A 72,089-nucleotide genomic window follows, 5' to 3' on the forward strand; every position below is an offset into this window, starting at 1 on the left:
TCGAATGCCTTCTCTTAATCCCCAAATAAACTTTTCCACCTTCTCTTCTGTGTCCATTAGTCGAGGGACAAAGTGAGACAAGCGATCAAATTTTCGTTCATACTCTGCCACTGACACGTTCTCTTGACGAAGATTAAGAAATTCCACTTCCTTTTGATATCTCACTGTCAAAGGAAAATACTTGTTGTAAAAAGCCTGATTGAATTGTTGCCATGAAACTGTACCTTTGATTGTTCTTTGTGTAGATTCCCACCAGAACTTTGCATCGCCTCTTAACATGAAGGTGACACAACTTACTTTTTGTTCTTCTGGGATGTTCATATGGCGGAAAATAGTTTTTATTTCTGTTATCCAATTATCTGCTATAATTGGATCCACAGATGATCCATCAAATGTTGAAGGATTGAACTTCCTGAATTATCGAATGATCTTCGAGTCATTTGTATCGTTGGTTATTGGTGTGGTGGACGAGGTTGTGTTTCCATTACTCATATTTTGTATTAGTATTCGTAACGCTTCAGGTGTAAGTAACACGTAAGGCGTCTGTCCATGTCCTTGATTTTGATCCCTTGTGGATTCACTTCGAGGTCTGCCTCGTCGTGTTGGAGCCCTTTGTGGTGGCATCTGGTACACACATTTTATTTTCATAATAAGGAAGCAATCTAATTTTATTTTTTTTTTTAACTCATACCTTATGTTTACTAAATTATTTACTAAACTACTCGTTTGAAAATTCTACTTACCAGCGTATTTGGCATAACTGTGGGCATCACTTAACAAGCCGAACCATCAAACACCCCGACTCTTCTAATTAGTAGAGCCTAATTGGCTCAAATGCTCTGATACCAACCTGTAACGACCAGATCCTTACATATTATGGTCCGACCGCTAAGACATGCATACTTAGACTTTTTCTATTATGAGATGAGTTTTGACAAAATTCTCAAAAGAACATATCTAAGATTTTATTAATTAGGAAGAAAACTATATAACAAATTTATTTTACAAAATACCAGGATCCATAAAACATTAGCGTAGTGGTGCAAAAATGCATATGCCTATGATAGTGAGTTTGATGGTTGGCTATTTGAGCGACGTCCAGATCTGCCACCTACACTGTGTCCTTACCTACAAAGTCTGTAAAAATAGGATGAGTATATAATATACTCAGTAAGTAGTTCTCATATAGGGTAGTGACCAAATGCACAATCACATGCAACATGTCCTGAAAACATATGGTTGGGACCGAAAACATATAATAACATGTGGTGGTCGGTTATGCTTCTAACGTAAATTTCTCCGCCCTGATAGGAAGATGAGGACTTAGCGAAAACTAACTCATCTGATGATTAGCGGGTCATGCAGTCAGTAGGGCCAGAGTCGCATCCAACATCAACCATTAACATAAACGTAAGATTGGACTAGAGGGGTGCAACCATACATACCCTGTTACTAACATAAACTTGACATAGAATTGGGTCTAGAGGGAACTAACTCATCTGATGATTAGCGGGTCATGCAGTCAGTAGGGCCAGAGTCGCATCCAACATCAACCATTAACATAAACGTAAGATTGGACTAGAGGGGTGCAACCATACATACCCTGTTCCTAGCATAAACTTGACATAGAATTGGGTCTAGAGGGGTACAACCATACATGCCCTGTTAGCCCTAGAAGCATAACTTTTATCTAATTAAAATTTAATCTTATGAACAAACATAATGCATGGGGTACCTTATCGATAAACGTATTTTAAACATGTAATGCAACATAACAATAACATAATTATGCAACAAGGTACACTACCATGAAACACTGATGAGATAACTACTTACCTTGACTGCGATCCTAATTATTCCTTATTATTCCTTATGGTTTAATCAGCTTTCCCTCTTAAATCAGAAGGAATTTTGGGCAGCACTTCCCTCGCTTTTCCTCCTTCAAACTAACAGAATTACTTCACCTTTTTCACACGATTTTTTCTACTGAGTTTTGTTTGAGAATGAGTTTAACTTCCAGCCCAAAGCCTCCTATTTATAGCCATTTCAAGCTCTTCTTTGTGTGACAACTCATCCTACAAATGGCTTCTTTAAAATTACTTAGGTTTAAGAATTTCTCTTAATAAGACACCTAATTTTGGTTAACGTTTGCCCTTACGTCTTCAACCTTTGTTTGTATTCAATTTTAGGGTTCTCCATGTATAATCTATAAGATCTTGGCCAAATTTAACGCATAATCCACGCTTATGTCCAAATCTCGCTCTTTCTGTTCTCAGAATCTCGCTCTCTCCAGCTTTCTCGCTAGTTTGGCTCTCATGACTCTCGCTCCCGCTCTCTCCCAATGTCTCGCTGAGAATCTCGCTCTCTCCAATTTTCTCTCCACTCTCGCTCTCTCCAATTGTCTCTCCAATCTCGCTAGTTTTCACGCGTGGGTTGCCTTCACTGTTTGTGGATTCTACTTCCCCGTTTTAACTCTTTCAAATTTAAGAGTATATGGGCAATTAATTCGCCTCCAATTCTTACAATGAGCAGTGCCTAAACAAAAAGTCATCTATTGCCCTTTGTCTCCTGAATTAGTTAGCGTCCAACTTCTCGTTAATCCTCCTTGATTCTGCCTTATTCATTATTTTTGGATAATTAATAAATTTCTTATTTTTTTTCAATTCTAAATTTCCACCCAATTTTCGTATTAAGTTTATATATTTTTCATTCTTAATTATATATTTTATTTATTTTAATGCTTTCTAAATTAGGGTTAGGGTATTACATTTACCACCCTTTTAAATAAAATTTCGTCCCGCTTAACATTTGACATTTAATTCCATGTATGCGTACAAATTTGGGTTATTACACATTGTCTACCTAAAAATTGGACATTTAGCTACTGATTAATTGCCTTTTTCGATTGAATTTTTAAAATAAAAACAAAATAGACAATGAATTTTAAATAAAATTGACAATAATTTTGAGGTTGTAAAGGAATACCCCTATCTCAAACTCGGTTCATATTTTATTTAATCTCATGAATAATTATTTTAATAAACACTTTATAATAAAATAATATATATATATATATATATATATATAAACAAGGACCGTTTTTTATAAAATAAATTTGATTAACAAAAAAATAAAATGTTTTGTGTTGTAGGGATTAATACATTTTCTACACTCAACGACTCTGAACCTAATTTTAGAAAGGTATACTACCTATTTTCTTTAAAATATGTGACAAATCAATAAGGTTACGACATATTTGGATGATAAAATTTGGGGATCTATCCAAACAAAGTGAGGATTCCACGAACAGGGAATCCATATGTATGGACCCATTATATCAAATTTAATATTAATATCGGTCTTTTCATACGTTTTTACTATCCAAATGTGATAGTCTCGAAAGTCAAAATAAAATATAATTTTACATTAATTTTACCCATAAAATTAGTATTGTATTAGATAAAATTATAAATTTTGAATTTTTTTGTTACACAATTTTTTAGTATCGTAACAAATTTTTGAATAGTGTAATTTAATAGTTCCATAAGTATTTGAATGGTCTTATTTATTGATAGATAGTAATCTATATCTAAATTTGAAAAAAAAAACCTAATAATTAAAAATTTAATAAATAAACATATATGTGGATTAAATAAATATATCTATATATCATAAATAAAATAATACATGTTATTTTACTATTTTATTATTTTGTTCTCACAATTTAATTAGAAAATCTCAAATGGATCAATATCAATAAATAAAAACACTAAAAGAATATAAAATGTTTTTATATTTTTAATTATAATTTTAGATTTTATAACTTGGTTGATGACAAAGATTCTCTTATGCAACCTAAAATGGGAATATAGTATGAGACAAAATATAACATATAAAAACTTTAGTATATCAAAAGTTTGTATAATTTTTCTTTTTATTTTATTAACTCTAATTTTATTTTATGACCATTCAAAAACTCTATTTTAAGAAATTTATAAAATTAAAGCATATGATATGAAAGTGAAACAATTACTATTTTGGTGATAAGTAATATATACCTATAAAATTAATTAATTAATTGGAGAAATGGGGTCAGGCCAGGCCAATACAATAAATGCACATTCTCTCTAATAGAAAACATAAACATTGGAATGAATTAATAAAGTAAACGAAGTTGGGAATAAAACTTTTAAAAAATGTAATCTATTGGTTAGATTGTTGATTTGAAAACCGATTCACTAATTGTTTAGGTCGGTTTTGAATGGTTTATCAAACTTTTCATTTTAACAACAATAGCCCATCTAACTCAGTTGGTAGAGCGCAAGGGTTATTTACAAAACCCAAATTTGCTTTTTAGAAAACCTAATATTAGATTGTCTCTTCTAGATGCATTTTTTAAAATTGGTCAATTTTTATAAAATTGCAAGGGGTTCACTGATTGAAATTTCATACAAAAATAACTATAAATATTTGTACATTTTAAAATTTTACACATTTTTTATAAAAAATTTAAATGATTTTAATATTATATTTTTAGAATTACACTATATATTGATAGTAAAATAAGTTAATCATTTTTTAAATATGTAATGATTTATAGTAAATAAAACTATAATTTCTTATTACAAAATAAAAATAGAGTAAAAATACATCCTATGGATCCATGTAGGAATATAGTAGTTAAACAATTACATATATTATTATAAAAATATTAAACTTTACTTTAAAGATAAATAATAAATGCATAAATAGTAAAAAAAAAATAAAGAAAATAAATTTCTTTATAAATTTAATATTGATTTTTAAAAAGTTACCATTTTTAGTTATTCAATTAATTATAAAATATTAATTAAATTAACTAGATTAAAATTCTATTCACATGACATATTAACAGCTAAATAATAATATATTATATTCCTAAAAAATAGTGATATATTCTAAGATTAAAAATGAGATGTTAATTTGATTTTTTAAATAACAATAAAAGTGAATTTGTATGTGATAATACACCATATATAAATGTGAGAACTAAATATAACATGTATCCATAATCTATAATCTCTACTGTTTTAAAATGAGCTATGTAAGGAGAATATTTACTTACCCATTTATCTAGAAAATAATAGAAGTGACTTCTCCCATTAAACCCTCTACAGAAAGACGCCTCATTAACAAAAAAAAAAAACACAAACGAAATACTTCATCCAAATACAAATTGGTACAAATCTATAACTTCTTCCATTTGAAGTTCGAACTTTGGTAATGGACATTTGATTCTCTATTCTATCCAATTTACTTCACAACTTAAGGAGGGGAATGAGATCAATAGAACACTTTGTGAAAATAGAAAAAATATGGATTGTTAATTCATGCGCCTAAATGATGAACAATATAAGAGATCTGATCATTTTGCATATGGATAATAAATATTTGGTTGAGTAATTTCAAACGGTTAGTTTTATTATTTTTGCTATTTTAGATATTGTATTGAATTTATGTATTTGTTTTTAGATTTTGAAAAGTTTTGATTTAGAAATTTATTTATATCCAAAAACTCAAATTCGAAACGAAGAAAACAAATCTTTTCAATTGTCTGTGGATAATGAATCTTCGAAACATGTGTGAAATTTATTTGTTTGTTTTTAGATTTTCGAGAGGTTTGATTTAGAAGTTTATTTATATGAAAAATCCAAATGTGGAACAATAAAAACACTATGTGGAGATTGAGAGGAAATAAAATGAAGATGCTAAATAATCTCAAGCCAAATAAGGTACATTAACCCTTATTTCCCTCCCTTGATTTAATTGCAACGTATTTAATTGACTCAGTTTTTCCTTCTTTTTTTATAATTTAATTGCAACGTAATATAAAAATCCAGCTCAATAAAATTTGATTTCATGGGTTACACGGTATCTACAATATTTCTCTTACCCAAATTTCATTATTTTAAATTTTGTTTTATCTCATTGGATTGTATATTATAACAACACAATCAAATAAAATTCATTTGATTTCATATAATATATGATCTCCAATATATATTTATATCACTTAACTTTCACTCTTTTAAATTTATTTTATCTTATTGGTTGTATTTAAATATAATAACTCACTCTACTAAAATTCATTCATTTGATTCTATAGGATACATGATCTCCACCCATTTATTTTACTACATATTCATTCTCTATATTTATTTTATAATATTGCATTGTATTTAAATATAAAAGATCACTTCCATAAAATTTACAACTAAAATTTTGAATTTTAGGTAACATGAAATGGATTGGATGTTAATCAAATATATCTTTATATTAGAAGAACCTTGTAAGTGAGAAAAAATTGAGAAAATCTCTTAAATTATTTTATAAAAATGTCCCTTGGTTTACTTTATGATTTTTTAGAATTTGGAAGTTAATATAATTAAAGCAACTGTGTGGACTATAAAAAAATAAATAAATAAAAATAATAATAATAATAATAATAATAAATATCATAATATACCAACGTTACTATTATTATATTATATCCTAGATCTATTATTACTTTATCTTTAATTTTTAGTTATTCATTTTTCATATTTTAAAAAATATCAATCACTTTAACTATTAATAATAAGGGTCTTAAAATATAAAAAATATTTAAAAATATTTACACTTTATAAAAAAAAAATTAAAAATACAAACACTTTTATAACTTTTTGTTATAAAATGTAAATATTTTTGATATTTTTTTACTTATAAGAATTCTTCTAATATTATTTTATTAAATTAACAAATGTAAATGAACAAAGCTTAGTTGAAAACTCAACATTAGGCACAATCAAATAAAAAGTATTCTTTTACTTTATTGACTTCTAGGAAGCTAGAGTTTAAAAAGAAAATATATATAATCCATTGACCAATCAAGTTATGCTAAAATTATCACTGCTTTATCACATTTATTATGAGTTTTTTTTATTTTATTATTTAAATTAGTTATGACCTAAAACATAATATATATAAAAGAAAACTTAAATATTTGAAGTAATTAACATCAAAATTATATAACAAGTAATTGTATAATTAATTCAAGACTTTTTTTTTAAAAAAAAAATTAATTTGATCTGCACATTCGTTTTGTATTTTATACGGCAATGATAATAATCTGATTCATATTTTTTTAAAAAAATAAATAAAGCATAAATTAATTTTAAAATAGTCCAGTTGATACAACACATCAGTAAATAAATTTGTTAGGTTAACCTACAAATTTGTTTTGTAATATATTCTTACATTTGTTATTGAACTGTTATATTAAAATGGTGCAATGAGGGAGAATCTTTTCTCCCCATTTTACCCTCCACTCCTATTAAAACACATATTTTCTTGAACCACCTCTACACAAAACACATGGAAAGTAACTACCATTTGGTGATTCTCTTTTATTTAAGGGAATGCACACTATTTTCTCCAACAAAACACCTCTTTTCGCCAAGCATTTCTACACATTTGACAATAAAAAAAAGTATCATGAAAAAATGAAGAAGATGTGTTATCTATATTTTTTTAGTAAAGCATATAATGATAGTGATGTTCGAACAGAGCTTGGACAATGCTGCTCGATAAATTTGGAACAAAGCTCAACGTAGATCTGCTCAGATGAAATTAAAACGAAATTCGAAACTCGTGAATGTGAAGAAAACCTAAAACGAAACTCAATGACGCCGGACGGTACTGGAATGAAGCTAAAACGGGCGCTGGATGGAAATAGAATGAAGGTTAGATCAGAAAAATGTAGCCTTTGAGCTGTGGAAATGGGAATTGAGATCGATGACACTTTTTTCACCTTTAACCATCGAGAATTTTGAGGTGCAAAGAGATTTGAGAAAAACAAAGTATATCACTATTAATATTAAGGTTTTGAAGACAATTGTAATTTATAATATACTCTTTAGTTGTGAGTTTCCTTTTTATTTTAAACTGGATTTAGTTGCGATTCTATTTAATATAATTATAATTGTCTTTAAATGACTTAGTTAAATTTGAATAGATGAAGTTGATAATAGAGCTAAATTTCTTCTTTTGTAAACATTCCACTTAAAAACCTTTTTGAATAGTGTATAAACTCTAAGAGGGCGTTGAGTGCGCATGTTTAGAATGCTAAGCCTGAGAATGTTTGGGTTAGGGTGGGAAGTTTAGGTAGTCTGGTTTAAGAAAATTGTTTTTGTAATACAGTTTGGAAGTTTGAGTAAATCTATGTTTGGAGTGCAGGCTTAAGAAGAAAGTGCAGATTTATAAATTTTGAGTTTGTGAGTTAGATTTTATATTAGTTCAAACTTGTCATCTTAATTATTTTAATATAGTTGAGTTTAAAATAATCTAAAAAAATTAGAAAAATATTTGTTTTTTGAATTTTGAAATATAGATTTGACTAAAATTATAATTTTATTTAATTTATTGTTTTATAATTTGATGTTTTGATTTTATTAGGTTTGAAATAAAATGTTATACAGACGTTTGCCTCTTTTACTAATTTAAATTGGAGTCTTCTACACAAATAACTTAAATAAATATACTTAATTAGGCAAAAAAAAATATAGTTCAATTTACTATTTACCTCTCCTTACTATTCAATTTTTATTAAAATTATATATATATAATAATAATAATAATAATAATAATAAGTAGAAGAAAAGCATATAAGGGATGCTTCTTATAGTGATCGATTTACAGCTAGGAGAAATAAAAAAAAATTACTGAAGTAAATGAAACATATAAACAGAGAGAATAGAACGAATTAAAAAAGATAATCTAATAAATAATAATAATTAAAAAGAAAAAACCCTAAATGAAAAAATAAAAGAAAAAAGAGTTTATTTAAAAAATATTATTATCATTAAACTAAGGGCTTGTTTGGAATGAATTATAATATTTTTTATTTAAACACTTTTGATTTAAAATAAAAACACATATGTTTGACAACTATTTCTTAGAAATATTTTTATATACAAGTTGGTTTGGTTTGTTATGTACTAAAAATATTTTTATTAATGTTTTCCAATGTTGATCAATGGTAGTCGAAGTTTAGCCAAAGTTACTAGTCGGAAGTTCGCCAATAGGGGTCGTTGACGGTGGTCGTCGAAGTTGGCCGACAACAATCACTAGAGGTGGTGGTCAAAGTTGACCGGCAACGATCACAAGAGATGGTGGTCAAAGTTGGCCGATGGCGGCCGAAGTTTGGTTAGAGTCGGTAGCTGAAGTCCATCGTCAAGGTCGCCGGAAGTCCGCTGGTAGGGTCGCCGGAAGTGATGACCGAAGGTGGTCGGCGATGGTCAGTAGTGGTCGGTGTTGGTCTATAGAGGCCGCCGAAGGTGGTGTCTGGAAGTTGGCTGACAAACTTTCTAAATTAAATTAGAAAAAAAAAAAGTGTAACCCGATTTACTATTCAAACCTATTAGAAGAGGTAAGAAGACTTGGCTTTGCTTCATAAACTTTCAAAGAAGGGTTGGGCTTAGAATGTCTAACTCATCCCAAGCCTAACCCTTGAAACAAACACCCTTAAGGATTGTTTTCAAATACAATAAAATGAATCAAAATATTTACAAGTATTAAAAAAAAAAAAAAAAACTTCAATGTCTATTACAACATTGATATTTTGTTAATATTTGTAAATATTTTCAACAGTCTTGTTATTTAAGGTAATTTTCCAAATTTTATAATTAAATACATAATTAGTTACCATTTTCTCATTATTGCAATTACTGTAATATTAAAATTGATTATTGTTAGTATTCTACATGAGTTTTACGTATACTGAACATTGTAATACTAATGTGAGGATGACAATAGTTACATTTCAAAAGAAAACGAATAATTAGAAAGAACAACAAAAGCAATATAACTTGACAAAAATACAAGATTGCCACCAAAAGACTACAATCCAACTAGAATGACAATGAAGATAAACATAATCAACCAAGTGCACCAAGGCGCCACAATGATTTCATGGTGGTTTATTAGGACAAATTAACTTAAATTACAAAATTGCCATGAAATTTTATTCATTAAATAAAGTTTTTGAAAAATATCAATTTATACTATGAATTTTGGATGTTGTATCAATTTAAATCATAAATTAATAATTATATAATTTAAACATCAAACTAATAATTGTATCCATTTAAACCCTACATAATTGATGCACTTGAAGTTAAGAGTTTAGATTGATATAATTATTATTTTGGGTTTAAATTGATACAAATCCTAAAATTCGAAGTTCAAAATGATATAACTCCAAAGTTTAAAGTTAAAATTATATAATTTTTAGTTTGTTGTTTAGATTCATACAATCCCTAAAATTTAGGGGTATAAATTGATGTTTGCCCTAAACTTTTTTCTTAAAATAAAACCTGCAATAAATGTGCTGTAAATTCAACCTGTTCAATCAATTCATTACAATGGTTGTACATTTTTTTATATTTGAATCTAATATTTAGTTACCTTAATTTGTAACAGTTTAGACGATGTACATTCAATTTCTTAATAATTTAAGGTTTGGTAATCATTTCGTTTTTTATTTTTGGTTCTTTATAATATTTTTCATATTTATTAAATACAATAATTTAATTAAATTCTAAAAACAAAAACGACCTTTTTAAAAGCTATTTTTTTAGTTATCAAAAATCGGGCTTGGTTTTTTTAAAAAGAAGAGTAATAACAAAATAAATAAATTTTGAGGCGGAGGTAGTGTTTATAGTATTGATTTTTTTAAAAAAATGATTACTAGACGGGTGTTAATGAATGTATTTTTAAACTTATAATAATTTAATTGATTGAATATTAATATATAACACTTAATTAGTCCATGTAGTTAAAAAAATTTGTAACAATTTAGTTCATGTTCTAAAAATATTATTAATATTTAGCAATGTTTCATATAATTATAGATATAAACCTCATTAGAAATAATATGTAAATTATATCACGACCAAATTGATATATAATCAAAATTAAAACTTGATTTCGATGATTTTATTTTTCAGGATAAATATTGAAATGGTAACAAATTTGAAAATTTTAGTCAAAACTTTCATATTTTGAAAACAAAATTAAAGTGATTTGCACAATTTTTTTTCCAAAAAGGAAAAAAATGATAGTGAGAGATTTAGTTAAAGGAGTTAAACATGAAAATTTGATAAACAAACTAGACTAAATTAAAATTAAAAAAAAAAAAAAAAAAAAAAAAAACTCAACATATATGTAGCTATAAAAATATTCGGGCAATTATAAAAATTAACTGATGATTATATTCTAGATATTTTACTTAAATTATATAAAACTTTAAATATTATAAAATCTAGAAAATATACGTGCACGTGCACGTGATAGAGCACTGATATATATAAAAGCTTACTATATATAAATATAAATTCCCTATAATTAATTAATTAATTGGGATGGATGGATCAGGATAATAAATGACATATTTTTCGGATGGAAAACACTAAAGTTGGAGGATCGTGGAAGAGCAGTATAGACAAAACTAGGAAGGAAATTTTAAAAAGTAAATATGATTATCTAGTTTGTTTGGTTGTGGGTCGGTTCTACGTTACAAATTGTAGCTTAACTGATTGATTGCTAAATATATAGATTGAAATAGCTCATTGAAGTCGAATCAAAACCAAACCACCAACTATCTAAGTCGATTGAGTGATTTTATCATATTTCAACTGTACTTAGGCCACGTTCACCAAATTGTAATGAAATTTGGTATTGATGAATTATAATCGGTCTAAGTCGCAAACACAATTGGATTACTTTTGATTGTGTTTACTTTGAATTATGAACGAGATACACTTTATCGTTATCGTTAGTGTTTGATCATAACGATAATGGTAGTAGCAAATGTAATGATAAAGGTGACAAATTCATAATTTTATAGTAATAATATCTATAACCGTGGTGAGTCTTTAATTTTCAAATACAATTACATCAAATACCTTTTGTTCCCCAATAAAATTACATGAGTTGATTACATATTTCAAGGCGAGTCCCACATCTCATTACAATTACAGGTAAACGGTAAAAAATTAATTAACTGGAGTCCTTTTTAAATTAACATTGATGAATTATTTTTCAATGGGGTTAATTCATTTTAATTTTGAAAAAATAAATAAAATTAAAAATTAAAAAAATAGGATATATATTAGATTGTTTATTTACAAAACCCAAGAATTAGCTTCTTATGGTATAACAACAAACCTAAAGAGGCCCAAAAGCGACTCAGAAATTGGGTGGGAGAATAATCGAAATTTGGCCGCCTGTCTTTCAGCCCCTTCCCGATCATGCCTGCCCCTCCCTTAAACCTCGGGTTTTCTCTCTAAAGCTCTCAATCTCTCTCCTTTATGGTTTCCCACCTACATTCTCTTTGATTGTTAAATTTCATAACTTCCAGGCACGCCTTTGAAACTTCGGTAAATTTATAATATTTCAGCGAGTTCGCTCAATTTTCACGAGTGAAAACGAGACCCCCAAAACCCTCTATTCTATGATTTACATATGGTATATTTTTATTTTTTGTCTTTTAAATTAGTCGATTTAATTTTCAGATATAATTTCTTCAAAGATGTAACTTAGTGAACGCATTTGTATTTCTTTTTACTATTTTTCTTAATTAGCTAATTTAATTTTCAAACCAATATTTTTACATAAATTCTACACTATTTTTCTTTTTGTAATATGACTGAGAAAAAAAAAGTTAATTTATTTTATTAGAGATATCAAAGTTTTTTAATGGTAATGGAAGTTGAATGTTTTTGTTCTTCGGAAAGGAAACATGGAATCGGATGGTAGATTTGAAAATTATCGAGGAACCGTTTAATTGTTTTATTTTGTTTTCTGTTAATAATTTTTTTCATTAAAACTAGAAAATGTGAAAAATGGTGAACAGTAATATAAATGATGAAATTGAAATTACTATTTTTTTTCCATCTACGATAATCTAAGAAATTGATGATTCATTTTCTCTTTGTAAATTGAAGCATAATATCATTTTTTTAAAAATTCAAAAACCACCATCTTTCAAGTACAAACACTCCATGAGATCATCAATTATATTTTTTAAAAGATGATCAACATCACGTTATTATGTCATTTTTTGCATGAATTTTATTTCACAAACTTTTTTTAAATATATCATACGTATTATAATTTGTTACATCAATCTCTCTATTTATAATTTTAAATTTCACGTTCATGATTTTAAATTTAAAATCAACTAGAAGTATATTCATTCAAATATTTTATTCTTCTTAAAAATTATGTCTCCATTATTTTCAACCTCATTCACCTTATATTCATTAAAAATTAGCTTGATATGATACAAATATAATTTTAAGCTCTATATTTTAATTATTTCATTTCATTTCAAAAGTCTACTTATTAAACTCAAGAAAAATTATATCAAATATAAATTTTATAATAAAAAATTATGTCAAATTTCTTTGAAGATTTGAAAAACTTTTTTTTTAATCTATTTTACCCTTTTATTAAAACTTAAGTTTACAAATTATGTCACTATCAATTAGAAATTATGCATAATCAGTGTTACACGGTTAGAATAGGTAGAGTTGTTAATTTAATTAATAAAAAATTGTTATTTTTATTGATTTACAAATATCTCATTATTGAAGACTTTCAATTTTGTTGATTCAACCATTTTAGTTTATTCTTTTGTTCTTAAAAAAAATGACTTTATTGTTAAATAATTTGTTTATAAAAAATTCTTGAATTTTATTAACAAATAAACAAAAAATTCAATTATTCATGTAATTAATTATGACCATTTAAAATTTACAATATTACATTTCTTTTTTATTTTTCTATAGATACAATTTTACTTATTATTTTCAATATTACTCTAAAAAAACAAATAAACGTTAAAATCCTATCTAAGAAAAATCAATGAATTAAACCATGACTATTGCATACTAAAATAATAATAACATCAATGACGATTACAAATTAATTTAGGTGTCATTATTATTAATTATTATGACAAGTATCAATTTATACCCTAAACTTAGAGATTGTATCTGTTTAAACCCTAAACTAAAAATTTTAACAATTAAAATCTTTAACTTTTTTTATAAATGTATCAATTTAAACCTCGAACTTTCATAAATATATCAATCTAAACTATAAATATTAAGTGTATTCAAATAAAACATGATAGAGGGTTAAGTTGGTACAATTATGAAAGTTTAAAGTTTAAAATGATACACTTATAAAAAATCAATTTGATGCAATTATTAGTTGAGTTTAAATTGATACAATTCTAAAGTTCAGTATTTAAATTGATATAATTATTTATGGTTTAAATTGATACAACACCCAAAATTCAGGGATATAAATTGATATTTATCTTAATAATAATTATTAAAATAATAAAAGAATCATTAAAATTTCATGTAAAAGATATAAATACCCTATGATCTTGAAAAGATGTAAACAATCTAAAATAAAAAAAAATGGATTTGGAAATAAAGAAAAATAAGAAAAGCCAATAAGGTATACATTGTTTACTATTTATTTATATACGTCGATTTTGATTTCTTACTAATTGATGAATAAATCTATAGATCAATTCAATAACACTAATTATCCTTATTTCTAACCTATATTACTCACGAGATCCTAAAAAAGAATAACAATTTTATCACAGTCAAATGATGTACACAAGTTTAACACCATTTAGATCAAATCATCCTGCCCAATAATGAAGAATCAAATCATGAATGATATCAACATGTCTATGGTGGATAGACATATGGTGAAAACGGCAAATAACATCTTAAAAACTACAATCAAAAGAAGATGAATGAGTAACTTGATATATATATATATATATATTGGTAGAACCATTGATAAAAGAAAGAGATGTTGTATATGAATCACTCACATATTCTTTGCAAATAGATTTGAGACAATTGTAATTCAGAAGAATACGTGAGTGATTGTAATTTAAGGTTTTGAATATTAATTCAGAAGAATATTAATTCAGACTATTAATATTAAGGTTTTGAAGACAATTGTAATTTATAATATACCATATAATTTAGTTATGAGTTTCCTTTTTATTTTAAACCGATTCAGTTTAATATAATTATAACTGTCTTTAAATGGCTTGGTTAGATTTGAATAGATTGGTTGCGTGACTAATTTAATTGATTGGTTTGACTCGATATTTATAGTTTATATATCTTCATATAGTGATAATAGAGATAAGTTTCTTCTTTTGTAGACATTCCACTAGAAAACCTTTTTGAATAGTGTATAAACTCTAAGAGGGCATGTTTGGGTGAGGGTGGGAGGTTTATTGGGTTTAAGAAAAATTATGTTTTGAATGCAATTTTGGAAGTTTGAGTTTAAGAAACCTGTGTTTGGAGTGCAGGCTTAGGAAGCCTGAGAATGAGGTGCAAATTTATAAATGTTGAGTTCTCGAAACATTTTCTTATATTTAATCAGTGGTTAGATTTTATATTAGTTCAAATTTGTCATATTAATTATTTTAATATAGTTGAATTTAAAATAATCTAAACAATTTAAAAGAATATTTGTTTTATGAATTTTGAAATATAGATTGGACTAAAATTATAATTTTATTTAATTTATTGTTTATAATTTGATATTTTGATTTTATTAGGTTTGAAATGTAATGTTATAGACATTTTCTTTTTTTACTAATTTAAATTGGGGTATTCTACCCAAATAACTTAAATAAATATATATTAAAATAATTAAAAATATCTAATTCAATTTACACTTTACCCCTCCTTACTATTCATTTTTTAATTAAAAATATGTATATAATAATAATAAGTAGAAGAAAAAAATAGAAGAGATGCTTTTTGTAGCGATCGATTTACAGCTAAGAGAAATTTTTTAAAAAAAATAATTTCCTAAAGTAAAGGAAACATATAAACAAAGGGAAGAGAACGAATTAAAACAGATAATCTAATAAATAATAATAATTAAAAAGAAAAAACTTCAAATGAAGAAAATAGAAGAAAAAGAGTTTATTTAGGAAATATTATTATCATTAAACTAAGGAGAATGAATTGTAATGTTTTTTATTTAAACACCCTTATTTAAAACAAAAACACGCGTGTTGTATTTTTATATACAATTTTGTTTGGTTGGTTATATACTAAAAATATTTTTATTAATGTTTTCCAAAGTTGATCGATGGTAGTCGAAGTTTGGCCAAAGTTAGTGGTCGAAAGTTCGCCAATAGGGGTCATCGACGGTGGTCTACGAGCTTGTATATGGATATCCAGCCCTATTCAAAACCTTACCTTAATATTGTGGATAACGTTGATTCCTCCTTACCTCTCGCGGCACCCTACTAACCTAACGGTCCGTTGTAGCAGAGTAAGCTGAAAAAACCCTTTCGAGATTCTCACCTCCTGCTGCACCTTGCTAACCCAACAGTCCGTTATAGCAGAGTAAGCTGGAAAAGCCCTTTCGAGATTCTTAGTCAAGCCACCGGTAAGGTTTCTTTTGTCAGATACTCGATATATGGCTGTCTCCAATCCACTACATCGATAAATGCACATTCTGCTCGAGAAGAGGGCATCCATGTGCATTTTAGACAAGCCTCTTCTTGAGCTTTTGCATCCCTAGTCATATCATATCAGGCTAGGGCCAATAGTAACTAATTCCTTGGCCACTGACACTTAAAGATCGAGTTCGAAGATGATGAAGCTGTCATTACGATCAAGTTTCGGCCTGATGGTTCTATTGATAGGCAGGCCGAAAGCTCGGTTGGTTGCTAAGGGTTATACTCTGGTTTATGGGTGGGCTAGCTGTTGGGTGAATTTTCGGTGCTAGTGAATCTGACGTTGGAAGGCAAAATACCACATAAGGTTGGACGACAACGATCACCAAAGGTGGTGGTCAAAATTGGCCAACGGTGGCCAAAGTTTTGCTAGAGTTGGTGGCTGAAGTCCATCGTCAGGGTCGCCGTAAGTCCGCTGGTAGGGTCGTCGGAAGTGGTGACCGAAGGTGGTCGACGATGGTCGTTGGAGGTAGTGGTCGGTGTTGGCCTATAACGGTCGCGAAAGGTGGTGTCTGGAAGTTGGCCGACAAACTTTCTAAATTAACATTGGAAGAGGGTAGGAAGTCTTGGCTTGGCTTCTTAAACTTTCAAACAAAGGTTGGGCTTAGGATGCTTAACTTATCCCAGGTCTCTTGAAACAAATCTTAATGTTTGTACAGGAAAATGAATTAAAATATGTACAAGTATTAAAAAAAAAAAAAACTTCAATGTTTATCGTGGTCTATTGAAGATAAATATTAATATTTTCAACATTCTTGTTATTTAAAGTAATTTTTCCAAATTTTCTAATTTCTTATCTATGATATATATAATATAATCTATACTATATTAAAAAGTAAGAATCTCTAGAAAACTTTTTTTTTTTTTTGTCATTTTTTATCTTTCAACTTTTAATGAGTATCAAATATGCTCTATGCAAATTTAAATCGCGAGTAATTGAAATTAATCACGAGGTTAAATACATAATTAGTTACCATTTTCTCATTATTGTAATTACTGTAATATTAAAATTGATTATTGTATTTTACGTGAGTTTTATATGTATTGTAATACTTATGTGAAGGATGACAATAGTTACATTTCAAAGGAAAAATAATGATTAGAAAGAACAACAAAAGCAATATAACTTACAAAAATACAAGATTGCCACCAAAAGACTACAATCCAGAAGGACAATAGACAAATGAAGATAAATATGATCAACAAAGTGCACCAAGGCGCCACACATATGAATAATGATTTCGGGATGGTTTATTAAGGCTTTTGCAGACAAATTAACTTAAATTACAAAATTGCAATGAAATTTTATTCATTAAATAAAATTTTAGAAAAATATCAATTTATATTCTGAATTTTGGATGTTGTATCAATTTAAATCATAAACCAATAATTGTATCAATTTAAATTTTAAACTTTTGAGATTGTATCAATTAAAATCCCAAACTAATAATTGTATCTATTTAAACTCTAAACTTTCATAATTGATACACTTGAAGTTAAGAATTTAGATTGATATAATTATTATTTTGAGGTTTAAATTGATACAAATTCCAAAGTTTAGAGTTTAAATTGATATAATCCAAAGTTTAAAGGTAAAATTGATACAATTTTTAGTTTGTGGTTTAGATTCCTACAATCCCTAAAATTTAAGGGTATAAATTGATATTTACCCTATTTTTTTTTCTTGAAATAAAACGTGCAATAAATGTGTTGCAAATTAACGTTTCAATCAATTTAATACAATGATTGTGCATTTTTCTATATTTGAATCTAATATTTAGTTGTTCAACCTTAATTTGTAACAATTTAGACGATTTACATTCAATTTCATAATAATTTAAGGTTTGGTAACCATTTCATTTTTCATTTTTGGTTCTTTATAATATTTTTCATATTTATTAAGTACGATAATTTAATTCTTAGCGAAATTCTAAATACAAAAACTGTATTTTTAAAGTTAGTTTTTTTAGTTCTCAAAATTCGGGCCTGATTTTTTATTTTTTATTTTTAAAGAAAAGTAGATAACAAAATAATAAATTTTGAGGTGGATGTATTATTTATAGCATTAATTTTTTTAAAAAAATGATTACCAGACGGGTCTTAATGAATGTATTTTTAAATTTATAATAATTTAATTGATTGAACATTAATATATAACACTTAATTAATCTATGTAATTAAAAAATTTGTAACAATTTAGTCAATGTTCGAAAGAGTATTATTAATATTTAACAAGGTTTTGTATAATTATAGATAGAAACATCATTAGAAACAATATGTAAATTATATCATGACCAAATTGATATATAATCAAAATTGAAACTTAATTTCAATGATGTTTTTTTCAAGATAAATATTGAAATGGTAACAAATTTGAAAATTTTACTCAAAATTTTCATTTTTTGAAAACAAAATTCAAGTGCCTTGCACAATTTTTTTTTTCAAAAAGAAAAAATTGATGGTGAGAGATTTAACTTAAAAAGTTGAAACAGTAAATTTTGATAAATATTTGGCCAATTATAAAAATTAACTGATAATTATATCCAATATATTTTACTTAAATTTAACTTTAAATATTATAAAATCTAGAAAATATAGCAGGTATATATAAAAGCTCACTTTACATATAAATATGATAAGTTTCCTATAATTAATTAATTAATTGGGATGGATGGTCCAAGATAATAAATGACATATTTTCTCGGATGGAAAATACTAAAGTTGGAAGGCTAGAGAAGGGTAATAGAAGTAAACAAAACTAAGAAACAAATTTAAAAAGTAAATATGAGTAATTAGTTTGTTCGGTTGTTAGTCGGTTCTACATTACAAATCGTAGCTTAGCTAACATTGCTAAATATATAAATTGAAATAGCTCATTGAAGTCGGATCAAAACTAAACCACCAACTATTTAGGTCGATTCGGTGATTTTATCATATTTCAACTACACTTAGGCCACATTCACCAAATTGTGATGAAATTTAGTATAATCGGAATGAGATTTTATTGATTGATGAATTATAATCGGTCTAAGTCGCAAACACAACTGGATTGCTTTTGATCGCGTTTACTTTGAATTATGAAACAGACACATTTTATCGTTATCGTTACTGTTTGACCATAACAATAACGGTAACAACAAACGTAATAATAAATGTGACAAATTCATAATTTTATGGTAATAATATCTATAACGATGACGAGTCTTACATAATTTTCAAATACAATTAGATCAAACACTTTTTATTCCTCAATAAAATTTTATGATTTGATTACATATTTCAAGATGAGTCCCATATCTCATTAAAATTATGGGAAACAGATAAATAATAAAAAAATAATTAACCGGAGTTCTTTTTAGATTAACATTGATAGAATTATTTTTCTGATTCATTTCAATTTTGGAAAAAAAATAAAATTAAAAATTTTAAAAAACAAGATATATGTTAGATCAGTTATTTACAAAACCCAAGAATTAGCTTCTTAGGGTATAACAACCAAACCTAAGGAGGCCCAAAAGCACTCAGAAATTGGGTTGTGAGAATAATCGCCTCTCCTCTCAGCCACTTCCTAATCACTCGCCTGCTCCTCCCTTAAACCTCACAGCCGGATTTTCTCCTAAAGCTCTCAATCTCTCTCCTTTCTGGTTTCCCACATACATCCTGATTGTTTAACTCCATACTAAAGCTCTCAATCTCTCTCCTTTCTGGTTTCCCACATACATCCTGATTGTTTAACTCCATAGCTTCCAGGCACGTCTTTGAAATTTCGGTAAATTCATAGATATTTCAGCGAGTTCACTCAATTTTCACAGGTGGAAACGAGACCCCGAAAACCCTCCATTCCATGGATTTTCGTTACCATCTTTTGTTTATTTTATTGGCTTTAGATGGTTTTCTTTATTTCTCTGTTGTTCCGTCGATATGATTGCATTTATGTTTTAGCTAAATGGGTTGTTTTCCTTTTGATATACTCTGTCGTATGGTGTTTTCCACATACTCTCTGTTATATGTTTAGGCTGTTGAGTTTTTCCTATTTGGGTTTTTATTGATTTTATATCCTAATGAAGTTATCAGTGAATGAAATTGATCACTTACATTTCTTAAAAACATTACTAGGTGTGGAGGAAGGTTATTATTAAAAAAATAGAGTGAGTTTCAGTTTGTAATTTCATGATGAATGCTTGGTATCTACCTGTCTCACGCGGAAATGTTAACTATTTTTATTTTATCTATTTATAATGCAAAGTCTAATGTTGATCCCTAGTGTCCCCAAACAAGTAAAAAGAGTAGAAAACAAAGCAAAAATTATTTGGTGATTTTCTGCTGCTAATTTTTGGAAAGCTGGATTGAAAATATTTTCAACAAGCTGGGTAGTTTGTCTGTCTTTTTGTCTCTTTTGCAGTCTTTCAATTTTTCTCAACTGAAACTTGATTTTTTGATTTAAAAAAATTGCCTAGATAGAGCAAAGTAAATGAATTTTGTGAACATAATGGTGGGAATTGTTTCTTTGGGTTTCCAATCCTTCCTGTTTGGTTCATCAGAGAGCTGCCTGTTTAAATAAAATTATATGTCATTTTATTAGTCCGTGGTAGTAAATATGATCCTTACTCTTCCCATTTTAAAATTTTGATTCTTCATCTATACGTTTGTTTCTTGAGTGAAGGCTGTTCCCCCCTCCCTCCCTCCGGCTCCCTCCCTCAGAAGACTAGAAATGGGTAGTTAGTTCTCCAATTCTGATAGAAAATATTAAAATTTCGTAGGAGCGGACGCACCTTGATTCTATTGTTTATTTTAGAGCAGTCATATTTTCTTTAATATAGCAATTTGATAAGCTGTTTAAGTAATTATATCCCATAAGCTTTGTCATTTATAGTTTCTAAACTTCTAGGCTGTCTACCACTTGTTGTGATGTATAGTATTTCTGAAATGTAGGTAGTATAAATGGCGGGAAAATCAAATAAAGGGAGGAATAGGAAAGGGGTGCACCATGCTACGAATTCTTCCGAGGTAGCAATTTCTTCTGATGCTTCAAAAGATGTTAATGGTGCTTTGGAATCAAAAGGCGAATTAGTTGAATCAGTTGAGGAATCATCAGATATTAAGGCAGACATCAAAGAATCTGAAACAGCTAATCCAGAAAGTCAACCAAAGCAAGGTAGTAATTTTCATGATTAGTCTGATGAGTCCTATATAATGGAGAACCCTCATGAACATGGAGCACGCAGCATATTTGAGTCGTTTATCTCCTTCTAATGTGATATACTTTTTTGTAAAAAAAAAAAAAACTTGAGCTTTCCATATTTGGAGTTTTTTTTTGAAAGATTTGTAGCTTCGTTTTAATGAGCAGGTTTCTTATCACAGAACAAGGAAAATATAATAGCATGCTCCACTTCTATGCCCAATCTGCTTAATGTGGTTCTTCCAACATCATTGCCCACGGGGGAAAATATCTTTCACCGTCTGGTTTTCAAACTATAGATCTTATGCACAAAATAACAATAAGTCCATGAAAACTTTTGTTACTTCTCAATTTTTAATTCCATGTCCTCCGGGGTTGAGCTTTTGGTCATGATTTCATATGTTTGTATTTGACTTAGCCATCTAAGAAACATTGACAAACGACATAGACACGACATGACATGCCGACACGTTATTTCTAAAAAAGTAGGACACAACACATTGATTTTATTATCATTATTATTTACAAAAATAAATATGTGTGCATATTTTGACATACTGTGGAAAGAAAAGAAAAAACCATTGAGAAAAAAAAGGAGATTCACTGTTGATGAAACTGCTAGGTGGTCTGATTGCTGGTGGTCTTGGCAAAACAGAAAGAGAAGGGAAAGAATATCGGGGGTTTTGCACTTTTGAGGATGGAAGAGTAATTGGCCAGTGGGTTTTGAGGATGGAAAAGTCACTGAAAACCCTAAGATTAAAAAAAAAAGGGGCTGGACCTTAATGGCTTAAATGGGATGACAAAACCATTGTTGTTTTTGTTTTTGTATTTTTAACAATTCAATAGTGTCCTTCACATGTCCCAATGTGTCTTTGCATGTCCTAGCGTGCTGAAAATAAAATAAATAAAATAATAAGACGAGCTTTTTTTCGTGTCGGACACGTGTTGGGAGTGCGTTGGTGTCTAACATTGACACTTGGCCATTTTAGGAGTGTCAGTGCTTTATTGTCAACCACTATACTTTCTGAAGTGATGATGTCCTTTCAAATTTGAATGCAATGTTGGGGTTGACCACTAGCTTTGTTGTTGTATCTCATTCCTTATTTGCCTCATCAATCAATTTGCAGGTGAACTTCATCTTTATCCCATATGTGTCAAAACACAAAGTGGCGAAAAACTTGAATTACAAGTAAGCCAATTTGAACATGTTAATTTAGACTGTCATATTCTTCATATTATTTATGTGCGACTAATTGATTCCAAACCTGTCCTAACTATTGCTTTCAATGGAACTAAAGAAGAAAATATACCTAATACTTGTTACATCTCTTTAGGATGCCTATTTTTGTATGAGTAGTGTTAATCATTAAAAAAGAAAAAAAGAAGAAATGTTTTTAAGCACCATGATGGACTTTTTTACCTTCTTGGTTAAGTGGAAAAGGTGTTTGTGCAAATAGGAAACATTCTATTCAACAAGGAAAGAAAACATGTTCCCTGGGGGATGGCTACCTCCCTCATAAGAACAGGTAAGAAAAAAATCAATTAAAAAATCTGCAGCTAGTAAAATTCATCTTGAAGTTGAAAGCAAACTAAATCTAAGACTGGGTATTCTATACGAAATAAAAAATTTTAAAATAGAAATGCCTAACAAATAGCTACAACAACATCAATGTACAAAAGCATAAGGTTTTCGGACCATAGAGATGTAAAATGTTGGATACATGTATCTTAGATAAAGCTTGCACCTGTCAAAGTTGAAAATTCAACACAACACCGAATAACATGGTTGCAAAAGCAATGGGCCGGCAAGGTGAGTATAGGTAATAAAAAAAGGAAAAAAGAGATGAGTTTATAAATTTGAACATTAGTCTTTTTTCAAATAACCAAATTAATGAAAAGGTTGGATAGAGAAGGTGGCGATGAGCATAGAACACCAAGGGTAGGCAAAATCCGTGCAACTATGAAGAGATTTTCTCACTCGAAAGACTTGACTTGAAGACTCTTTGAAACTTCTCAAGACAAAATTAGACAACTGAGGATTTTACCGCAGAAGACCAAACATTTGTGCCAGCCTTTAGAAAATCTTCCAGAATTCCTTTGAGAGTTTCAAGAGCTGACAACTTATATTCTTTGGTTACTAGTTGTGTGCTTTGGTCACTAGTTCTTTTTGTACTTATGATTTTAATTTATTGGATGGGGTCCTTTGTAGTTTTTGGATCTCCTTTTTTGTTGGGTTTGTTCTTTTATATGTCCTTGAAGCTTGGTTTCTTGTTAAAAATAGAGTTGGGGTCGAAAACTGATTTTTGGGAGGACTTGCTGCTGGGGGAGAAAAATTTGTGTTTCTTTATTCCCATGTTTATATTCTCTTTTGAACTAAAGGTATCATTTGGTGGCCTCGATGTTGCCTTTCTCTGATCCTTTTTCCTCGCTTTCCTTAGACTTCCATTTTGCACGACCTCGAGGTGTGCCAACTGCCAACTAGAAGGGATGCTCATTTTCAATCCCCTGATCATTCTTGAGGGATCTTGTGCCATTCATTCTTTCAAGTTTTATCTGTCCCTTCTTCCTCTCCTATTGCCTCTACCTTCTCCTCTCTTTGGCAAATTAAAATTCCAAAAGAAGTTTAAGGATTTTGCATGACATGTTTTACATGGGAGAGTGAATTGCTTGGATTGTGTCCAAGGACATTCGTCCGTTGTTTTGTTTCTACAATTATGAAGTCCTCGCAGGTGGATCTCAAGCATTTGTTGTGGGATTGCTAGTTTAGGTTTCTTGAAATTGTTGAAGAACTTTGTTTGATGTGTGCCGTGCTCGGGGTAGGGATGGTTGTTCGGAGTTGGAGGAGGTGCTTTTGAACCTCCCTTTTATGGAAAGGGGCAAACAAGCTTCTTTGTTATTTTGTGCGATATTTGGTTGCAAAGGAACAGTAAATTTTTTAGAGAGGTTGAATGATTGAGTTAGGAGGTTTTGGGAGGTTGTTAGTTTTGATTCCCTCCTCCTTTGAGACTTGGTCACTAGGTTTTTATGTAATTATGATCTTGGTCCTTATTTTGTTTTTTTCTTTTGGAGTCCTTTTTAGTACTTTACTTTGGCTCCTTTTGTTCGGGCTCTTTTTATTTATTTATTATAAATTAATAAATTAATTTATTATTATTTTTAATTCCCTTGTATTTTAAAAATTTTCCTCAATGAGAACTTGGTTTCTTACCTCCAAAAAGGGAATATTTATTTCTCGTGAGCCCCTTCTAAATTTAAGCTCCAATGAAAGTGAATTATAAGATTAATCGTTAAATAGTTTTGTCTCTGCTTATTACTTGCGACTTGCGAGGTGGTTAAATAAAACTAAGATCCTTTTTAGTAGTTTATTTTGGCTCCTTCTGTTCGGGCTCTTTTTTTAATAAAAAAAAATCAATCAATTAATTTTTAATTTTTTAAATTCCCTTGTATTTTAAAAATTTTCCTCAATGAGAACTTGGTTTCTTACCTCCAAAAACGGAATATTTATTTCCTGTGAGCCCCTTCTAAATTTAAGCTCCAACTCAAGTGAATTATAAGATTAATTGTCAAATTGTTTTGTCTCTGATTATTACTTGCGACTTGCGAGGTGGTTAAATAAAACTAAGATCAAGAGTTTTTTGTTGATATTGTAATCGTCTGATCATATTTGATATTTGTGGAATCTTACATCAACAAATCAGCTGTTAGAAGTTTTCTTCCGTGCTTGCAATTTGTTGTTCAATTCAGTGGTCTAACTGGCCATTTGGTACCTTCAGTAATTTAATTCTTGTCTTCACTCAACTGTTTTTTTTTTTGGACAAGATGTCTCAGCAACCTGTAGCATAATGAAATGCATAATACTTGTTTTCTTTAATGAATTTTGCAGCTCAATCCAGGAGACTCTGTTATGGACATCAGACAGTTCCTTCTTGATGCTCCTGAGACTTGCTATTTCACATGTTATGACTTATTATTGCACACAAAGGATGGTTCCAGTCACCAACTAGAAGATTATAATGAAATTTCAGAAGTAGCTGATATTACGATTGGTGGTTGCTCGTTAGAGATGGTACCTGGTATGAAAATTTCTATTATATTTTAAGTGATAGACGATCTATTTCTGATCTCTCATGTTTTTGTTTTCACAGCATTATATGATGATAGATCCATAAGGGCCCATGTTCATCGTACTAGAGACATGCTTTCCCTTTCCACTCTTCATGCTTCACTGTCGACATCTCTTGCATTACAGTATGAACTGGCTCAAAAAAGTGCAGCAGCAACTACAGGAGGTTTGGATATTCCGCTCCCTAAGTTTGTTTATTGGCTTGTTATGTATTTTTGACCTTTTATATTGTTTGGGAAATTCATTGTAAGAAGGCTTTTGGGTTCTAATTTGATTCAGATACTGCGAAAACGGAGGCCTCAGAGCTTGAGAGTCTTGGTTTCATGGAAGATGTTTCTGGTTCGCTTGGGAGTTTTCTATCATCATCCTCGAAAGAGGTAAGATGTGTAGAGAGCATTGTGTTTTCATCCTTCAATCCTCCTCCAAGCTATAGAAGGTAAACCTAAATGATCTACTTTTATATGCTCATATGAAGAACGGTGCTTTTTTTGGTCCATTGGATGCTCATGAACACATCTCATGTTACTTCTAGGCTCACTGGAGATTTGATATACTTGGATGTGATTACATTGGAGGGCAATAAGTTCTGTATAACGGGAACTGCAAAATTTTTTTACGTCAACTCAAGCACAGGAAATGTTCTTGACCCAAAGCCATATAAAACTGCGTATGAAGCTAGTACTCTGGTTGGGCTGTTGCAGAAGATCAGCTCTAAGTTTAAAAAAGGTAGAACAACACTAGATCGCTGCTCACTGGAATCATCAAGTTGGTGAAAACTTTTCCATTCTGATTGATATTTAAACTCATTTTCTTCTCTTGTCTGAAGCTTTCCGTGAAGTTCTGGAACAGAGAGCCTCTGCACATCCTTTTGAAAATGTCCAATCTTTGCTGCCCCCAAATTCGTGGCTTGGAGCCTATCCTGTGCCTGGTGAGTTGCTTCATCCCTTGGATCCAGTTCGTCCTGCTTTTAAGGATCTTAAAGCATGATATAGCAGATCGTTCTTTGGTTATAATGGTTGATTGCCTATACTATATATATGTACATGGCTGCATTATGCTATGATTATTTTGGAGTAGCTCATTTGTTGACTATGTAGTAGTTACATGATATGCGAGATGGACAGGAGTTAAAGGTAGGTTTGAGCCTCTGTAGTAGATTTATGTGGAAAAAGTCACTGTCCTTTCTGCAAATTGCCGTTATTTCTCTATTTTCTTGATCACCGTTTCATTAGTTTGATATAATTAATTCTATTTGAGTTTTATTTTTGTAGATCACAAGCGTGATGCAGCCAGGGCAGAAGATGCACTAACCCTTTCCTTTGGTAGTGAGCTGATTGGCATGCAACGGGATTGGAATGAGGAGTTGCAGGCTTGTCGGGAATTTCCTCATACAACTCCACAGGAAAGGTATAATTACCTCATTGCTAAGAGGCCTGCTCTTTACCTCTTTCTCTCTCTTGACAACATGTTTCTGTGATCAATTCTTAACAAAACTATATCGTGCAGGATTTTGCGTGATAGGGCTCTCTACAAAGTAACTTCAGACTTTGTCGATGCTGCTATTAGTGGTGCCATTGGAGTCATCAGCAGATGCATACCCCCAATAAATCCAACTGATCCAGAATGCTTTCACATGTTAGTTGTTAGAAAAAATTTCCTTGTGGGATGTGGCATGTCCGGAAATATTTATTTTTATTTTATTTATTAAACGATATCAATATTTGGAACACTTCCCTTTAATGCTCAAAATGCTGTTCCATGGCAGGGAGCTCAACTTTTTAGTTCCATATCATCATGCAAAATAACTGCTACCTGTTGCATTCTTTATTGAATACTTTATTTATACATTACAGTGTCGGTAAATATATTGCATATACGGGTATTGTGTGCATGTCATGATGGCTGGCTCTTTAATCTGAATGTTGAATTTATAATCAATCATTTGGTTTGTTATCAATTTCATAAATCGTTGAATTGATATTGGGCTTTACTTTGATTGAATTTTAGGTATGTACACAATAATATTTTCTTCAGCTTTGCTGTGGATGCGGACCTTGAACACATATCCAAGAGATCTGGGTCTGATGGTAATTCTAAAGTTCAGGCCACAAGCTCTTTACGTGGTCTGTCGGAGAGGGCTATTGATAATTCATTGCATGGTGACATTGGGCTTTCTAATGGTGAAAGATGTAGTTCATCTGGTACTTTGGAAGTTAATGGTATAACTGAATCTTCACCTAATGGTTCAACTGAGACACAGTTGACTGAGAGTGAGCAAGCTACATATGCCTCTGCAAATAATGATTTGAAAGGCACAAAAGCATATCAGGAAGCAGATGTCCCTGGGCTTTACAATCTTGCTATGGCAATCATTGATTACAGGGGACATAGGGTGGTAGCTCAGGTATGCTTATCATTTACTGATGTTAATTTCTGCTTCATTACCCTCTCCTCCTGCTTTTAAGGGCTTACTTCAACCTCCTTGGATTACCATGTTTGTGATTACCCCTTTTTATTTTTGAACAAAGACTAAAATGGAGAGGATTACTGTTTATCTGATTAGGATGTGAATGGAAGTCATAATTGAAGTCCAAGGGAATAGGGTTGAGTATTGAAGGATGATAACATGTGTCCCTTTGTTCCCATTTTGAGTAGGGTGTAATGGGTTTCTATGGGATAACTCGTCTATAATTGGATAATCTTTGTGTCCTAGTTAGTCTTTTTTTTTTTTTTTTTTTTCCTGATAACTATATTGATTTCATTTTTAGTTTTTCATTGATAATCCATTCGGTAGACTTCTAAATTTTGGAACATGAATTTTTAATTAAGTTTTAAAAGTAAAAAAAGGAAGTTTTTAAAAATAAGTTTTTGTTTTTCAAAATCTCATCTTTTCAGTATAAGTATTACTAGTAATGAACATGTGGAATGCATGCTAAGAAAGCATATATACTTCTAATTACGTAGAGAATCGGTATCAGATACAGATACGTCAAGATACGTGATGGATACGTGTTTGATACGTGATTTGAATTATTTGATTTTTTTAATTTTCAAATACGCATATCTGATTCCAGATACGTGAAGAAAATACAATGTAAACTCCAGTGCAAATATATATAATATATACAATTCTTTTATTTTTTTAAAACTACAATGTAATGCACAAAAAAAAGGGCTCACAAATTAAATTATTTATGCTATAACTGTAAACCTCCTAAATTTAAAATGTACCCAGAAGCAATGCGGTGTATAAATAAGATTTGATGTCATAACAAAGAAAGTACAATTTAATTTTATTCATCCCTCTAGTCTATTTTTTTAATCTCTCTTACTTTTCTCTTGTTTTCTCCATTTTCCTAGTCTTTCTAACTTTGTTTCCCTCAATAAAATTCTCTTTCAAACTCTTGTTTCACCTTTATATTTGAAAAATAAATATTTTGGAGACAAAAAGTTATTAAAATTTTCGTTTGGTGGGTTCAGATGTCATGTCTAGACCTTGGATCTAAGAGAGGATTCAAAATGATGCCCTTTTGACTAAATGGTTGTGGCATTTCCCTTTAGAGACCAACTCTATCGTGAGTTATTATGAGCAAGTATGAGCCCGATCCATTTGAGTGGACCTTAACTAAGGGGATGAGTGGCTCTTTCATGAACCCTTGGAAGGCATTCTCTTTTGGGATTCCCTTATGTTCTCAGTTTGTGAAATGCCTTGTGGGGAATGATTTTAGCACTTATTCTGGGAAGACACCGATTAGGTGACATTATTCCTCTTTTCTTCTCCTCTTCCTTTCCCTCCTTTATATTCTTCTTCTTCTTTCTAGATTTCCCTGTCTTTATCATTTGTCCTCTAATAAGCTGAATCTTATCACTTTCATCATTCCTTCCTCTAAGTACTTCGTCCGCTTCTTTGGGATTCTGTTGTTTCTTTGTTTGATACGAAAACAATAGATGTAGTGGATCTTTTTCTTTGTTCGGTTTGTGCTTGCCTTTAGGGGTGGGAATTAGTGTATCTAGGGCCCTCTGACCCTCTAGGCTTCTGTTGTAGTTCTTATTTATGTCTTCAATGAGATCCCTCTCCCTTTGGCATCCTTTCTCTTCGCTTTGGAAGTTTAAAATTCGAAAAAAGGTTAAACTCTTTGGTTGGAAGGGTGAATACCATGGATTGTGTTTTGAGGCAATTCTGCCTTTGTGGTGCATTCTTTGCAAGAGTTGTCAGAAGATTTGGATCACATCTTTTGAGATTGTTCGTTTGCTCACTCTATCTGAGAGAGACGTATTTTTGGGAAGATCACTGGGTGGGGGAGAGACCTCTTTGTGAGTTATTTCCCTAGCTATATCATTTATCATCGCTAAAAAATCATCCTATGGCTGATTTTCTCGTGCAGACAGGGAGCTCTTGCTCGTTTTCCTTCGGGTTTCGTCGTGCCCTTTCCGATAGGGAAATGATGGATGTGATTATCCTCCTTTCTCTTCTTGAGAGTCACCTTTTTCACCTTGGGAAGAGAGATGTGAGAGTTTGGAGCCCTAATCCTTTGGAAGGATTCTCTGCAAGTCATTTTTCCAATGTTTGGTTAATCCTTCTCTGTGGGTGAGTCAGTCTTTTTGTCGATGTGGAGGATTAAGATTCCTAGAAAGATGAGATTCTTCACTTGGCATGATCTCTATGGCCGTATTAGTACGTTGGATAGGCTTGTTAGGAAGTTGTCGTCGATGGTTGGGCCTTTTTATTGTATCTTGTGCAGGACGACAGAAGAATACTTGGACCATATTCTTTGACATTGTGATTAGGCGAGCTTTGTTAGGGACTTCTTTTCCCAGGCGTTCGGTATGATGTCTGCTCGTCAAAGAGATGTTAGAGATATGATCAAGGAATCCCTTCTCAATTCGTCGTTTGGGGAGAGAGGCCGTTTTCTCTGGCTTGTTAGTGTTTGTGCTATTGTTTGGGTGTTATGAAGTGAGAGGAATAGTAGGGTGTTTAGGGGGTTGAGAGGGAAGCTAGAGAAATATGGTCTCTTGTCATTTTCACGTTTCTTATTGGGCTTCGATTTCAAAGGTTTTTTGTAATTATTCTATTAACATGATTTTGTAGAGTTGAAGTCCCTTCTTGTAGAGGGATCCCCTTTATTGTAGGCTTGGTTTTTGTATGCCAGTGTATTGTTTCATCTCTTCTCAATGAAAGTTGTTCTTGTCAAAAAAAATCTAGGACAATTTTAATAATGGTTCCTGATCTCTCTCTAATGTCTCTCTAAACTTTTATTTTCTTTTGGTTTATCTCTCTTCCTAACCATCTTTCTCTAAATTTTAATAATGGTCTCTGATTTCTATCTCTAATGTCTCTCTAAATTTTATTTCCTTTCCGTTTATCCCTCTTCCTAACCGTCTTTCTCTAACTTCTCAACGTTTCTCCTTGCACAAGTGAAACAATAGGAGGTAAGTTAAGCATGTCTGTTATATTAATTTTTAATTGAGTTTAGGGACAATACTGTATTTGTATCCCTTTTGCATTTTATTTTACAATATCCTAATAGTTCTCTTATTTTGTATGCTTTTCTTGTTTCAGCGTTGTTTCTGATTAGCTATATTCCACTTTTCTGCTGCAGAGTGTTCTTCCTGGCATTCTTCAAGGCGACAAATCCGACTCTCTTCTGTACGGTTCTGTTGATAATGGTAAGAAAATCAACTGGAACGAAGATTTCCATGCCAAGGTGAGGGAGCAGACATGGTTTGGTTTCTACTTATATCATTTCCATTATTATTTTTCATTAAAGTTACGTTATCTTTTATTCTCTACTTCAGGAAAAGATCTCATTCATTAAACAATATATAGTCATTTTTTGGGGATATTACTTTTATTGGAGTTACTTCATTGTTTTTAATATTCGTTGATCATCTATTGTGTCCTTTTTTTTGGTTTAATCTTATGATCAATTGGAGAAGTTTTTGTTAATCCATTCGATAGGATTTCTTTTTGTAATTTCATCTCATCAATGAAATTTTTGTTTTCAATAATATATATATATATATAGCACCTTACTATAAGTGCCATGCAATGTTTATGCATAGGTGCTGGAAGCTGCCAAACGTTTGCATTTAAAGGAACACTCAGTCCTTGATGCATCTGGAAATGTTTTCAAGTTAGCTGCACCGGTGGAATGTAAGGGCATTGTAGGTAGTGATGACAGGTGATTTCTTAGACCGGAAGCATTGTTTATTAGCTGTACCTTCAGCTTTCCTGTCCATTTTTTTAAAGCTACTTGAATATGTTAGCTTTTTCCTTGTCTGAGATAATAATCTAATGTTTAGGCATTATCTTCTTGACTTAATGAGAGTAACTCCTCGTGATGCGAACTATACTGGGCCAGGATCTCGATTTTGTATTCTAAGACCAGAGCTAATTACTGCTTTTTGCCAGGTACGTTAAAAAGAACTGGTGGAAAAATTATGTTTTTATTTTTTCATGTTATTTATATATAAAGTCTTTTTCGAGAAGGCCCAAGCTGCTGATCAGTTAAAATCCAAAGTTGAGTCTGAAGGAGCTAGCGTAGTTGACTCTCCTCAAGTGGCTGATGCTGGAAAACAAGAGGACGTCTCAACTGTAGCTAGTGATGGAAGTGTATGTATTACTTCTTGTTTGTTATTTACATTACTTTTGTCTTAAACTTAACAAGTCTTGCCTTTTTACAGTTAGAGTTTGACTAAGTACTAGTGTCGGAATACCTTCATCTGTACTCACTATCTTTTTTTGTTTTTCTTTTGCAAATTTAAAATAAAGTCAAGCGAACTATCATTGATAATCAAGTAGTGTAACAAATAGGTTGGGCCATACAATGTGCTGTGCTATTGGAATTTGACTAAGTAATAGTGTTGGAACACCTTCATTCGTACTCACTATCTTTTTTTTTTGTTTTTTGGTTTTTCTTTTGCAAATTTTAAAAAAAGTCAAGTGAACTATCATTGATAATCAAGTAGTGTAACAAATATGTTGTGCCATACCATGTGCTGTGCTGTTGAGTGTTGTGTGCAGTGTTTTTAAATGCCCAAGGCGCCTTAAGGCGCAATGGCCTTATTTTGTGAAACCCCAAAAGGACGCACCTAAGGCGTGCCTTATTTTGTGAGCCTCGCTTTTCCAAGGCGAGGTGCTAGATCTGCGCCTTGGGCCTAGGCGCGCGCCCGAGAGGGCTTTTTTAAAACACTGGTTGTGTGAAAGACTGATGGTGGAATAGTGCTTTAGTGGTTGATCTGCTTTGTATTTTTCCTATTATTAGGATAATTAGATCTTGCTTCAACAGTCAAAATCTGGTTCTACTCGTCCATACGAACATATGTAATTGCATGGTTTACTATTAGTGTTTGAGAAACTTGGTAAGAATGCTATTAACGGTATATTAGTAATCAGTTAGGGAAGTTGTTAAAGTATTTGGTTATAAATAGAGTGTTAGGGCTTAAGAGAGATCTTGAGAGGAGAGAATCCAAACATCTCGAAGGTGAGGAGAAAAGAAGACATTATTTTCAGTGCTTTGGAAGATGAAGATTCCTAGGAAGGTGAGGTTCTTTATCTGGAAAGTCCTTCACGTCTATGTTAAGACGATGAATCGGCTTGTGAGGAAGTTTCCTTCGCTTTTTGGGTCATTTTGTTGTCTTCTTTGTCGGAAGGTGGAGGAAGACCTGGACCATATTCTTTGGCACTGTGATTTTGCAAGTAGTGTTTGGGATTATTTATTCTAGACGTTTGGTTTGATGTATGTTCGTTACAGATGCTAGTGCTATGATTGAGGAGTTCCTCCTCAATTCGCTTTCTGGAGAGAAGGGCCCATTTTGTTGGACGGCAGGGGTGTGTGCCAGCTTATGTTAGCAGAACAATAGTGTGTTAGGGGAGTGGAGAGGGGTCGTAAGGAAATGTTGTCCCTATTTCATTTTCATATTTCTTTGTGGGCTTCGATTTGGAAGACCTTTTGTAATTATTCTACCGGTATTATCTCGTATACCTTTTGGAGTCCTTTCTTGTAGAGAGAGTTCCATTTTTTGTGGGCTTGTTTTTTTGTATGCTCGTGTATTCTTTCATTTTTTCTCAGTGAGAGTCGTGGTTTTCCTTAAAAAAAACTCGAAACACTTGATTAGAACACTATGTATAGTTGAAGAGATGTATCTTTCAAGTATAAAGTGAATTATACAAAAGAGGTATTAGTATCTACGAAAGTACTGCACACTGAAAATATCAAATGAAATTAAGAGTCGAATATGAAATGCACAAGATGAAGAAGAAGAGGAAAGCTTCAAACTAGGCTGAGGAACTTACAAAATGTTTCCATCAGCGAAAAAAGACAAGTGGAGTGCAAAAAAGGTCTGGATACTGAACATTTCTTTGAAATATAATTGTAATAAAGAATACGTTTTTCTTGATGCCCCATTTGTTAAAATATGAAATTCTCAAGATTATGAAGAAGAGGAAAGCCTCAACATAGGCCCAGGAACTTACAAAATAGCATCAGTCAGCATAAAAAAGGTTTGGAATTGGATATTGGAAGTTTCTTTGAAAGAAGAAGAAAGCCTCAACCTTGTGTTATTTGGCATGGTTTCTTCTGTGTTTGGCCTTTGCTTTGCCTTGTAGTATATCGAGGAACTTCTCCTCCATTTTTCCTTATTGAGAAAGGACTTTTTTTTTTTCTTTTTTTTTTTTTTTGGTAGCATGCTAGGATTTGTGCAATTTAGTGGGAACTATGAGGTGAGGGAAATAAATAGAATATTTAGATTCTCAATTTCTCTGTGGACCTCAGTTTCCAGTCCTTTTCGTAATTATTCACTATGACTTTTGCTTTATTGGAGCCCATTCTTGTAGTCGTCTCCCTCTTTGTGGGGTTTTCCATTTCGTAAGCCTGTGTGTTCTCTCTCTCTCTCTCCCCCCATGAAGGTCAAGTTTCTCATATATTTTCAATGTATAATCTTAATAACTGCCTTTTTTTCTCAAGTAATTTTTGTTTCTCTTGCTGCCCCATTAATTATTTTTTCTGATAAGAGGCTGTATTTGGTGGCTTCTAATTTGCCTTCCTCCAATAGCTATTCCTCTCTTTTCCTAGCATTTCGTCCTCCCCTTACTAATTCAGAGGCAAGTGAGGTGGTCAGTCTCCACTCCATTATTTCTGATTAGTTTACTTGTCTTAGGAGAAGGGATTTTAGATATTGGGTTCCAAAATCCTCTGAAGGCTTTTTCAAAAGCCTTTTTTTTTTTGCAAATGTATTGTAATTAAAAGGTGGTGTGGGGTAGTCGAATTTCAAACCTCGAGGTTGATAGTATGAACACTATGCCAGTTGAGCTACATTCTTGTTGGCTTTCAAAAGCCTTTTCTTTTGAGTTTTTTGTGCCCTGTCTCCACCACTGGGCACCTTCAGATTTTCCTCTCTTTGGAATATTAAAAGTCCCGAGGATGTAAATTTCTTTTCAAGTCTTGCATGGGAGAGTGATTGCTCAAGTCATACCTATATATTTCGTTGCTGATTTTCTTGTTTGGTCAGGGAATTTGTGTTCCTTCTCTTTTGGGTTTCATCATAACTTGTCCAATAGGGAGACGATGGATGTTGCTTCTCTTCTTTCTTTGCTTGAGAGTCACTCTTTTAGTCGTGGAAGAAGGGACATGAGGGTTTGGAGACCCAATCCTTTGGAGGGGCTCTCTTGTAAGTCCCTTTTTCAGAGTCTCATGGATCATTCCTCCTTAGGTCTCAGTCTTTTTAGTCCTTTAGAGGATTAAGGTTCCTAGGAAAGTGAGATTCTTCACATGGCATGTGTTACATGGCTGTGCGAATACTATGGACTGTCTCTATAGGAAACTTTCCTCACTTGTTGGGCTGTTCTGTTGCATCCTCTGTTGGAAGGTGGAGGAAGATCTGGATCATATTCTTTGATGTTGCGAGTTTGCTAGCTCTGTTTGGGAGCGTCTTTTTCAAGAGTTTGGCTTTTCGTATGCTCGTTAGAGGGGTGTTGCTATGATCGAGGAGTTCCTCAATCCGCCTTGAGGGGGGGGGGGGGGGTTGTGGTGTGCGCTATTGTGTGGGTTTTGTGGGGGGAGTGAAATAAATAGGACTCTTTGAGGAGTGGATAAAATCCCTAGTGAGGTTTGGTCTCTTGTTCACTTTCACGTTTGTTTGTGGGCTTCGGTTTCAAAGATCTTTTGTAATTATCTTATAGGTGTTATTTTGCACAGTTGGACTCCCTTCTTGTAGGGGTTGCTTTTATGGTTGGGGTGTTTTTTGTTGGCCCTTGTACTCTTTCTATGAAAGTTGTTATTCTTATTTTTAAAAAAATCACACCCACAGGCTTTTCACCTTGGTGTTATGGCCTCAAGGGTGGATTCTTTGTAGGAGTCCGGAAGAGGATTTGGACCACTTGCTTTGGGATTGTGATTTTGTTAGCTTTTTTTGGAATCAATTCTTTAGGACTTTTGGGTTACATTAGCTCTATTATGTTTGAGGAAGGGATCTTGTTTTTTGCAATGTTATGGGGACTAGTGTATTTGGCTTGAGGAACTCTATAATTTTTTTTGGGTGTGAGGAGGTCAGAGGAGGATCTTTGGGATTTTATTAGGGTTAATTCTTTTTTATGGGCATCTGTTGATTGGATTTTTTTTTTGGTTGTAATTATTTGTAATTATCAGCTTAACCTTCTTCTTTTGGGTTTGAGCCCTCTTAATTGGGCTTGGGGGTTGTTTGTTCTTTTGGGTTATTATTATTATTATCATTATTCCTTTGTATGCCTTTATAAATCCTTTCATCATTTCCAATGAAGAGTATGGTTTCTTCTCAGAAAAATAACAAAATTGTGGTAGCGGGAAGGAGTATTTATAATTGAAGACTTTCAAGGTTGTGAATGACTGCTAATCCTTCTGAAATTTGTAGTGATTTTACTTCTATTACTACCTTTTTTTTTTATTACAAAAATTGATTTATTTTTAACGAGAAAAGTTGATTTCTAAGGTTGATTGAAGGCTATTAAAAACAAGGTTAATGTAAAGATTAATCTTTTAATTTAGCAAGTCTACACTTCGATTGTGAGCTAAGCTTCTACATTTTCAAATGAACTTTACTTTCAACATTACCCAAAAAGTTTCTTATTCTTCAAATTCGGAGTATTTGATGTGCATAATGCAGGGTCAAATGAATAATGAAGAATTCACAAGTTCTTGCAACAGTGCTTCAATCAGTACTTATTGCAAGAGGTTCTCCTGTGATGCATATGATCGTCGATTAGCTTTCCCAATTGTTGTATTTATCTGTATTTCTTCTTGGATTCTTGATTATGTAAATGTCAGTTTTATGCTTTATTTGGATCTTTCATTGTGTCAATGGATGAAAATCCAAGCGATTGGATTTGGGTAAATATTGAGAAATCTGAATTATGTTGCTTTTAGGATACTAGCAAGGAAGAGAAGACTGAGGATCTCAAAGAGAGCTCACAATCACAAAAGGAAATCTTTTTTAATCCTAATGTCTTAACTGAATTTAAGTTGGCTGGGAGTCCAGAGGTAAGATCTGAACTTGCGCACCTTGGCTGCTATTTAAAGGTCCGTGTTCTCAGTTCTCTTAATCTTGCATTCACCAGGAGATTGGAGCAGATGAAGATAATGTGAGAGGAGCCAGTATGTTCCTCACAAATGCTGTGCTTCCAAAATTTATTCAAGATCTCTGCACACTGGAAGTCTCACCCATGGATGGCCAGACGTTGACTGAGGCGCTCCATGCTCATGGAATTAATGTTCGGTATATTGGAAAAGTGAGCATCTGTATACATAACAACTTCATCGACATTTTGATGACCTTGTATTGGTGGTATGTCCTTGAGTAGAAATTTTTACGATCTTTGCAACTTTTTTCTACAGGTTGCTGAGGGCACTAGGCATTTACCCCATTTATGGGACCTTTGTTCAAATGAGATTGCAGTTAGGTCTGCAAAGCACATTCTCAAGGTGCTAAATCAAACTTATTCCTCCTTTTCTTACTATGAAGTTGTTGAAGTTCCTTTTTTTTTTGTTTTTTCTGTTTTTTTATAACTGAGAAAATGCAGTCTACAGAGGGCGTTATGAACTTTCTCAAAGCAATTCTGATATGTAGAATCTTATGGATTCTCCATCTTTGATGCATGGTTTTTCTGTCTGGCTATTTGTGGCTTTTAAGACAATGTGTTTCTCATGTTGTGATACCCAATGTCGATGCATCTTTTCAGAACTCGTTGCTTATGATCTTGTTAAACTCAGATAAAATTTTTTTGGACTTTTTCATTCCTTAACAAAAGGGAAATTGATGTAGTAGGATTAGGATAAATTAGGGTATTGTGGTCAAATCCTTAATTAGTTAAGTTTGGGATTAGTTTACATGATTGATTAGAATTAGAATTAGTTTCCTTAGTTTATTAGGATCAAGATTAGTTTCTTTTATTAATTAGGATTAGGATTAGTTTGCTTTTCAATTCTCTATAAATAGAGTTAGTCTTCTTATATTGACAACTGATTCACTATAAAGACTTCTTTGAATTCTTGGAGAGAATACTCCTTTTATCTCTTTAGACTACATCAATTTGATATTAGAGCAGTCGTCTGGGCTAACGTTGACTGCTGCCGATGGAAGACTGGAAAACTCTTGACGCAAGAGGGAGTTTCGTGAGTTTTGTTCGTTGTTGAACAGTCCACATCTATATAGGGGGAACCTTTTAATTTCTAGAAAAGAAACAAGGTACCAAATTTTTTCTCAAGATTTTGCAAGAATGGACTACTCTCGATCAAGGTAGACATTGAAGAAAGAGTATAGTAGTTGGTATTGGCAAGAAAGTCAATTTTACTCCCAAAAGTAATGCTGGAATTTTGACTCAAGTGATTCAGAAGAAAAATTTCAGTATAATAATTTCGCTCGTGCTTGGTTTTCTCAAAGAACCTATCATTATCCACATTGAAAATTTGATTATAGTGGTTCTAGCGATTTTGATGAAGATTCTAATGTAGTTTGGAATAATAAGACGACATTATCAACAAAGAGCCCGAATGATCCAATCAGACCGGTTTTTTTAAGAATTTGACTTAAGAATTGGAAGTTAGATGATTCAGAAGGTGTGAAAGAAATTATTATGACCAACATCAAAGAACACCCATGAATCATCCCAACACCAATATGGAGGTCGAAACATTTTCAAGGAAACAAAAATGTAACAACTATCAAGAGAACTTTTGGAACGGAATGGATGAAATTTGGGGTCTTTTGGGGAAAATTCAACAAAAGCTGGAAATCACTAAAAGCTATGAATTGGCACAAGAAAAATCCAATGAATCACGGGTGAAGCTCGTGAGTGAAATTCAAGCAAGCCAAATTGAAAGGGAAAACCCATTGCATGAAGAAGAAGAAGAAAGGAAGTGTGATGAAGGAGGAGAAGAAGAAGAGACAAATGAAACAGATTCAAGCAAAAATAAAGATGAACGTGACATGATCGAAGACAAAAGTAATCAAACCTATTGTTAAATAAAGTTATAGGAGTCAAGGAGGATGAAAACGTGTTTGTAGGGAAAAGTTGTATGATTATTTCCAACCCATTACTTCCTCGACCTGAACCAAAGATTCTAAGTTTTCCAAGTGAATTCACCAACATTACCGATGAAAAAAATTGAAAAAATTTCTGGTGTTGCATGCAAAGACAGAGAAATTGAGAATGAAGAAATTAGAACCTCTAATCTCACTAGCGCAGTGAGTCTTTTTGCCCAAACTACACATATCTTGATCTAATCAGTTCCCTTCATTTTGGGCCCCACAGTCCACACAACCTGACCCAACTTTGGCCATCTTTATTTATTTTCCTTAATCCATCCAAACCCAGATGCAAAACCTACCAAGCCCATGCTTTTTACAGAGTCATAACTCCTTTGCAATGTTGTTTGATTGGATGTTTTTCCCTCAAGCCACACTATTATCTACATTCAATCGACTTGGAAGATGAGTTTATTTTACGTTTTTCAACGTATTTTGATGTCAAGGATGCTTATTTTTATTTTATTTTATTTGTTGTAATCTTCATTTTCTTTTTAAAACTTGAGGACAAGTTTTTTTGGGAGGGATAAAATGTAGTAGGATTAGGTAAATTAGGGTATCTTGGTTAAATCCTTAATTGGTTACGATTGTGATTAGTATCCATGATTGACTAGAATTAAGATTAGTTTCTTTAGTTAATTAGGATTAGTTTGTTTTCCAATTCTCTATAAATAGATAGTTAGTCTTCTTGTATTGACGACTTTTGATTCATAACAAAGACTTCTTTGGATTCTTAGAAAGAATTCTCCTTTTTATCTCTTTGATTCATAATATAGACGTCTTTGGAAAGCAGTTCTTCTTTTGCATGGTTTTGTATTTGCATTGTGGCATTCTGCATCTTAACTGAGTGACCATTCATGTTATATATGTGAATGATAGTATCGATTTTGGTCAACACTTCATGCTTTTGTCATTTTTAATGAGTTAGTATTATAACATGTTCATAGGAAAAGCAAGTAAACCTACTGTGCGGTAATATAAATACTCTTTAGTCAGAAACGATGGTGATTATCATTTTCATTTCTCGGTGTTTGATTATTTGAGAATGTGAGATTACCTGATAATGTGGGAGAACTTACCCCCACCTAGCTCATACTTTCTCTCTTGTATTTTTCAAAAGAACGAATCATTTCATCACCTGTTAATTATTATTTCACACTAGTATTTCTCATTGTACAGGATGTTTTGAGAGATACCGAAGATCATGACTTAGGGATGGCGCTTTCCCATTTTTTCAATTGTTTCTTTGGAAGTTGTCAAGTGCTTGCTACAAAAGCTGCTAGTAATACGCAGTCCAGAACCCCAAAGAAGGTTTGTTCAAAGCAGATATTAGTGTCTGGATGAAACTATATTATTGTTCACTACGCCCATTCCCTGAGCTAATATTAAATATTCTTCTTTAAACCTCTAAATTTTATTGGACACTACATTTAATAGCTGTTAATGTACGAAGCTATTAGTATATACTTATCTTAGAAAGAAATGAAATTGTTGTTATGAAATATTTTAATTTATTGTTTTAGCATTTACTTCAAACATGCAATTGTTTGATGATGTGTGTAAAGTGAAAAAGGAATGTAAAGCCTTAAAGTACCCTTTCTGCACATGCCAAGTGGTATCTCAATATCGCTGATAAAAACTAAATGTAAGTACTCCTTGAGAAAGATGAAGGGTAGAATTAAAAGGTCAAGTGGCTGATAAACAACTCTCTCGGCATCTACTACAGATACTGGTCAATTAGTTTAAGTTGATTTCTCATGTTGTACGTTACAGGACCAAGTGCACCATCATTCTTCAGGAAAAATTTCAAGGGGACAAGCCAGATGGAAAGGCAGAACACATGCAAAAAAGAACCAATCCTCACATATGAGTGTTAGCTCAGATTCTCTTTGGGCTGACATTCGAGATTTTGCAAAGCTCAAATATCAGGTGATCTTCAACCAATCATGAATGGCTCCTTAATGATGTTCAGATTTATTTACTTGTCATGTACCAAACATTTGTATTGAGGATATGCTCTTCTCTCCAGCTTTGTATGTTCCCTCTTTACCATGCTATCCAAACTCAGGTATCCTGATCGTTTGTATTGAATAAAAGTGGAGAAGAAAACTAAACTACTGGTTTTTTTTTTGGAGGTCTGCCCTTCTCTAAGAGAAAAGCTAGAGAATCGACTTCCATGACACCCTACCTATGCCATGATTTTTAATTACTATCAATCCCGTATGCAATCTATTCCTCTCACTGTGTAATTTACATGAAAAAGACTCCCACATCCTTCTCCTTATGATATTATCTCAAAGACTCAAATTATGCTTCCATTTGGGCTGTCTCAGCGTCTAAAATCTGACCTGCAATTAGTGAAACGAACAGGTGTCTTGTCACTACTATCATTTAATTTTTTCCATTGTTTTTAATGAAAACTGTGTTTCTTCGCTGGCATATTAAAATTTTAAACCATGCATGGTTATAAGCATGTCTTTCTTTTAATAATGGTTTTTTTTAATCCATTGGGTATTTATGTAATTTCATATAATGAAATACATTCAATGCAGTTTGACTTGCCGGATGATGCACGGTCGCGTGTGAAGAAAGTGTCTGTTGTACGGAACCTTTGCCATAAGGTAATTATCCATTCAACTATTTAATTCCAAAGTACATCTTATATATATTTCAATTTTTAATTAGGTTGCTATGCACTATGCTTGGTGTGTATTAGCACTTATGGAGGAATACAACCATAGATTCCTTGCAGAATTTCCCTAATTGGTGTGTGTTGTATAGGTTGAATATTGGGGATGTCTAAATTATAGATGAAAATATACTAATTGATACTAATATGAAGTTTTAGTACGCTTCACCTTATTGCATAATTATAACTCTTAAAAGCAAGAAATGTACAACAAAAAGAATCTCTTTACTGCATTAGAAATTAGTTTTTCTTTTACCAGATTTCAGTTTCCGGACTTTTGAGCTTTCTATTGGATTAATGATTTTCTTAACCATACGATGGGTTCTTGACAGGTTGGAATCACAGTTGCTGCTAGGAAATATGATTTAAATTCTGCTGCACCTTTCCAGACATCAGATATCTTGAATCTCCAACCTGTTGTTAAGCATTCAGTTCCAGTATGTTCAGAAGCGAAGGATCTTGTCGAAACAGGAAAGCTGAAGTTGGCAGAGGTCAGCTATAATGTTGTCACTTTTAATGAATTACGTTGTTTTTCTTGAATTCATCATTACCAGAATAATAACTGTGGCAGCATCATAGGAGGACTATTTAGATGCTTAATTGAAACTTGATATAAGCTGAATAGCAGTGGCTTAAACAATATTCCACAATATCTTTATTTGCTTATTTTGGAAAATGAAATTTTGAATGGTCAAGGAGTTTACTTTTCATGTACAGCTTGACTACCTTTTAAGAACTAAACGGGAAAAATAGTTGATCACGTGTATTTGCAAAAGGACCCGAATTGTTAATGTTTGATTTTAGAAAATTTGATCAGTTATTTTGTTGTTCAGGGGATGCTTAGTGAAGCCTATGCATTATTTTCAGAAGCTGTCTCGATACTTCAGCAGGTAATGATAGTCCATTCTTTAGCATTGCCTGCTTACAGAATCCTGTTAGAGCGTAATCTCATCACGTAAAAACTTATTTGTTTCAGGTTACTGGTCCAATGCATCGAGAGGTTGCCAATTGTTGCCGGTAGACATCAGAGAACTATGCAAGCATGCAAACTTTGTCTATACATTTTATAATTATGTTGCTTGTTATATAAGGGCACGAATATTTGTCTATTACTTGCGTGCTAGTTTTCTTTTCATTAACAAGCACATAATTATGCTATGGAAACTAATCTTTTCCTTTTTGAAATTTTAGGTACCTAGCTATGGTTTTGTATCATGCTGGGGACATGGCTGGAGCCATAGTCCAACAGCACAAGGAACTAATTATAAATGAACGTTGTTTGGGTTTGGATCATCCTGACACAGCCCACAGGTATTTCCACATTCATACTTCAGTTTTGATTAACTAATTGAATCAAGGATTCTAAGATATTGAACAAAGGTTATTTTTAATCTTTTTGTTAATACCTGGAAATCCTCCAACCTTTAGTGAATGTCTATTTTTGCTCGTTTATAAATGAGAGAACTGCTTTACGCAACATTTAGTAGTCACGAACTATGCCCAACACTTGCATGAACATCCTCTCTGGAAGTTATGTTCATATTGACTGGTTTTACAATTAGCATAGGTTATTCGTTATCAAAGCCAACTTTTGGCTCATTTGGAACGAATGGAACCACCGTATCTTTGACGACAAAGAGACAAACTTCACACGCTTCTTTGATCATCTTATGTATACATCGCTCACATGGTGTAAATTCACCCCACTATTTTGTAATTGCAACCTTACTTCTCTTATTTCACATTGGAATAGCATCATGTAATCCCACGCGGCACTTTGTCGTTTTGTAAATTTCATTCAATCAATGAAATTCTATTGACTGTTTCTCATAAAAAAAGAGATATATTGTTCACCACTGTTTTCTTCTGCTTTCCACTCACTTAAAAGATGAATGTGCTGCACAAAGCATATAGTACGTTATAAGATGTGTAAATGAGATTATTTTATGGGGTTCATCTGTTATAAATGATACACCTAAATGAAAATTAAATATATGATATATAATGTCCAACAAATTAGTCTAATTCTAATGATTATGTCTGTGTCCATGCATATATGTTGTCTTATAAATTTGTTTGCTATCTTTTTCCTGATATAAATTTTGTTCGCTTCTGTAGTTATGGGAATATGGCTCTTTTCTACCATGGACTTAACCAAACAGAACTTGCACTACGACACATGTCCCGAGCATTGCTACTGCTTAGTTTATCATCTGGTCCTGACCACCCTGATGTTGCTGCAACTTTCATAAATGTCGCAATGATGTACCAGGATATTGGAAAGATGAACACCGCGCTTCGTTATTTGCAAGAAGCATTGAAGAAAAATGAAAGGCTTCTGGGCGAGGAACATATTCAAACTGCTGTTTGTTACCATGCTCTTGCTATTGCATTCAATTGTATGGGTGCCTTTAAACTGTCCCACCAGGTAATTCCTTAAACAGTATCGTTGAATAATGTTTGACATCTGTCGTAATATATGACCAACATTTCATCTCTCATGGCAGCATGAAAAGAAAACCTATGATATACTGGTCAAACAGTTGGGTGAAGAAGATTCACGGACGCGAGATTCAGAAAATTGGATGAAGACATTTAAGATGCGTGAGGTACAGGTAAGTGAAAGATGGAAAAAAAAAAAAAAGAAGGTTAGAGCTACCAAAAATACCTCTTTTGTCGTTAACAATATAGATTTGTATTTTGACAGATGAATGCTCAGAAACAAAAGGGCCAAACTTTGAATGCTGCCTCGGCTCAGAAGGCTATTGATATTCTTAAGGTATTCTTTTAAGTGGCTCAATTTTATTAACAAATGAAACTTACATGAGAAGAAGACGCCCCAGGTAGAGAGAGTGAGAGATGAACTTCGAGTGAAGTGACAAGAAAATTATGCTTACACAAAACTTGGAATTAGAACTCCTAAATGAAGTTGCAAGTGGAATATTATTGCACATTTTGTGGCAAGAGGAATGGTTAAAATTCTACTATGCAATGTGATTAGGAAGTTGACTTCTAATTATTCTGTAGTTGCTCCATTAGGCCTTGCAACTGTCTCTGGCATTTTAATAACCTCAAGATTTGACTCGGGGATTTTTATTATATTTTGACCTTTCCATTCTTGTAATCGTTTCCTTGCAACATTGTCTTGTTCAATAGTTATTGTACAAAATTTAAAGGTCTCATTTCTGAATACCTTGCAGTCTCATCCTGACTTAATACAAGCATTTCAAGCTGCTGCAGTAGCTGGTGGTGGATCTGGCAGTTCTGGAGGAGGTCCCATCAACAAATCCCTGAATGCTGCCGTTATTGGTGAAAATCTCCCTCGTGGTAGGGGTGTAGATGAGAGAGCTGCTCGTGCTGCAGCTGAAGTCAGAAAGAAAGCTGCAGCTAGAGGCCTCTTGATACGTCAGCCAGGTGTCCCGGTTCAAGCTATGCCGCCACTTACCCAGCTGCTAAATATCATCAATTCTGGCATGACACCGGATGCAGGGGATAGTAGTGAAACAGACGGTAAGAAGAAAGAAGTTGACACCAACCCTTCTAACAACACCCAGGTAGATGGAAAACAAGATCAGTCGCCTTCAGCACAAGATCAAGCTGCCCCTGTCGGATTAGGTTCTGGCTTAGCGTCTTTGGATGCGAAGAAACAAAGACCAAAATCAAAAGCTGCTTGATTGTGGAATTTTTTTGTTAAACTGGCCAGAAGATAAATAATTTATTTGGGATAGGGAGGCAACTCTCCAATTGGCTACTAATATGACAATTCTGAGTCCATTTGAGTAAAGAGTTCAGCTTAGTTTTAGCAATTGGCTGCTAAAAATATTTGTTTAGATGTGCCAGTGAAGTTATAGGTATTCCATTTTTTATCAATCGTTTTCCAATAATTATAGAGTCGTTCAAGAGGGAATTTGAGCACATTTTTACCTTTTTATTTTATTTTATTTTTTTCTTTCAAGTCAAAACTCAGAAATCAGGTTAATGTAGCACAACTGGGTTCGTTTGTAAGGTATGTAATCTGAGATATGATCTTCCTCTTCCTCTTTTTAATTGTCATACTCATCACCTTATTCCAAGCGTAGCAATTTAAAGGCAGTGTCTGTCCTTTTTAATTTGCTAGTCAAATTTTGAAGTCGTGCTACTGGTTTTATAAGTTTATTTTGTAGATTGTTGTAATGGAGCTAGAGATTCTGAAGCACATTATGAACGGTATCGTCGATTTTGGTTCATCTTTTTTTCATGGCATTGATGTCAGAATTGTGAATCTGACAAAACTCTTGCCCCTTTTTGAGGAATGATGAAGGCTTTCCCCCCCTTTTTTCTCTGGAAGTTTGGTGTGTGGGATTCGGACGCACAATTTTACCATTGAAGTTTGCATTTGGTAGTGTTCTTAGTCCACTAGCAAGTTTTTTAAAACAAACATAACATTTTCTTATCAAAAAATATTTTATCACGATATTGCTAATGGACGAACATTTTTTTTTACATGCAAAACGATATCCTTTTTAGCATATGCTCATTAGTTATCACTTATTGATGTATAGTTAAGTAATTATTGGTGCATCTAATAAGAATCAGCAATTCTGGATTTTAATTCATGTTCAGGTGCATCTTACCACAATTAAAATTAGGACAAATATTTAACTATTATACCGTATCTTTCAAAGTTTTCCATAGTAATTCAAACAAATATATAGGTTTTTTACACATATATAGGTCTAATTACAAAATTATTTTAAATTCTCTATATTTTTCATGAATAGCTTAATGTGATGAAATATTACTAAAAAATTTAGAGCTAGTTGCATAAATGGAATTCAAGTCTAAAATAATAGGATATGTAGTACATGGTTAAAATAATTGCATATATAAAAAAAGGGTAGAAGATTAAAAAGTCCACACCAAGCCACCATTTTGCTTGCTTCTTCCCAATTTTCTTAAATTGAAAGATATCACTGGTAGCAACTATTAGTGGGTTGCTATCACTAATAACTACTATCAATTGCTGTCATTAATAGTTGCTGATGAAAAGTAAAAGAGAAGGAAGAAGAAAAGCACACACAGGTATACGTGGAAAACCCTAATACGACAAAAAATCACGATACATGCTTAAATAGAAAAAAGGGAAACCCTAGGGTATAGTAAAAAGGCAAAACTGCCCCTAGGACTAACACCCTAATTTCAACACTCCCCTCAAGTTAGGGCGTAGATATCAATGAGGCCCAACTTGCTAATACATGAGTCGAAAAAATGTCTGGGAAGCCCTTTTGTGAGAACATCTGCAATCTGCTGACTGGAAGGAATATAGGGAACACATATGTTGCCATTGTCAAGTTGTTCCTTGATGAAATGCCTATCAATCTCCACATGTTTTGTTCTGTCATGTTGTACAGGGTTATTTGCGATACTTATTGCGGCTTTATTATCACAGTAGAGTTTCATAGGTTCATCATGACCTTGATCGAGATCACTTAAGACCTTTTCCAGCTAAATTTCCTCACATATCCCTAGACTCATGGCCCTGTATTCAGCTTCGGCACTACTTTTGGCAACAACCCCTTGTTTTTTACTTTTTCACATCACAAGTTTACCCCACATAAAGGTACAATATCCCGATGTCAAATTTTTGTCTACTATAGAGCCTGCCCAATCGGCATTCGTGTATGCCTCGATTCATTGTTTGTCGGACTTCCTGAATATCAACCCTCTGCCCAGAGAGGTTTTCAAATACCTCAGAATGCACTCTACTGCTCTCATGTGTTCTTCGTAAGGAAACTGCATGAACTGATTAACACACTGACTGCATATGCAATATCTGGTCTGGTATAAGAGAGATAGATTAACTTCCTAACAAGTCGCTGATGTCTCTCCTTGTCAACCGAAGCACTGTTACTCAAGTTACTGAGTCTAGCATTAGTTTCCATAGGAGTTTCTACTGGTTTACAGCCCGTCATACCTGTCTTCTTAAGTAAATTCAGAGTGTATTTTCGCTGAGATACCGAAATGCCTTCTTTTGATCAAGCCACTTCCATTTCGAGAAAGTATCTCAACTTCATAAGATCTTTGATTTCAAATTCCTCAGCCATCTTCCTCTTCAGTCTGTCAATTTCTGGAGCATCATCACCTGAAATAACAATGTCATCTACATGCACAATCAAAACTGCAATTTTCCTAGATACTGATTTCTTTGTAAAGAGGGTGTGATCTGAGTATCCCTGATTATACCTCTGTGACTTCACAAAAGTAGTGAACCTGCCAACCAGGCTCTCGGAGACTGCTTCAACCCATACAAGGACTTCCGCAGTTTACATACCCGGTAATTGAACTGTTTCTCAAACCCTGGAGGTGGACTCATGTACACTTCTTCTAATTCCCTATTAAGGAAAGCATTCTTCGCATCAAATTGGTGGAGAGGCCAGACTTTATTAACCACGATTGAAAGAAGAACCTGAACTGTGTTTAGTTTTGCTACTGGGTAAAAAGTCTTGGAATAATCTATTTAGAAGGTCTGAGTGGAGCCTTTTGCAACTAATCGGGCCTTATATCTGTCAATTGTTCCATCATGTTTATATTTAACGGTAAACACCCGCTTGCACCCAACTGCTTTGTGTCCCTTAGGAAGAATGACCTGGTCCCACGTGTTATTTTTCTCAAGTGCCCCCATTTATTCCATAACTGTAGCTCTCCATTCGGGAATCTTCATTGTCGCATATATACTGCTCGGTATTGTAACTGTGTTTAGACTTGTAGTGAGGGCTTTAAATATGGGATACAAGTTGCTATAAGACAAGTAACTCCGTAGAGGATACTTCGTGCATGATCTTGTACCCTTCCTTAAGGCAATAGGAAGATCAAGAGAGGCACCTTGATATTTCTTCTTTTCTAGCTCCCTATTGCATTCAGCCTTCTATTCACATGTCTTATCTTCTATGGGATCTCCTCCAGTGTCAACAACGTTCTCTGCTGGGACCGATTCTTCACAGTTACCACCACTTGTAGCAATTACATTCTCGGTACAGTCCTTAGTATCGTCACTGTCTTTCATGTCTTTACTTACGTCACTTTCAACACAAGCATCATTGTCAGCATAAATGTTACCATTATCAGGTATAAGAGTACTCGTACTTAGAACTGACACCCATTCTGACTCATGGACTGGAGCCGGAGAAGTAACAAGCGACACTATTTCCTTTCTGAGATTCCTCCTATAGTATGTGATCCATGGGACTTGTTCGGTGGGCAGAATGGGTTCGTTGAAACTTATGTTAGGAATCGGTTCAGGTAAGACTGACAGACTCGGACTCCAATTAGTCTCTTCACTCATACTCTTCCTCTGAAGAGGACTAAGGGAAAAGAAGGGATGATCTTCGAAGAAGGTCACATCCATGGAGACAAAATACTTTCGGGAAGAAGGATGATACATTTGTACCACGTTGATGTAGTGAATATCCCACAAAGACACACTTTTGGGCCTGGGGGGTAAATTTGGTTTGATTAGGGCCATGAGTATGAACAAACATAACACACTCAAACACCCGAAGTGGAACATCAGGGACGAGTCGGTTATCAGAATAAGACTCTCTGAAATAGTCTAAGGGGGTTTGAAATTTTAAGACCTGGGAAGGCATTCGGTCTATCAAATGAGTTGCTATTAGAACCACATCTCCCCACAAATAGAACGGAAGAGAAGTTGACAACATAAAAAACCGAGCAACTTCGATCAGATGACAGTTTTTTTGCTAGGTTACCCCATTTTGTTAAGGAGTATAAGCACACGAACTTTGATGGACAATGCCTTTAGAGACTAGGAATTCCCCAAGGGAGTTATTACAAAATTTTCGACCATTGTCACTACGAAGGATAATGATCTTTGCATTAAACTGGGTTTCTATAGAACTGTAGAACTGTTTGAAAACAGATGCGACTTTAGATTTGTCGATAAGAAGGAAGACCCAAGTTAATCTAGTGTGGTTATCAATGAAGGTTACAAACCACTGTTTGCCTGTGGCGGTAGTAACAGGTGATGGACCCCACACATCGCTATGGAAGAGGGTGAATGCTTTGGAAGGCTTATAAGGCTGAGGCTTCACTGAGACACATGGTTGTTTAGCTTGGACACACACATCACAATTTAAATTAGACAGATTAACATTGCGAAATAGATAAGGAAACAAATATTTCATATAGTGAAAACTATGATGTCCAAGACGATAGCGCCACAACATATAATCAGTTTTAGAGGTAGAAAAACAAGAAGAAAGTAAACTAGTCCTATCACATATCCTAGAAGAAGCATCTTTAGTGAGAAAATAGAGCCCCTCATCATGTCGGGTAGTGTTAATCGTCGTCTCCGAGTTTAGGTCCTGAAAAACAACAACATCAGGTGAGAAAGTAACTCGACATATCAAATCCCTTGTAATTTTACTAACAAATAACAGATTATAAGATATTTTAGGTACATACAACACATCCTGAAGAATCAACCCCTCAAAGGGTGACAAACGGCCTTTCTAGGCTACAGGGGCGAAAGACCCATAAGCAATTCTGATCCTCTCATTCCCAGCACTTGGATGATATGAAATAACTAGGATTTCCAAGACGATAATGCCACAACATATAATCAGTTTCATAGGTAGAAAAACTATAAGAAAGTAAACTAGTCCTATCATATATCCTAAATGAAGTATCTTTGTCAGTGAGGAAATAGAGCCCCCCATCATGCCGGGCATTACCAATCGTCGTCTCTGAGTTCAGGTCCTGAAAAAAAACAACATCAGGTGAGAAAGTAACTCGACATCTCAAATCCCTTGTAATTTTACTAAAAAATAAAATATTATAAGATATTCTAGGCACATGCAACACATCTTGAAGAATCAACCCCTCAAAGGGTGACAAGTGGCCTTTCCAGGCTACAGGGGCAAAGGACCCATCAACAATTCTGATCCTCTCATTCCCAGCACTTGGATGATATGAAATAAATTAGTAGGAAGAACCAGTCAAGTGGTCTGTAGCCTTTGAATCTAGAATCCACGGCTTGTTACCAGTTATACTAACAAGATTAAAGGATTGAAGTGTACCTGATTGGGTGATCACACTTATACCCACTGTACTAAAGTTAGTTTGATTTGTTTCCTGGTTCTTAGGTTAAGAACCTCCTATTGTTAATTCACGGGCCAGTGTTCGTCCAGGCCCTGATTGATGTCTTTTACCAATTGGCAGACGGCCATACAGCTTTCAGCATTGATCTTTAGTGTGTCAGGGCTTTTTATAGTGTTCACATACCAGTGCTGGCTTACTGTTTTGCTTATCATTAGCAGAACTCGATGCTTTAAAAGCAGCTGAATCAGTTGACGAGACCAGTGGATTATTCATAGCACTCAACCTGTCCTCTTCAAGGCGGACTTCAGAACAAACTTCCATAAAAAATGGTATTAGACGAGTTCCTAGTATCCGACTCCTTACCGCGTCAAACTTAGAATTCAATCCCGCTAGAAAGTCATAAACTCGGTCTATCTTCTCAGACGTGTAATATAAAACTCCCTCACATGGGCAATTTCAGATTATCTCTCGACATAGATCCATTTCTTGCCAGATAAGAGATAGCTTGTTGAAATATGCTGTAACGTCCATTGTTCTCTGCTTGCACTCATGGACTTGTTTGCGTAAGGTGTAAAGCCTGGAAGCATTTTTCCGTTTGGAGTACCGTTTCTGTACGGCCTCTTAAATATCCCGAGCAGAGGCTGCATACAGTAGGGGTTTGCCAATTTGAGGCTCCATACTCCCTACTAAAATATATCGCAGTAGGGAGTTTTCTTCCTTCCATATATATTCTTGAGGGTCACCTGGTCTCAGTTTCGGTATCTCTCCTGTCAGATATCCGAATTTATGCCGATCTTCGAGGGCCATTTTTATGGATTGGAACAACGACAAATAATTAAGCCCATTCAATTTTCCCCTTACAATACAGCTAGCAGTATTTCTTATTGCACCGGAAAATAAATTTGTCGTAGATAAAGTAGGGAAAGAGGTTACCGGGCTTCCTGAGTAAGCTGGAAGGCTAGAGGGAATTTCTGACCGCCCATTAGAGGTAGCCCCAAGCACCTCTCCGAGAGTGGCCATCTATTGCTGAGGATTGAAAGAACTCTTAAACAAGAGTATCCATGAGCATGTTCGGACCTTTCCTATTTCATTGTGACCGAATTACCACACATACATTCTAACAAATAGGTATGCATTTTAACACTAATTATAGGCATGCATTCACAACCAATAGATTGAGTATACGTACTAGTTGAAGACTGTTTTCACTTGAACTCAATCTAGCAGTAGTGACTCCTCTATTGTCCTTATCGCCCAACAATCAGCCGCCTAGCAGCACCACGAACAAGCAGCAACCGGGGACGACACCACCACTTGAAGCTCTTGGTATTCTCGGAGTGAGAATCCAAAGAGTGGACTTTGATGGAATTGGTAGAGGAAGGAGGAAAAGAAGATCGTGTAGAACGACAAGGAAGTGGGAGATAGTAGGTGACTATCGTATAGTCGGGTGCTCGTCGCTTAGAGAAAGGTACACGATCGTGTAGGTTTTACAAAGCGATCGTTTAGAAATGTTTGGCAGGCTAAGCGATCGTTTAGAGAAGGTGAGCGATCATTTAGAGAACGCATGTGATCGTTTAGGTGATAGACGCTATCGTATAGGCTCTCAACTAAGCGATCGTGAAGTTTCCACACCGTGAGCGATCTTTTCGAACTCTTTGCAAAATGAAAACAATTTTCATTTTATTCTTCAGTTACAATAACCGAAATCAATCTTCCCACTATCGCACGATTCAGGAGAAATTTTCGGTCAATTATCACATAACTGCCTATTTAATTAAATAATGAATATAATCATATTATATTCTTAACCTATTGTTTGATATCATTTATCAACTATAGAAATTTCTCCTCTACTTGATATAAATCATATTTATATCTAATTTTCTCCAAAATAATGTATCTCATATATTTAGTCTATTATATCATATATAATCAAACTCCCTCTTGTCAATTTGAAAATTTCAAACTGACCCAAAAACTGATTCTCGACTTTATCCAAGCTACCACGGGGACCTTATGGACGTGTGGCTCGAAGCTCTAACGGTACGTGAATAGTTGACTAAACTCTTTAGCCACGAGATCCACCATCCGTTAACTGCCATACATTCTACTAAAGACCAACAACTGAACTCTTCTTACCACATATATATTTTTGTGTCCATCGGATATAACCAATCATGAGTATGATGAACCTTCACAAATGCTCGTAAGTTCAGCTAGGCCAATTTATCATTTTGCGCCTGTAGTTATATCTTGCTCCTTAAGTACCACTGATTCCTCTAATGAACAATACAACATAGTCCAAATATGTGTGAACACCTCTCGGGCCAAGAGAAGGTGTGTGGTGCCACATCGTTCAAGCCTTAGAATCAACCCTTAAGGGAGCTATCTATCTACTTGCCCCTACTTTGGGGAAGGAGTGAATTCCATCTTATGTAGCTAAGTTTCCAGCTCCCAAATAAGACGAATCCCCAAAATGGTAGGTTTGAGTCGGTGACCTGGCCATTCGCACCTATACAAATCAAAGAACCGCCCTCAATGGCAAGAGTTCCCAACTCACTAAGGATTGAGGTCATGTTACCTATGGTCATCCTAGTGAAGTGAAGTCTCTGTCATGAACGGTGTTATATAACGAGACGTTAACATTTCGTGGTCAGGTCTTATACAAACTCTTTGTATAGGACGCCCTCGCTCGCATGCCCCCTACATGAATGATCAGGATCAGACCATCTGTGACAAATCACAACACTTGTGACCATTCTACAAAGCGGGCCGCATCTGTAGCATTATCAAGATAAGGTTTCCCTCCTATATCCATATACTACAGACCATTTTAGTTATCACTTAAGTTATGATCCACTTGTATATCACCACATACATGCTTAAGTTACATACTGATAACTAGAGATTTTAGATTTATTAGTTTGTGGTAAAGCAAATAAAGAAACAACTGAGCAAAATCAAGAAGTGAAGTAAAATATCATATATTATACATCATAAACATTCGTACAAATTGTTTACAAACTACAGGACACGAGATTTTAGGGCATCAACCCCAACAACCTCCTACTTGTCCTAAAGCGAAGTGAGGTGTACATAAAACTAGTACAAAACAATAAACAAGGGCATAAAAGCCCGGTATAAGAAAATCTCCCACTTGCCCTAGTCAAGCCGCGGGCGATCCTGTAGACCCATGCTCTGAAGGTGACCCTCAAACATTGTAGCCGTGAGAGACTTCGTAAACGGGTCAGCAACATTATGCTCCGAAGCGATCTTTGTGACGATCACGTCCCCTCGATGCACTATCTCGTGGATCAGATGATACTTTCGCTCTATGTGTTTACCGCGCCTGTGACTCATAGGTTCCTTGGAGTTCACCATTGCCCCGCTATTATCACAATAGAGGGTAATGGGCCTAGACATATCTGGAAAAACTTCTAGTTCTGTCAAGAACTTCCTGAGCCAGACGGCTTCCTTAGCAACTTCGCAAGCCGCTACGTACTTCGCCTCCATAGTGGAGTTGGTGATGCTTCCCTGTTTAGTGCTTTGCCACACTACAACTCCTCCGTTAAGAGTAAAGACTAACCTTGAAGTGGACTTGCGAGAGTCCCTATCAGTCTGAAAATCACGAGCATGTAGTCCCTCGTTCTCTAAAGATACTTGAGGATATTCTTCACTGCGGTCCAGTGAGCCTGGCCTGGGTTAGACTATACCTACTGACTATGCCCATAGCATAGCAGATGTTTGGTCTAGTACAGAGCATCGCGTACATTAAACTGCCAACAGCAGACGCATATGAGACCTATATCATCTCCTCAAACTCTTGAGGCGTCTTAAGACATATGTCCTTAGATAAAGTGACTCCATGCCTGAATGGCAGCAGACCCCTCTTGGAGTCCTGCATCGAGTACTTGAGCAACATCTTGTCAATGTACGATGCCTGAGGAAGTGCAAGGACTTTGTTCTTACGATCCCGAAAGAACTGTATACCCAGAACAAACTGAGCCTTTCCCAAATATTTCATTTGGAATTGGGTCGCTAGCCAGTTCTTAACTGCAATCAGTAGACCTACATCATTCCCAATGAGTAGTATATCGTCTACATACAACGTAAGAAGACTACTGAACATTTCACTATCTTCTTGTAGATACAAGGTTCATCAACGTTCTAGTCAAATCCATACTACTTGATCATAGTATCAAATCGTATGTTCCAAGATCGAAACGGCTGTTTTAGCCCATAAATAGATCGATTCAACTTTCAAACCTTTTGCTCTTGATCTTGGGCTATGAATCCCTCGGGTTGCACAATGTAAATGGTCTCAAGATTGCCATTCAGAAAGATCGTCTTGACGTCCATTTGCTAGATCTCATAATTATAATAAGCTGCGATGGACAGGAGGATGCAGATCGACTTTAACATGACAATAGGCAAGAAAGTCTCCTCATAGTCGACTCCCTCTACCTGGGTATAACCCTTTGCCACAAGTCGAGCCTTGAAAGTCTGCACTTTCCAATCATCACTTCATTTGTGCTTGTAGATCCAATTACAACCTATAGGTCTTACCCTATCAAGCTGATCTACAAGATCCCATACTGAGTTGAAGTACATCGACTCCATCTCAAGATCCATGGCCTTGACCCATTCATCCCGGTCTACATCCTCTATAGCCTTCTGATAAGACAACGGATACTCAACTTCGTCATCTGCTACCATACCAAGAATTTTGGTGAAACCCAGATAGCGAATGGGTGGGTTCGCAACCTTTCCACTGCGTCGAGGTTCCCTCAACTCTTGAGGTGGAACTGACCTACGAGATGAACTACCATCAACAACTCTTGCTGATGAAGCAGACTCTTCAACAACTCTTATTGAAGTTTCAGTAGTTTCATTGGAAAGCTCACGCAACACGACTTTACTTCGTGGACTGTGCTCCCTAATATGATCATCCTCCAGGAAAGTAGCGTTTGTGAAAACAAACACCCTATTTTCCGATGTATCATAAAAATAACCCCCTCGTGTACCTTTGAGGTAGCCTATAAAGAGGCATAACCTCGACCGTGGTTCCAACTTCTTGGGATTTGCCTCAAGCACATGTGCAGGGCAATGCGGAAGTGACTTCGTTCCTAAGGTCGAACCTGTATGGAACGTCCTAGAAGATGAAGCAACATTTGCCTCAGTCTTCTTCCTTGTTGAGAAAACTTGTTGCTCAATGCATTTCCATCACCGCATTTCATTCCATTATTTCATCACATAAAGTAATGCATCAAGTTTTTGGCGCCGTTGCCGGGGATTTCGGCCATTCAATGTGCTAACGGTAATTTTTTTTTATTTCTTTATAGCTCTCAATCTCTGGCGAACTACGACCTGAAGATTGAGAGGACGTTCCGACGAAGAGTGAGAGATAGCTGCCAGCAACAACAACCAGATAAAGATGATATGGCGGAACAACCTGGAAACGGAGTACCAAACGAAAACAATGCCATGGCGAATCCAATCCTATTGGAAAACTATCGTAATAGGCCCATTAGGGACTATGCATACCCAAACCTCTACGATTTCTCTCCAGGAATCATGAGACCCGCCTTGATGGATCCCGATTCGAAATAAAACCGATGATGCTGTAGATGATCCAGACTGCAGGACAGTTCGAAGGAAGGCGTGGCGAGGACCCGCACGCCCACCTCCGGAGTTTCATAGAAATCTGCAACAATTTCGTGTTCCCAAATATCTCTACCGAAGAAGTTCGACTAACTTTGTTCCCATTTTCTTTGTGTGATCAGGCACGAAAATAGGCGTACTCTCTCAAACCGGGGGAGATCACTTCCTGGGAATAAGTCGTAGAGAAGTTTATGAAGAAATATTTTCCACCCACTGAGAACGCCAGGAGAAGGAAATTAATAACCAATTTTGAACAAGACATGGACGAATTGCTCAGCGATGCCTAGACGAGGTTTAAGAGGCTGGTAAGGGACTGTACACACAACAGATTATCAGACTGCTTGCAAATAGGGATCTTTTATCACGGTTTAAATCCCGCTTCGCAGACCGCTGCCAATGCGGCAGCCGCTGGTGGTCTGCTAGACAAAACGTATGATGAGGCTAAGAACATCCTGGATCGCATCTCTAAAAATCACGAGGACTGGAGAGAGAGCGATCAGAGACTGAGAATAAAAGATAATGACGCAAACAATGGTGCTATTGCATCACTTCAGAGTCAGATGACTGCAATGATGAACCTAATTCAGGGAATCGCAATCAACAGTCCAACACCGCATAGTGGGCAGGTAAATACAACTAATCAGACTGCCGCAAGGTGTGCGACTTGCGGTGAAGGACACACAATGGAAGAATGCCCGCAGAACCCATAGTCTATTTATTTTTTGAAAAATAATCCATTTTCTAACACCTACAACCCTGGATGGAGAAACCACCTCAACTTTGCATGGAAAAACCAGCAACAAAATTTCCAATCAGTGGCGTAAAAAGAAAGGCCATCCGGATTTTTCCTGTGAAACAACGATCAGACGGGTAGTCAAGCCAATAGTTCGCAACCACCGCAATCTTCCTCCTTAAAAAGTTTGTTGAAGTAGTATATCGAGAAGAACGAAACTGTGCTTCAAAACCAGGCGACGTCCATCCGCAACTTGGAGTTACAGATGGGCCAGATTACGAGCGAACTCAAGAACAGACCGCAAGGGGCTCTACCGAGTTCAACAGAACTCCCACGCAACCCAGGGGAACAGGTAAAGAGCAATGTCAAGTCGTGACATTTCGGAGTGAAAGAACTGTGGTGGGGGAGAGAAAGGAGCCTAGCCGGATTGCTCAAATTGCACTGGAACCTTAGATTGCGGTAACTTGAGAAGAAGAAGGAGAAAAAAAAGCGATAGAGCTAGAAATTGTGTCCACCTCAGAGCCAAAAGAAAAGGGGACCGTGAGAGTACAGTTTCCACCTTTTCTGCAAAGACTCAAAAAGAAGAAGAATGACGAGGTATAGTACCAACGCTTCATGACGGTTAAAACAATTGCATATTAATATTCCGTTCACTGAAGCGATTGAGGAGATGCCCGCATATGCGAAGTTTCTTAAGGATATGGTGACCAAGAAGAGAGGTACTGGTAAGTTTGCTACGGTGGCTTTGACACAGAGCTCGAATCCATAATCCTACAAAAGATGCACGATCCTGGGAGCTTTACTATACCTTGCTCAATTGGAGGATTGTACATCGGGCAAGCATTGTGTGACCTTGGAGCCAGCATCAACTTGATGCCTCTATCAATCTTTAAGTAGCTGAATGTAGGGCAACTTGCGCCCATGACCGTGACTCTCCAACTAGCAGATAGATTCCAGAGGGGAAGGTGAAGGACGTGCTGGTTACAATCGAAAAATTTATATTACCAATCGACTTCATCATCTTAGATTACGAAGCCGACAAAGATGTGCTCATCATCTTGGGGTGACCATTTTTATCAACGGGTCATGCCCAGATTGATGTGCACAAAGGAGAGATCACCTTGAGCGTGAATGGACAGAAGCTCAAGTTCAACATCATCCGTGCCATGAAGTTTCCTGACGAAGAAGACCTGAATGAATCTGATAACGACCAGAATTTGAATGAAGAAGAGAAGCCTGATGATGAAAACGAAGATGAGGATGCAAGCGCATCCATTGTTGCATGTAATGCAATCATAGAAAAAAAAAAACAAGGAAGATGAGATAATCGCAACCCAAGAAGAAGAGCCAACAGTAAATGAAGAAAGAAAAAAAAATGCAACCGTCCTTAAAACAACAACCAATAATAGAGTTGAAGACCCTGCCTAACCACCTCAAGTATGCATTTCTGGGGCAGAATGAAAAGCTGCCAGTAATTATTTCCTCTAAACATAATGGAAACCAGGAGAATGCGTTGCTAAACATTCTGAGAAAATATGTGCGAGCGATTGGCTGGACGCTCGCAGACATTTGAGGAATTAGCCCCGCATATTGTATGCATTGAATTCGTCTCGAAGAAAACCATAAAGGATCGATCGAATATCAGCGCAAACTCAACCCTGCGATGAAAGAGGTTGTTAAGAAGGAGATAATCAAGTGGTTAGATACGAGCATCATTTATCCGATAGCAGACAACATGTGGGTCATCCCCGTGCAGTGCGTGCCAAAAAAAGGTGGGATGATGGTAGTCCCCAACGAAAATAACGAGCGGATACCGCAAAGGACCGTCACCGGATGGCGTATTTGCATGGACTACCGCAAGCTGAATGCGACAACGAAGAAAGATCATTTCCCTTTACCGTTTATTAACCAAATGCTGGATCGTCTAGCCGAAAATGACTTCTATTGCTTTTTGGATGGGTATGCTGGGTATAATCAGATTATGATTGCTCCCGAAGATCAGAAGACCACATTCACCTGCCCGTATGGAACTTTCGCTTTTCGCCCCATGTCGTTTGGCCTCTGCAATGCGCCAAGCACTTTCCAAAGGTGCATGATGACCATCTTATTAGAATATCTTGAAGACTCTGTAAAAATATTCATGGACGACTTCTCTGTATATGGGCACACATACGAAGTCTGTCTTGCCAACTTGGAGAAGATTCTGAAAAGATGTGAGGAGACGAACCTCGTACTTAACTGAGAGAAATGCCATTTTATGGTAAATGAGGGCATTGTGCTGGGGCATAAGGTGTCCAGGGACGGGTTGGAGATGGATAAGGCCAAAATTGAAGCAATTGAAAAACTTCCACCTCCAACAAGTGTAAAGGCTGTAAGAAGTTTCTTGGGCAATGTTAGATTTTACAGACGTTTTGTCAAAAACTTTTCGAAAATAGCTTGACCGCTGAGTGCGTTGATGAAGGCTGACAAAAAATTTGACTTTGACGACAATTGCCTCAACGCATTCAGGATTTTGAAGAATGCATTGACGACCGCGCCCGTGTTGATCGCACCAGATTGGACACTTCCTTTTGAATTAATGTGCGACACAAGTGGGTATGTGATAGGAGCAGCTCTAGCATAGAAGAGAAAAACAATATTACATCATCTCGCATATGCGAGTAAGACTTTGAATTCTGCTCAGACTAACTACACCACCACAGAAAATGAGCTACTTGCGGTAATTTGTGCGTTGGAGAAATTTAGAGCATATTTACTGGGAACAAATGTACTCATCAACACTGACCACTCGGCGAAAAATTATTTGATGACAAAAAAAGACGCGAAGCCGAGGTTGATCAGATGGGTTCTTCTCTTCCAGGAATTTGACATAGAAATAATTGATCGCAAGGGGACGAAAAACCAAGTTGCGGATCACTTATCCAGATTGGAAAATCCAGAGGTTGACCGCAATCAGTCAGAAGTGAGTGCGGTGTTCCCAGACGAGCAGCTATTTCATATTGAAGAATTACCATGGTACGCAGACGTGGTAAATTATTTGGTTTGTGAGCAATTCCTTGAAGATTATACCGACCACCAAAAGAGGAGGCTCAAGCACGAATGCAGATCATATTTATGGGATGAGCCAAATCTATATAAGAATGGGGCAAACCAGATTCTGCGACTATGTGTACCAAATGCTGCTCAATAATGCACATTATCACAATGTCATGATTCACCATATGGTGGGCACTTTGGAGGACAGCGCACCGCAACTAAAATATTACAAGGTGGATTCTATTGGCCAATACTGTTTAAGGATGCAATTGACTACGTGATGAAGTGTGATCGGTGCCAACGCCCAGGTAACATTTCATGGAAACATGCGATGCCTATGAACACCATTTTGGAACTAGAGTTGTTCGACGTCTCGGGCATCGATTTCATGGGACCATTCTCACCATCGAATGGTAAAAATTATATTTTGTTAGTCGTCGACTACATGTCCAAGTGGGTAGAAGCAGTGGCATGTGCCGTAAACGATGCGGCGGTAGTCTCTAAATTCCTGAAGAAAAATATTTTCACTCGTTTTGGCATTCCACGTTCCATAATAAGTGACGAAGGCTCCCACTTTGTCAATCACACTGTTAAAGAATTGCTGCGCAAATATAATATCCTCCATAAAGTGGCTACCGCATACCATCCGCAGACGAATGGTCAAGCCGAAGTGTCCAACCGAGAGATCAAGTTGATATTGGAGAAGGTGATAAAGCCTTTGCGAAAGGATTGGGCAAAAAAGCTCGATGATGTGTTATGGGCATACCAAACTGCATATAATACACCCATAGATATGTCCCTGTATGCGTTGGTATTTGGTAAAGCATGTCATTTACCACTGAAGCTAGAATACAAAGCGATGTGGGCGGTGAAAAAGCTAAACTTTGACTTAAAATCAGCAGAAGAAGCAAGAAAACTTCAATTGGTCGAGCTGGAGGAATGGAGAATTAACACATATGAGAACGCAAAGATCTACAAGGAGTGCGCAAAGCGCTGACACGACAAACACATATGCGGCAAGAACCTCCAAATCGGGCAGAAGGTTTTACTATTTAACTCACGACTATGGATCTTCCCTGTGAAATTAAAGTCACGTTGGTTCGGACCATTCATAGTCAGAGAGGTATTTTCGCATGGCGCGGTCGAGTTATCTAATGATGACGGAACCAACATATTCAAAGTTAATGGGCAATGAGTGAAAGTGTATCGCGGAGAAGGCTGGCATCGCCAAGTTGACTCCATGGCCTAAGAAACTTTGAATGAGAAAGAAGTGGGTGGTTCCTGCGCTATCAGGCGTTTTAAATTCATTAGGGACGCAAGTTTTGTGAATTACCTGATTGGAATCTTAAAATCTTCAACTTATCTCTACTCCTTATTATTTTCATTTCACTATCTTTTTTTGCTTAAAATTTTTTTTAAAAGATTTTGTTAACTATGTTTTTTTTAATATTATAAAAATCCTCTCAATGTTTTTCTTGCAACGATCAAGGCGAACGATTGCGGAGGCGCTACATGAAGAAGCAACTTACTTTATTTCGTCACCGCAATCCAAAGAAGGTAGATCGTTGCAAAGCAGGATGCGTCAACGAATAATGCGGGCGACAACGCAAATTTGGGGGTTGTATTCTTCCTTGACTTTATTCCAAATTCTGCACTATCGATCGTATTTTAATTTTGAAAATTTTATCACCGCATCCTCTTTGGTTACCGCAATTATTTAACATTGATCAATTTAGTAAGTCACCACATGCTTTCTCTTTGCCAATTATGATTTCAATGATGAAACACATGCTTCTATTTTTTTCATGTACACTAGAGTCAACTTAATTTTAGTACAGTCACCTCATGAAATATTTCTAAAAGTTAGTGGTCTGCTAGTTTTCTTTCAAACTGACCCTTTACCAAACTTCCTAAGAATATCGCATGACTTCTTTCAATCTTTTGGCAATGAGGACATTGCCGCATTTTAAATTTGAGAGTGAGGTATTTATTTTCAACCTTGCTATTTTGAGCTCTACAAAAAAAAAATAAAAAAATGTTGCGATCGGATCCTACTCGTAGTTGGATGTCCGCATGACACATGTGGGGGCAAGCCAAAACGAAGGTAGGAATCGTGATCAACACATAAATAAATGACTGCAACTCCACTGCCGAGTAGGTATAAGTTTAGTCTAAGAAAGAGAGTCTTGCTCATAGTTGGATGTCCGCATGACACACATGGGGGCAAGCCAAACGAAGGCGAGGCACTTGGATCAGCTCAAGGTCAGAGAAAAATAAGAATGTAAAAAATATGCAAGGATAAAAATCATTTAACACCCAGTGAAAAAGTTTTTTGAAATAAATCATGCGATGACATGGAATCTAGTAAAGTCTTTTTGAAGGTTAAACTTGCGATCCCTAGGTCTTAGAAATATTTTAAGAAGAGACTTGAATAAGAATTAAGGAAATTTTGGTGTATAGGATTTGAATGAAGTATCCTTGAGAAATCTAGGAGAAGAGATTGCGGTCGACTTTCTAAAGGAAATCTTTAGCTTATGCTTGAGGACAAGCATTGTTTAAATTTGGGGGTGTGATAACGTGTAGAAATGCACGTTATTACAGTGCTAAGTTATTAAGCAATGTAGGTTTGCGTTGATAAAATATATAAGATTGCATAAAAAAAGCATTAAGTTTGTAACATTGCAGTCGCATGCGTTCATCGCATAAAAACAGTTAACTTTTGTATTTTTGTGTAGAATATGCGTTGATGCAAAGCGTAAAATGCGATCACAAGAAAGCAATGGTCGAGCGCAGCGTTACCACAAGGCTTTGTGGTGATTTGTGCTCGCAAACATCTGCTCAAGAAGGATTGTCGCATAGAGCCGTCGCAACTTAGTGGGTGCATCTGAGTGAAAAGCATAATAAATCACGATGGGACAGAAAGCTGATGATGGTCGAGTCCGAATTAAGTTGACAAGCCGCTAACGAACTATTGTAGGAAGTACACTCAACTTTTCGGTGACAAATATTCGGTGCATCAGACAGAGAATTAATGCCATCCCATCAGTGCAATCATAAGAGAGAAGACGCCTTTCATCCCGAAGCTCTATAAATACCGAAGGCAACCTTCAGTAAAGAAGTTCAGACAATTAGAGAATTTTTCCCTCAGAAAGAAACAACTTTGTTCATATTTTCCTTTTTATTTAGAAGGCGGAGCAAGAGAAGGGAAGAGACGCCGGAAGATCACTCTGGTCAGCTCGAGAGAGAACCCAGAGGCGTGGAAAGCAGAGAGAAGGCCGACTCTCGCGAGAGCGAGACTATCTTTTGAACAGAGTAGAAAAGACAGTGTAAAAGCCTTGGGAAGCAAGAGATTGCTACCAGGCTCTTTATTCTCATTTTGCATTGTTATTTTGTATTTCAACTCCATATCTATAAAATGGACCTTGCTATTCTACATCTGTTCACTCTCTTAAAAGCACGCATGGGTAGCAAAACTTATCGAATGGTTGAGAAGAACTAAGCTAACATGACCTAGGAGATTATCTTGTCTTATGCTGTGCCTAACATCCCTTTAGAGCTACTCAAGAGAGAGTCTAAAGAAAGAACCTAAGACTTGAGAGAGTTAGTTTAGAATCTAGACTCGAGAGAGCAAGATTAGATCTGCCTAAGCGAGAGATAAGAACTTAGAGATAAGCTCTGTTTGCCAACATGCATCGCATGCACCCTAGAGATAGGTTATGATATTATGTGGTCGCCTTATTTGTGTGTGTGTCATGTTGTCATCGCATAAATAAGAATAGAGGCTTATGCGTAGGTCTTATAGACTCACCGTATATATCGCATGTGTTCTAGTACTAGAAGCCGTAACATTTGCGTTGAGAGATGATTTGCTATTGTATGTGTGTTGCATGATCGCATAACATTAACACATCCTAGGAAATGTTAGCTGACCCCTTCTCAACCCGTTCCTCGCATATTCATCGCATCTTCGTATTATATACTCTTTTCGTAACTCCACCGCATACATTTATTTTATACCGCAAACAACAACCCAAAACAATTATTGATTTATTGGTTACCGCAAAGTCTTCTTGAAAATTATCACCACATACCGTTTTTCTTAGTCTCTAAGTTCGACCCTGGACTTTTCAGGAAACTCAGTAGGGTTTATACTTGGATTCTGCTGAGAAAACTTGTTGCTCAATGCATTTCCATCACCGCATTTTATTCCATTATTTCATCACATAAAATAATGCATCAGTGATCAGATGCCCTTTCACTGGGATGAGACCTTCTCAACCATTAGGCAGAACCAACTCTTGGAACTAAACCTAACAACCACCATTTATTTGGTCCAGAACTATTAACTTTTAACAATTCCGCGTAAGTGTGACCCCTCGCTTTCAGTGCCATAGTTCCGCCCTAATGAGCCCACCGTAGGGAAGAAGCAGATTAGGACAAGAGACTAAGTAACCTTATACTCTTATAGGAGATCAAATAAAGAAACACGCAAAACTGCCATCTTATAGGGGGGGACACTCCCAGGGTGCCTCGAGGCGATGTACAGAAACTTTTTTCAATCCAACGAGGGAGACCGAGGGATATGCTGTCACACTTCCCACTCCCACTTACTATGAACACACACTCCATCCACCTTGATATTAACCTACCCAAACACCATCCTATGAGGCTGAGGGTAGATCTCACGGTGTGGACTATGTAGGAGAAACGTGAAAGGTTTAAGTGAAACATTATATGCCCCAAGTACCTCCTACTGAATGTTTTACCTAGGGGTTCATTAACCTAGACAATTCGGCTACTGATTTTAGTCTAAGTCATGTTTTTAAATCCGCTCATAAACAACTTTTGTCTATGAAATAAAACAAGTTCAAGTAGTCACATTTAAACACTTTAATGGACTGTTCTTAACTTGCATGCATGCGTCAAATCTATCTAATTCACCTTTCCAGATAAGTTCCCAGGTAGGGGTATTACGTTTCCGTCAACTTAAATACCCCAGCCTAGACAGAACCCGCCTTAGACAAAAGGTCCCTTATAGATAGATTGCTACACTTTAACCTTTTATTAGTCAATTTAATCCTATTAAACTGATTAAAAGATTAAAGCCTAATGGTTGCTAATCATATTAGAACCGTGATCTTAGGTCTATGTCATCCAAGTTTTAAACATTTTAAAACCTTGAATTAAACTTAAGTGAGCATGCATGTCTTTCTTATTACTTTTAGTTCTTGTTTCTCTTTAACCATTAAAAAAAAAACAACTAAAACAAATTGTGCACAACTAGGTGTTTATAACACTTATAGAGAAACCTACGTGTCATGCTTCATGCAATGTCCGGTCATTACTATACATAACTTTTATATATAAGCATAATAACCAAGCAAACATGTTTTCCATACACCCTTATACTACAATTATAATATAAAGATGATGCATGTCAATGCTTTTTATGCATGCATAAATATAACGCTTATATTATATGATGCATGAACATGCTCTTACATAATTAAATCATGCTTCTCTAAATTATAACATTTATAATAAAGAGATGATGCATGACCAATGCATAACCTAAGGTGGGATTTACTATATGTGCATACCATATAACATTTAAAAAAACATACATCTCATGTAATAAACCAAGGATTAATGGACCGGGATGAATCTTTACAAAACCGGAATGAAATAACTCTATCTATTACATTTTCCATCGAGTAAACCGGTTCACAGGCGAACTAGGTCTTGAACCGCCAGGAGAACCTCCATCGTTCAGTAAACTCCACAGGTAAACGATCGCTCAGCACATATTAGACGATAGCGCAAAAGCTAAATGATCGCTTAGACGACAATGAGGCTGCGAAGCCTGATTGTCTAGGCGATCGCTTAACGCGGCGAAAGGTAAACGATTTACCGTGCATTACTCCGCGATCGTTTAGTTAGTTACTAAGTGATGAAGCTTGTTGAGCTAAACGATCGTCTAGTGCGCGTGCGTGTTAAACGATACCCAAGCATCTGATACCTAGCGATCGCTTACCTTATCGTCTACACGACCCGATCAACCCTTGATCGTCTTCTCCCTCGAAGAACAGCAACCCTTGCTTTGAACTTCTTCACGAATGGCTCAGGACTCAAACTAACTTTGAATTACAGATTCGATAATAATTAATTATGCCCAAAAATGCAGAGGCCTTTACAATTAATCGAAAATGCAAAAGAATTAAATCAAACCGAGATAACATCCCAGAAAACTCCATGAACTTGCACATCCACAAACAATTTAACCATTAAACAGAGAGTAGATATGCACCCACTGGAATGTATATGCAATTTGTTGCATCAATGAAATTGAAATATCAGAACCTGGCTCTGATACCAATTGAAGGAACTCTTAAACAAGAGTATCCATGAGTGCGTTTCGATCTTTCCTATTTCATTGTGACCGAATTACCACACACACATTCTAACAAACAGGTATGCATTTTAATACTAATTATAGGCATGCATTCACAAATAAATTGCAACAAATTAAGTATATGTACCAGTTGAAGACTGTCTTCACTAGAACTCAATCCAGCGGAAGCGACTCCTCTACTGTCCTTATCGCCCAGCAATTAGTCGCCTAGCAGCACCACGAACAAGCAGCAACTGGGGAAGATGCCACCACTTGAAGCCCTTGGTATTCTCGGAGTGAGAATCCAAAGAGTGGACTTTGATGGAATTGGTAAAGGAAGGAGGAAAAGACGATCGTGTAGAATGACAAGCAAGTAGAAGATAGTAGGTGACCATCGTATAGTCGGGTGCTCGTCGCTTAAAGAAAGGTACACGATCGTGTAGGTTTTACTAAGCGATATGTTTAGTAAAGAGTAAGCGATCGTTTAGAAAAGCTCGGCACACTAAGCAATCGTTTAGGTGATAGGCGCTATCGTATAGGCTCTCAACTAAGCAATCGTGAAGTTTCCACACCATGAGCAATATTTTCGAACTCTTTGCAAAATGAAAAAAATTTCATTTTATTCTTCAGTTACAATAACCGAAATCAATCTTCCCACTATTGCACGATTCAGGAGAAATTTCCGGTCAATTATCACATAACCGTCCATTTAATTAAATAATGAATATAATCATATTATATTCTTAACCTATAGTTTGATATTATATATCTACTATAGCAATCTCTCATCTACTTGATTCAAATCATATTTATATCTAATTTCCTCCAAAATAATGTATCTCATGCATTTAGTCAATTATATCATATATAATTAACTAATTCAATTATATAATATATAATCGAACTCCCTCTTGTCAATTTGAACATTTCAAACTGACCTAAAAACTGATTCTCGACTTTATCCAAGCTACCACGGGGACCTTATGAACCTGTGGCTCAAAGCTCTAACGGTACATGAATAACTGACTAAACTCTTTAGCCACGAGATCCACCATCTGTTAACTATCAGACATTCCACTAAAGACCAACAGCTGAACTCTTTTTACCACAGATATATTTCTGTGTCCATCAGATATAACCAATCATGAGTACGACGACCCTTCACAAGTGCTCGTAAGTACAGTTGGGCCAATTTAAGAAGGTATGTGGTGCCACATCGTTCAAGTCCTAGAATCATCCTTTAAGGGAGCTATCTATTTACTTGCCCCTGCTTCGGGGAAGAAGTGAATTCCATCTTGTGTAGCTGAGTTTCCAACTCCAGAATCAGACGAATCCTCAAAATGGTAGGTTTGAGTCGGTGACCTGGCCACTCACACCCATACAAATCAAAGAACCGACCTCAATGCCAGGAGTTTCCAACTCACTCAGGATTGAGGTCATGTTACCTATGGTCATTCTAGTGAAGTGAAGTCTTTGTCATGAACGGTGTTATATAACGAGACGTTAACACTTCCTAGTCAGGTCTTATACAAACTTTTTGTATAGGACGCCTCACTATCCTCTACACGAATGATCAGGATCAGACCATCTGTAACAAGTCACAACACTTATGAGTATTCCACAAAGTGAGCTGCATCTGTAGCTTTACCAGGATAAGGTTTCCCTCCTATATCCATATACTACAGACCATTTTGGTTATCACTTAAGACATGATCCACTTGTATGTCACATATATGCTTAAGTTACATACTGATAACCAAGGATTTTTGGTTTATTAGTTTGTGGTAAAGCAAATAAAGCAAACAACTGAGCAAAATCAAGAAGTGAAGTAAAATATCATATATTATGTTGGCTTTTTAGCTCTTAAACTCAAATTAATTAATTTTAATTAATTAATTAATCAATGTTTTGATGATAACAAACTCAATTTTTAATTACTAAAAATCTTAGTGTTTTAATATGTCTATAGTGTAGAGCTCGAAACAACGATTCCAACACCTCTTGAATTACTCAAATCAGAGCTAAAACAAAGACGATATGACCGAAACAAGTGTATAGAGAAAATACCGTGGTGAATGACGTGACATAACCAGACCATTTGCATGTAGACATGTGGCAGCATATTGATTGAATGGTGGATCATTAAGAGATTAACATATGATGGACTTTTGATTTTTGGATTGATTTAAAATTAAAAAAATTGAAATTTAAAAGAAATTTAAAAGGAAAATAAATTTAATATTATTTTATGTTTGTGTCTAACGGCTAGTTTGTATGTTTTTTTATTTTTGGATTGACTTTAAAAAGAAAATGAATTAAAAGAAAAATGAATTTAATATATTTTATGTTTGTGTCTAACGGCTAGTTTTTGACACATGGTATGTTTTTTATTTTTGGATTAATTTTAAAAAGAAAATGAATTTCAAAAGAAAAGGAATTTAATATTATATTTTGTTTGTATTTAATGACTAGTTTAGTTTAAAATCTCCATCATTGATTTTTCTTTTCCAAAATCCAATGGTCCAAAATCAATTGTGGTTTCTAAAAATTTTTCCATCTCTATATAAACCATCTTCCTCTCCAAATTTTAAACCAACAAATTTTACATTTCATAATCCTCCAAAACTCAAAAGTTCCATTGTTTCTCTCTTTAAGTTCCCAATTTTTTTTTTTCTTTTCATCTTATTCTTGAGAGAGTGTTATTGTATTGTGAGGATAAACTTGTTGAGTGCTTAAACTTGTAAATCCACTCTAGTGAGAGTTGTAATGTGTTCTTAAAAAATTTCAACATTTGTAACGGTTTGATCCTAAACCGTGGAAAGAATCGGGTTTGCTCTTGAACTCGTAAAAGGAGTGGTGGTATAACGGTTGGGCTCTAATCCGTGGAAAGAGTCGGAAAAATTTTATTCAAATTTTCAAGAGGCGCTTGGGGAGTGGAGTAGGTCGAGTTTAACCGAATCACTATAAAAATTACGGTGTCTTCTTCTTTAACTCTTTCCTTTTTATTTTTGCAATTAATTTAAGCAATTTATTGTATGTTTTAGTTTGTTCTTATTTATTTGCTAAAATTTGATAGAATTAAATTGTTTAATTGGGTTAATTTAGAAAAAAAAAGTTTAATTAAACCCTATTCACCCCCCTCTAGGTTTGCTATATTGATCCAACAATTGGTATCAGAGCGGGTTGCTCTTCTTGAAATATTTATTTCTTGATAAACTTAATTTTTTTTGAGCTATGGCAACTTTAAGTTTTATCCCTTTTACTGATAGTCAATCTATTACAAAGCCTCCTTTCTTTAATGGTACTAATTATAGTTATTGGAAAAATATAATGAGATTTTTCTTGCTTTATATTGATTATGATTTATGGCATATTGTTGAGGAAGGTTTTAAAATTCCAACAAAAGATGTTGATGATGTTAGCACTATAAAACCTAAGGAAGAATGGTCAATAAATGAAAAGAAAGCATGCTCTTTAAATGCCAAAGCTATTAATTGCTTATTTTGTGCTTTGAATGAAGTTGAGTATAATAGAGTGTATATTTGTAAAACCGCTAAAGAGATATGGGATAAATTATAAATTACTCATGAAGGAACTAGTCAAATAAAAGAAACAAAGATTAACATGTTAGTTCATCAATATGAAATGTTTAAAATTGATGAAAATGAAGCTATTTCCGATATGTTTATTAGATTTACTAACATTGTCAATGCTTTAGAAGGACTTGGGAAAAAGTACTCAAATCTTAAGAAGATAAAGAAGCTATTGTGATCTTTGCCTAAACAATGGGAGCCTAAAGTCACCGCCATTCAAGAGGCAAAGGATCTCAAATCTCTCTCCATTGATGAACTCATGGGCTCGTTGTTGACGCATGAGATAAAGATCAAGAAAAACATGGAGGATGAGAAGAAAAAGAAAGAAAAGAGTATAGCTTTAAAGACCATCTCTTTAAAAGTTGACTCCCAAGATGAAGATGACCTTGATGAAGATGATGTTGCCTATCTTTCACGTAAGTATAAGAATTTCATCAAGAGAAAGAAGCAATTCAAGAAGCATCTCTGTAATAAAAAAGAGTCAAAAGGTGAAAAGAGCAAAAAGGATGAGGTAATATGCTATGAATGCAAGAAGCTGGGTCATATTAGAACCGATTGTCCTTTTCTCAAATCATCCAAGAAATCCAAGAAGAAAGCAATAAAAGCTACTTGGGATGATAGCGAAGAAAACGAAAGTGGGAGTGATAATGAAGAAGTGGCCAATTTTTGCTTCATGGCTTATAGTGACAAAGAGGATGAACAAAATGATGAGGTAACTCTAGAACCTCTTTCTTATAATGAATTGTTCGAAGCTTTTGAAAATATGCAAAATGATTTAGAAAAACTTAGTTCTAAGTATGTTGTGCTTAAAAAGAAATACAATGTTTTATCTAGTAAAAATAAGTCTTTACTTGAAGAAATTACTTGTTTAAAAGAGAATGAGCATGATGCTATGCATATTGATGAAATGAATATCTCTTGTGACAAGCATGCTTTTGATTGTGATGAGAAAAATGCCTTGCTTGACAAAGTTAAATTTCTTGAGCATGATAGTTGTGAAAAAGATAATTTGATTAAATTACTTAAAGAAAAGGAATTTAGTGCTTTGCAAGAACTTGATAAGGCTAAAGCATCTATTAAAAAGTTGACAATAGGTGCTCAAAGATTAGACAAGATAATTGAAGTAGGCAAGACTTTTAGTGATAAAAGAGGTTTAGGCTATATTGATGAATGTTCTACTCCTTCAAGTTCTAAAACTATCTTTGTTAAAGCATCTCATAATATGCCTAAGCTTAATATGCCTAAGATTGTGTCTAAGCATGTTAAATCTAACTTTGTGCCTATATGTCATTATTGTGGTGTTGAAGGCCATATTAGACCTAAGTGTTTTAAATTGAAATATGCTCATATTACTTCTCCAAGAAGAAATTTTTCTCAAAGGGCAAAGTTTCACAATGCTCCAAGGAATAATTTCTCCAAGAAAAGTAGAGT

At 34.6% G+C, this 72,089-nt stretch overlaps 1 protein-coding gene across 3 annotated transcripts; it reads left to right on the top strand.

Moving 5' to 3' along the window:
- Positions 1-20,068: 20,068 nt before the first annotated feature.
- Positions 20,069-46,195, top strand: NOXY38 (tetratricopeptide repeat (TPR)-containing protein). Of its 3 annotated transcripts, none has more exons than XM_090306843.1 (29): positions 20,069-20,412; positions 21,533-21,755; positions 22,907-22,968; positions 25,663-25,852; positions 25,925-26,068; positions 26,182-26,338; positions 26,435-26,628; positions 26,729-26,830; positions 27,174-27,309; positions 27,409-27,537; positions 27,910-28,306; positions 31,503-31,607; positions 31,966-32,084; positions 32,206-32,314; positions 32,393-32,515; positions 37,302-37,415; positions 37,493-37,663; positions 37,770-37,856; positions 40,639-40,770; positions 41,233-41,388; positions 42,012-42,080; positions 42,481-42,639; positions 42,982-43,038; positions 43,125-43,165; positions 43,340-43,459; positions 44,267-44,576; positions 44,656-44,763; positions 44,856-44,927; positions 45,349-46,195. In XM_090306843.1, exons 2-29 carry the CDS (start codon positions 21,542-21,544, stop codon positions 45,820-45,822), a joined length of 4,251 nt encoding a protein of 1,416 aa, XP_090162969.1. In that variant the 5' UTR covers positions 20,069-20,412; positions 21,533-21,541; the 3' UTR covers positions 45,823-46,195. The 3 variants fall into 3 exon arrangements, with proteins under 3 accessions (XP_090162969.1, XP_090162970.1, XP_038903349.1); XM_090306844.1 differs by having other exon boundaries at positions 20,120-20,369; XM_039047421.2 differs by having other exon boundaries at positions 20,120-20,354; positions 21,537-21,755.
- Positions 46,196-72,089: the final 25,894 nt, after the last annotated feature.

The sequence above is a fragment of the Benincasa hispida genome, chromosome 11 (genome assembly GCF_027475165.1).
Source record: "Benincasa hispida cultivar pf3 chromosome 11, pf3_genome.v1.1, whole genome shotgun sequence".
In the NCBI taxonomy this organism is placed as follows: Eukaryota; Viridiplantae; Streptophyta; class Magnoliopsida; order Cucurbitales; family Cucurbitaceae; genus Benincasa; species Benincasa hispida.

Excerpts from the sequence above, each read along its gene's own strand:
- NOXY38 (XM_090306843.1), top strand. The coding sequence starts at position 21,542 with ATGGCGGGAAAATCAAATAAAGGGAGGAATAGGAAAGGGGTGCACCAT. Across the intron at positions 21,756-22,906 it reads AGAAAGTCAACCAAAGCAAG|GTGAACTTCATCTTTATCCC; the intron begins GTAGTAATTTTC and ends ATCAATTTGCAG. Across the intron at positions 32,315-32,392 it reads TAATTACTGCTTTTTGCCAG|GCCCAAGCTGCTGATCAGTT; the intron begins GTACGTTAAAAA and ends TTTTTCGAGAAG.